The 60,948-nt window shown below is 36.8% G+C and overlaps 1 non-coding gene and 1 pseudogene across 1 annotated transcript; both read left to right on the top strand.

Moving 5' to 3' along the window:
* Positions 1 to 682: 682 nt before the first annotated feature.
* On the top strand, positions 683 to 23,365 carry LOC127788133 (auxin-responsive protein IAA1-like; annotated as a pseudogene).
* On the top strand, positions 20,456 to 20,562 carry LOC127789368 (small nucleolar RNA R71). Its single transcript, XR_008020545.1, has one exon. It is a non-coding gene; the product is annotated as a small nucleolar RNA R71 (small nucleolar RNA).
* Positions 23,366 to 60,948: the final 37,583 nt, after the last annotated feature.

Raw genomic sequence — 60,948 nt, 5'->3', positions numbered from 1 at the left:
AGAGGTAAGGTAGTTGCTTATGCATCAAGGCAACTGAAGCCCTACGAGCAAAACTATCCTACACATGACCTAGAACTTGCAATAGTAGTACATGCATTAAAGATCTGGAGACACTATTTGTATGGGTAAATGCAATATCTATACCGACCATAGGAGTCTCATGTAAATCTTTACACAAAAAGAGTTAAATATGAGGAAAATGAGGTGGTTGGAATTGGTAAAGGATTATGACTGTAAAATCCACTACCACCCATGCAAAGCAAATGTGGTGGTTGACGCCTTAAGTAGAAAGAAAACGAGACAAGTAGCAGTTTTGACAACACAGAAACTTTTGTGGAAAGAATTTGAGAGGTTAAGCCTCGAGATGGTTGCTACACCATTTAGTTCTAATGCTCGAATGAAAGCACTCTCCATTCAACTGACCCTTCGTGATTGAATTAAAAGCCATCAAAAGAGAGACCAATCTTTTAAATATATCAAAACTGAGATTGACATAGAGAACTGGAATGACTTCACAATAGCCGACGATAACACGCTCTACTACTAAGGGCGCCTATGTGTGCCAAATTTTGAGGAACTAAGGCAAGAAATTCTAGAAGAAGCCCACTCCACTCCTTATTTTGTACATCCTGGAAGTACAAAGATGTATCGTGACCTAAATGTAGTGTTTTAGTGGAGGAATATGAAAGAGGACATAGCTAAATTTGTTGAGAAATGTTTGATATGTCAGCAAGTGAAAGCCGAACACCAACAACTATCAGGGTTGCTGCAATCGTTGGAGGTTCCAAAGTGGAAATGGGAACATGTGACGATGGATTTTGTTGTAGGTTTTCCAAAATCAATAATGGGACACGAGGCTATTTGGGTGATCGTGGATCGACTTACCAAATCAGCTCATTTCTTACCTATTCGGATGACATCTATAATGGACCAGTTTGCACGGCTATATGTTAAGGAAATAGTAAGACTGCATAGTGTTCCAGTTTCCATTATATCAGATAGGGACTCGAGGTTCATATCAAACTTTTGGAAGAGCTTACACAAAGCCATGGGAACCAAATTGAGTTTTAGTATAGCTTTTCATCCTCAGACAAATGGACAATCTGAAAGAACAATTCAAACTTTAAAGAATTTGCTTCGTATTTGTGTCCTAAAATTTGGTGGGTCACTACAAGAAAAGTAGTTTTTAATGGCCACTTTTAGCGGCGGCCATAAACTGTTTGTTACTAAAAAGGCATGTTTAGTGGCGGCAAAAAAAATTGGCCACTAAAGGTGCACTACTGTGATAGTCGATCATGGCGGCCACTAAAAGTTTTAGGTGTTAATCATGTTTATTTTGTGAGGGACAAAATTGATGGTCACTAAAAGTAGATTATTTGTGACGGCCATGTGTGGCAGCCACTAAAAGTAAATTATTTGTGATGGCCATAAGCAGCGGCCACTAAAAGTGGATTATTTGTGACGGCTGAACATGGTGGTCACAAAAACAAGCAAGCTTATTTGTGAGGGTCAGTATGGGTGGCCACCAAAAGTACATTATTAGTGACGCCACGGGTGGCGGCCACTAAAAATGGAGTATTTGTGGCGGCCACTCAAAGTTTTAGGTGTTGATCATGTTTATTTTGTGAGGGGCGGCATTGATAGTCACTAAAAGTAGATTATTTGTGACGGCTATATATGGCAGTCACTAAAAGTGGATTATTTGTGACGACCATGTGTGGCAGTCACTAAAAGTGGATTATTTGTGACGACCGAACAAGACGGTCACAAAAAGCTTGGGGATATGGAAGACACTCAAACAAACTTATTTGTGACGACCGCAAATGGCGGCCACTAAAGGTTCATTATTTGTGACGGACAGAATTGGTGATCACTAAAGGTGTATTATCTGTGATGACTAGAAATGGCCGCCACTAAATGTGGCAGCCAATAAAGGTGGATTATTTATGACAACCGAACATGGCCGCCACTAAAAGCTTTTGCCATAACTTTAATTTTAGTATACTTATTTGTGATAGCTAGCTTTGACAATCACTAAAAGTGAATTATTAGTACAGAAAAGTATAATAATATAAAATATAATTAATAATTAATAAGAAATATTTTTATTTTTAATAACATTCTTCTTTCGATATTCTTAAAAAATATATATTTTTATTTTAATATACTTCTATAATTAATTATTAATAATATACTTATTCTGAAAAAGTATATTTTTATATTCTTAAATTATAAAATATCAAATATAATTAATAATTAAAAACAAAGTATGTTTTTATTTCAATATACTTTTATTTCATTCTTCTTTAATATTCTTAAAAAATATATTTTTTACTACTAAAAAATTTACAAGAAAAAGAAAAAGATATTTTGTTTTTTTTTCTTTTCCTATAAAATATAAACAAAAGTTTAAAAAAAAGTTAAAAAAAATCTAAAATTTTAAAAAATAGAAAAATATATTTTGATTATTTTTTTCTTTCAAAATATAAACAAAAGTTAAAAAATAAAATTTAAAAATAACTTTAAAAATTTAAAATTATTTATAAAACTTTAAAAATAAAAAATAGATATTTTTATATTATCCATTCATCTTCCTCCCTCATCTCTCCCGCCTCCTTCATTTTCCTCCATCTCCCTCTGTCTTCTTCTCTCCCGCCTCATTCACTCCCCATCGCCTCTGCCACTTGACTGTCGCGCGCAATATCTCCTTGTCCGGCTTTGGCTCCTACTCTGTTTCCTTCACCGTAGCACCTTGCCTCCGTCTCTTTCGCTGCAACATCTTGCCTCCAAACGAAGTGAGTTCATCATTTTAGATCTATATATTTTAGTTTCAGAAATCATATTTTTTATATAGAGTAAAACCTAATTTGTCATCTAATTGTTGGAGAAAATTAATGTGTTAGAGCTCAAGTGATAGGATGGCCGCTGGTGAGATCGTTCAAGAAGACCGCGATGAAAACAAGCAAGTACGTGAAGGTGGCCGTGGATGAAGCTCCGTATCTGAGAAAGCTTGACTTGGAGACATACAACAGCTACCAGCAGCTGATGAGTGTTGTAAACGACGTGTTTGGCGTCTTCAGCATCTGTGTGTAGACAGTAGTTCACATCTTTCTGTGTTCATTATGATTTTTGATCTGTTTGTCCATTATTTGTGGTTCTGCAGGGGTAATTAATTTGGTCTTTCTAGTTTCTGCCTTTGTTCAGGTAACGAGATGAAGCTTCTGGAAACGGATCAGAGTATGTAGCTACATACGAGGACAAGGACGGTGACTGGATGCTTGTAGGAGATGTACCATGGAAGGGAGTTTACCCATTTGCTCCTCCCCGTCTAAATAAAAAGTGCTATTATTTAAGTACTTAATGTTAACATTAATTATGCAGAGTAAAATTGATGTGTGATTTTGTGCACAATTAATTCGGGCAAGTGTACCCTAGTCAAATCTGCATATAGTGATGAAAAGATGTCGATCCCACGAGAACTAGATCACAATACCAAAACAATTTTAATTTAACCTAAGTTGAACTAATTAATTAATCGGATAAATAAAAAGAAGAATAAATAGAAAACTGAATTCTTAGGGAGAAAGATTAATTAATAAATGCACTAGGGTTTAGATTTCATTTAATCTAGGTTATGTAATTATCTATTCAACCCGATTCAAAACCACAAATACCCTTACTATAACACCCCCTCTCTTAGAACTGCCCGAGAAGAGGTGCTACTGGGAATAATAAAATAAACTGACTGATAACTGAATTCTGGTACCAATACTATATATATCAATTAACTGTAATAAGACTTTGAGTCAACAAAAACTGAAATCATAATTGCATCTAAGGGAAATTCCCTAAACTGGAAAATAAAATGAATCTAAACTGATCAAGCACTAACTAATAAACTAACAACTCCCAAACATCTTTGGTCTTGAGCGGCTCCACGTACACACACTACTGGACACTGCTGCTAGGCCCCATATCTGGTACTCCCCCACTAGGACCTGGAATGGTGAAGAGTACAAGGTGAGCTACAAAGCTCAGCAAGTAATAAACTGGAAAGAATAACTGAAGCTGAATCGAAGAATATCGATACTGATAAAAATACTTACTGAACTTGTACTGAGAGATATAATAATCACTGGATGGCATTTATAAGATGTAATGCACATAAGCTGTAAGCTAAATGCAGGTATGCAACTTTGGCCCATAGGCCCACATAACTATAACACATACCTGACTGATCTGTGTCCTGCAAACATAAAAACTGTAAGCACATACTTTGGGCAACATGCCCCTAGCTCCCTGGTTGACATCAGGCGAGCAACTCATAACTGAGATATAATTGTACTGATACTAGTGGGATCCCCGCGGACAAGCCGCTTGGCGCGCATAATGCAATGCTGGCACACGATATGTAGTGCTCAACATAAGTCATGCTCAATGCTCATACAATGTGTATGCACATAATCTCACAAAATAATGTTGATCATGTTATAATGAACTGCTAAACATGGTATATGATTTTTACTAGAAATATTGAGATTCAAATATTCTGAAATTTCTAAGTATAGGCTCGGCATATTGGATTTTATCATATCTTGGCATAAAAATTCAATATTTGAACAATTGAATATTCATATTAAATTTAAGACTTGAATCAAGAGTTTATTGGAAGCTATTTGGATGTCATTTGATACTATTTGGATGATTGAGAAAGTCTAAGGAGGTAATTTGAATGAAAAAGTAGCCCATTCGAATGAAAAAAAGATTTCAGCAAGCTCATTCGAATGGCAGAAAACTCATTCGAATGACAGAGACTCATTCGAATGACATAAGGCTCATTCAAATGATAGATGATATTCAAAGGCTATTCAGATCTGATCTGGGACTCATTCGAATGACTCTCAAATTCATTCGAATGAATTTTGAAAATTTTCAACATTTGAACTGGCAAAACTCGACTCATTCGAATGCAACAGTAACTTTATTCGAATCAATTTGAAGATCATTCGAATGACAAGAAGGCTCATTCGAATGCTAAGCTATACAAAGCAACAACTTACTCACATCTTCAAGGGCTCATTCGAATGACAACAAGGCTCATTTGAATGACAGTCTAAAAACCTCAAAAATTCATACGAATGATACGATATCTCAGGACTCATTCGAATGACAAGGAACTCATTCGAATGACTGATACATTATAAGGTAAAAACATTACGATAACACTGAAACTTACTCGGATGCTTTGAAACTCATTCGAATGACACAAGACTTATTCGAATGACTGGAATCTTATCAGATATAAAGCTTACGATAACAGAGATCATAACTTGAATCAAAACTTAGCTTCACTACACCATTCCAAAAGAAATCTTGGGAGAACAATCTCAATTGATATATAAACAACTTGAGAGATGATTTACTGATCATAACTAATGTAAACATTGCAAGGAACATGCATGAACTGGCTAGTACTCACTGTACGCATGTAAATACATATATAAACATGCACTGAACTGATATAACTCACTGTATATACATGCACTGGAACTGATTCAATTCTGGAAATCTGATATCAAACTAAATCAAGACCTGTAAGAAAGAATTACAGGGGAAGGATACTTGCCTTATGACCTTCTTGATCGACTTAATGATCTCACGAGAGCCCCCTATGCAAAACTTGAACTCACTGATTGCTTCTTGGCTCTCTGTTCTTGCGGCGTGAAGAACATATGGCTTATGAAACTATATATACACTGATCTAAGAAGCCCTAACGCCATAACTCATTCTCCTATTATAACTAGGAGTCTTTCAATCCGAATCCTCCTCACGGCTGGGTTAATTAATCCCTTAAACGAAATAACTTATTTAATAATTAAATGCTAATATCAAATCCTTAAATGACCAACACGTCCTTGCATTTAATCTTCTCAATAATTAAATATAATTAAATGCTATTTTCTCAATTAAATCTCTAAATTGCCACATTAACAATTAATTGGCAAAAATTCTCCAAACAAAACTAATTAAGAAATTCAATAATTTCTAAATAAAAATCTAAACCCTCTAATGGGTCGTTACACTTACAGTATTTTATAATTATTTGCATGTGATGGTGGATTTCCCTCAATTAATTAATAAGCTCTCTCAAGTCATATTAATCCTTTATTAATTCAATTTCATTGTCAGATTTCTGAGCAGATATCAACGAAATAAATAAGCATTAAGTTCTTTGGAAACCTCTAATCTTGGAAGGGGATTTGACTCACTAAGCTTTCTCGATTCCCACACATGAGCTAATCATCTTTCGATCTCATAGTCAAACATGTGATTTATATTGCCTATGGATCTAATTTATAACAATCCTTTAGTCAGTCATGCATAAATCATTAAATCATTAAAAGGTGGCCAATCTTTTAAAGCATTAAACGCAACAATATAAATTCCTCACGCAAATAATAATCGAGTTTTGAATTGAACCAAACAAATACTCACATAATTCCAGAATTAAAATCCATCCAAACCCTAGTTAAAATAAATTAACTAGACATTATTAACATAAAAATAAAAACAGAAAATTGAAGAAATAGAGAAGAAACTTCCTGCCTAGATCTAAAACAGATCTGGGTCAGCGTGTGTGTGCGTGGCTTCTTGCGCCGCCCGCTTCCAATCTGCCGCTTCCTCTTTTCTTTCATTGTGCGCGGCTTCAATCTTCATTTTGATGTGCGCCGCAGGAGCCCTCCTTCTGATTTAATCTCCAAAATCTCTTGACTACGCCGCGTCTAGAAGCCCTCTTAATTCCTCCCTGTGCGCTGCTTCCAAGCCTTCTCCAATTCCATTCAATCGTGTGCGCGGCCAGCCCTCCTTCTTTTCAATTTCTCACTGTGCCGCAGAAAGTCCCCTCTTCAATTCCCTTCCTCAAACATATTATTATATATATATATGTGGCGCATGGAGCCCTAAGGCATTTCCCACGCCACTGCCACCAGTAACATATATATATATATAATAGTTATTTTATTATAATATTATATATATAAATAATATAAGATAAAATAATATATATATATATTATATATAAATAATATAAGATAAAATAAAGATAAAATAATATATATAATATATATATAAATAATATATGATATTTTATATATCATATATATATATTATTTTATCTTATATTATTTATATATATAATATTTAATATAATAACTTTAATTATATTATAATATTAATTATATAAAATATTTATTTATTTATTTTAAAATTAATTTTATAATATATATATATTTTTTTTCCTTTTTAGCCCAAATCTTCAAATTAATTTCTTTTGCTGAGTTCCTACAAAAAGAGATTGAAATAATATAAAATCCATATAAATATACATTTATGTAGAAAAATTAACACAAGATTAAAATAAAAAATAGATAAAAATATATATATAATCGAGGCCTATCAAATATCCCCACACTTAAGCTTTTGCTTGTCCTCAAGCAAAGCAAAGAAAGAATTACAAAATGAACATTTCATTTTCATGTTAGGCCAAAATCAAGAATCCAATAACATATCAATGTATAATTAATCTCGAAATTGGTTACCATCCATATTATCAAATCAACTCTAAATCCAAAGCATTAATTGAAAGAATTAATCATACAAAATCATCACTTTTGATGCCATGCATACTTCAAAATTAATTTATGAAATCTTGCAACTAACACAATTGAATCATGCAATAGCCTTCTTGCAATCACTTCTCTCCACTACTACAAACATAAGGAGTAACAGGGATGATATTTTTTTTTTTTGAATCAATCTTTTCTAAGCATTACTTGGCTTTTGACGCGAATGTCGACATTTTGTGATGAAGACACCTGGTTATTCTCCTAAATAATTGCTTAGAATGCATTTGCATACTCATATTTTGAACTACTGTTTGATGTGAAGGATGATGCAGGAGCACACTGTCAACCCCCAATTACTATTAAGCAACTCAAAACATAGGAGTAGATAAATAGCAATAACATCTTCTTCTTTTTTTTTTTTTTTCTTTTGTTTTGCTCTTTTTTTTTCTTTTTTTTTTTCATCATCCCATTTTACTTCAACTCTGTTTAGGCCTAGTTTCAAGAAATAATCACAATATTATTCTCACATAATCAATCATGCATAATCACAAAATTCCATGAATTTTGTCAAGAAGCATATATTTCAACAATCATAATAATCTGGCATAATCAATTAATTTTCCTTAACACTGTTAAATCTAGAATCAATAATCAAATAGAACAATTCTCAATTTTGAATTAACTATGCATTGAACCAAAGTTAATATAGGAAACATGAAATCGGCCTAAACATGAAAATAAAACATTTTTTTTCTAAAGAAAATCATCATTCATGCACATTATATATTTCTTCTTTCTTTTTCTTTTTCTTTCAAAAAAATTGAGAATTATTGAATTTCCCACCCCCACACTTAAATTAAACATTGTCTCCAATGTTTAAAAATAAAAAAAGAGGAAACGAAAAGCAATACTCCCCTGATGTGGACCTTCTTAAAATGCTTGAAGATTGTTGGCCTTATTCTTTTGAAGAAGATGGGCTGGATTTCTGGATTCAACAAGTCCTACAACGAAGAAAAAAAATTGAAATAAGAAATCAATCCAAGAATATTCTAAAAATTAAGAAAAATAAAAAGAAAAAAATAAATAATATTTCGAATGGGTTGCCTCCCATCAAGCGTTTCTTTATAGTCATTAGCTTGACTATATCTCATTCTTTAAGGATCCTTCAAGTGAATGGTGGATTTGGAGAAATATATATGTCCACCATTGACATAGGGCTTCAATCGTTGCCCATTAACTTTGAAAGTTCCCTTAGTTTCATGAGAGACTTCAATTGCACCATAAGGGAAAACTTGAGTTACTGTGTATGGACCACTCCATCTTGACCTTAGCTTGCCTGGAAAAAGCTTCAATCTAGAATTATAGAGAAGAACCTTCTCTCCAACTTTGAACTCCTTCTTTTTAATGTGAGCATCATGCCATGCCTTGGTTCTTTATTTATAAAGCCTAGAATTTTCATAAGCTTCATGCCGCCATTCTTCAAGCTCATTCAATGTCATCTTTCATTGTGCACCTGCGGCTTGCAAATCAAAGTTAAGCAATTTGATAGCCCAATATGCTTTATGCTCTAATTCAACAGGAAGGTGACAAGTCTTACCAAAAACTAGTCGATAAGGAGACATTCCAATAGGTGTTTTGAAAGCTGTCCTGTAAGCCCAAAGTGCATCATCTAATTTTAATGACCAATCCTTTCTGATAGAATTGAGCTGATGTGGTATCCACCAAGAGGGGGTGAATTGGTATATAAAAAAAATTTCTTTTTGGAAAGTGAAAATATTTTTGTGTAAAGAGGAATAATTATGTGGTCTTATTGATGATTACATAAAATCAAAAGTGCAACGATGCAAGCTTAAAAGAGAAAGTATAAAGAGCAGTGAAGACACAGATTTATAGTGGTTCAGCTTTTCAAGCTTAATCCACTACCTTAGTTATCCACTAAGGATTTTAAAACCAATATCACTATCAACCCCCTACTCAATATGAGCAGGTCCTCTAGTCCTTGACTAGGCAATGTACAACCTCCCAATTTAATGGGCCCTCTAGCTACTGCTAGGAAGAAATACAAACAATGAAGTAGAGAATCTAAGAGTACAACTCTTAGTTACAATTTTCTCTCTTTAAATAAATAAACGAGGCTTAAAAGTAATAGAACAGTGTATATCAAAGCCTCTTAAATGAGAGTACAGAGAGAAAAAAGATGAAATTCAATGTAACAGTGAATGCACGATCGTTCAAGATATTCAATGGTTTTTCAGCAGCCTTTAATGCATCTTCAACCACCTATTTATAGTTGATGGTGGATATGTTTGAATTTTGGATCGTTGTGGGTGGTTGGCGAGCATTTAATGCACCAAAAACTAGCCGTTATAAGATCTGTGAAACACAATAGTCGACAGAGAAAATGATTAGTCGACTATTTTTACAAGTAAAATTAAGAATAGTCGGCAGACATATACTGATAGTCGACTATTTCTAATACAAAAATCCAATAGTCGACAGACATACTTGAATAGTCGACATATGCTGAAATGTGAAAAAATTTTTGAATTTCATGAACAAAAATAGTCGACAGATATGAAGGCATAGTCGACTATCCTTACTCGATAGTCAACAGATGTTAAAATAGTCGACAGATGCTTGAATAGTCGACAGAACAATCAAAATAGTCGACTATTTCAAAGCATAGTCAACAGAATGAACCTGATAGTCGACTATCCTTTTGAAAATCTTGAATTTTCAATACATCCTTATTCGATTTTTTAAAGACTTATTTTGATTATCTTGAAAGCAAGTTGAGATTATCAAAAGTATGATTTGAAACAAATTATTCTTAACAAGCAAGTTGAGATTATCAAAAGTATAATTTGAAACAAATCATTCTTACATCCATACTCAATATTTCATATCTTGCTTTAAGACTTATATACTAAAAAATACATTTTCTCATTCATATAATCCACATAGTAGAAATTGATTTTCATATAGTCATTATCAAAACTATTTTATTACTAAGAGTGAAATATCAATCTCCCATTTTTTGATGATGACAAAACAAATATGAAAAATGTGAAAATCAATTTACTCATTTTATCTCCCCCTTTTTGTCAATATAAAAAAAAATAAGAATACTCCCCCTTTTTGAAACACACTGAGGCTCCCCGTTGAACCAAGCTGCACATAGATAATTCAACCAGATCATTCAGCCCTATTTAAACATTCATTAACAAGAGTGAAATGTCAATACTAAAACATTCATTCATAGAGTGATAGTTGAGTTCAACAAAACATATAACAAAAGCTACTGGTAAATCTGCCAAAACAAGCATACATAAGGTAAAAATAAAGTGAAATGTATGATGAGGGCATCATCTAAACATCTGGAGAGATGGATGAAGGAGAAGACTGGGCGGATGAAGGAGAGTCAACTGGTGGAATGGATGGAGATGCAGCAGGTGGAGGAAACTGAGAGGAGAACATCTGAATAAGGTACCCCATCTGAGAAGATAGATCTTCTTGCTGCTGATAAAGACTCTGTAGATCTAGTCTGACTTCTTCTCTAAATTCTTGTAGACTGGCTTCAACTCTTGATAGGTCTAATTTAAGATCTGCCATTCCTTGAACCACTAAGTCTTCATGAGATGATGATGGTCCTTCTGATCTTCTTTTCTTGCTAGGCCTTTCAAGTTTGTCTGCTTTAACCCATTTAAGAAAGCACTCTTAACATCCATTTGATATAATTTGAAGTTTTTGAAACAAGCAAATGCTAACAACATTCTTATGGCTTCCAACCTAGCAACAAGGGCATAAGTTTCATCATAATCTATACCTTCTTCTTGACTATAACCTTGAGCCACTAACCTTGCTTTGTTTCTAGTTACAACTCCATTTTCATCCATCTTATTTCTAAATACCCATTTTGTGCCTATAATAGGATAATCCTTTGGTCTTGGCACTAGTTTCCAAACTTCGCTTCTTTCAAATTGATTTAGTTCTTCTTGCATGGCAATAATCCAATTGTCATCTTCTAAAGCTTCTTTGATATTTTTGGGTTCAACTTGAGATAGGAAGGCAACACATTGGCATTCATTCCTAATGGAAGATCTAGTTCTAATGCCTTTGGATGGATCTCCTAAGATTTCATTCATTTTGACATATTTCCTTTCTCTTGGAAATGTTGGTTCTTTTTCAAATTGATGTTCTTGATCTTCTTCAAATGAAACGTTTTCTTGAGCATTAGACTCATTTTGTCTTATAGAAAGTTTTTCAAAATTTTGAGTTACATTATTTTCACCATCTTCTCTAGGTTTTGGAATCTCAAGGCTTATATCATCAACTATAACTTGGATTGTTTCCTCTACCACTAGGGTTCTTTTGTTGAATACCCTATAACCTTTACTTTGAGATGAATAACCTAAGAATATACCTTCATCACTTTTAGCATCAAATTTACCTAGAGATTCTTTTCCATTATTGAGAATATAGAAAGTACTACCAAACACATGAAAATGACTTATGTTGGGTTTTCTTCCTTTAAATAATTCATATGGAGTCTTTTTTAATAAAGGTCTCATTGAAACTCTATTTAAAATATGGCAGACAGTATGCACAGCTTCTGCCCAAAAGTACTTAGGAAGGTTTTTATCACAAAGCATTGTTCTAGCCATTTCTTGTAAAGATCTATTCTTTCTTTCTACTACACCATTTTGTTGAGGAGTTCTAGCACAAGAAAAGTTATGATCTATTCCATTTTCTTCACAAAACAGTTTGAATGATTCATTTTCAAATTCTCCTCCATGATCACTTCTAATTTTTGAAATACAAAAGCCTTTTTCTCTTTGAATTCTTTTACTAAATATTTCAAATGACTTAAATGTTTCATTTTTAGATGTAAGAAAAATTACCCATGTGAATCTAGAATAATCATCTACTATAACTAAAACATATTGTTTACCTCCTAAGCTTAGAGTCCTCATTGGACCAAATAAGTCTAAGTGAAGTAGTGTTAGAGGTCTAGATGTTGATACTTCATTTATTGGTTTGAATGATATACTGATTTGTTTGTCTTTCATGCAAGTGCCACAAATGTGATCTCTTTCAAATTTAAGCTTAGGCAATCCAATAACAAGATCATGTTTCACTAACTTGTTTATTAGGTTCATACTAGCATGCCCTAACCTATTATGCCACAGCCAAGAATATTGAGATGAATTTGCAACTAAACAGTTTTCCATTTTGGGAGATTCTAGGAATGTGAGATAGATGTTTCCTACTCTATTTCCTTTTAATTTTATTTCTTTTGACTTAGAGCACACAACTTTACAAGAGTTAGAATCAAAACAAACTTCATAGTTTAAATCACTCAGTTGACTAATACTAATCAAATTATGTTTAAGACCATCAACAAGAAACACATTCTCTAAAGTAATATTTTCAAAAGAAATAGAACCCATACCTATAATCTTACCTTGAGAATTGTCACCATAGAAAACCTTACCTCCTTCCTTGAGAACAATGTTGATGAGAAGATCTTGATCTCCTGTCATGTGCCTTGAGCAACCACTATCAAGGAACCACTTGCTCCTTGGATCATTTGAAACCAATGTAGCCTACACAAGAAATCATTCACGTTGTTCCCTTTGGTATCCACATCTTCTTGGATCCATTCTTGTTAGAAGATACTACATCTTTAGGAACCCAAACTTGTTTGAATTTTTGAGGAAAATTTCGTATGAAACATTTGTTAATTGAGTGACCATTTTTTTCCACAGTAGTGACAGGTAATACCTCTTTTTGAAAACTTTGGTTTGAAAAATGATTTTCTTTGAATAAATTTTTGGTTTGCTGCTTTAACAAACACTGTTTTACTAGAGCTTGCTTGGAATGGATCAAATCCAATTCCTTGTTTATTTCCAAAGTTTCTTTGAGCTCCAAGTATCATTTCTAGTTTATTTTTACCTTCAACCAACTTTTCTAACGATTCCTTCATGTCTTTGTTTTCTTTTAAAAGATTTTCCTTTTCAGCACTTAAACTGTTTCTTTCATTTTCTAACAGTTCTATTTTAACATTCAGATTATTTAGCTCATTTTCTAAGGAATTTAATTCTCTTTTTAAATCAATATTTTTCTCATTCATATGCTCACATTCACATAGCAAGTCATTAAATGCATCATGAAGTTCTTCAAAAGTAAAGTCAGAGGATAGATTAGGATGCTGAGAATTTACCTCATCCTCAATATTGGCCATAAAGCAAATGTTGGCAACTTCATCATCTTGAGACTCATCACTTGATGAGAGATCTTCTTCACCCCATGCAGCTAGAGCCTTTTTCTTCATTTTCCTTTCCTTGCGATCCATTTTTTTCAGTTAGGGGCAGTCACTTCTAATGTGACCTAGCTTCTTACATTCAAAACATCGAAGCTCATTAGATGGATTAGACTCTTTTTGATCTTTTTCTTTCCGAAATGTCTTCCTTTGATTAAACCTACCTTTCTTCATAAATTTCTTAAATTTCCTAGCTAATAGAGCAAAATCATCATCTTCATTGTCCTGAGAGTCTTTTTCTTCTTTTTCCACTTTAAAGGCTACATTCTTATCTTTCTTTGGTTCAGCATTATCACTTCGTTTCATCATGATTTCATGAGTCATTAGTGATCCTAGTAGATTATCAAATGCAAGTTTGTCTAAATCTTTTGCCTCAGTAATAGCAGTGACTTTAGGATCCCATGATCTAGGTAAGCTTCTTAAAATCTTCCTAACTTTTTCACCATTTGTAAAAGTTTTTCCTAGAGACTCTAAAGTTGAAACAATATCATTAAATCTGGTGTACATGTCTTTAATAGATTCATTTTCTTTCATAGAAAATAATTCATAGTCATGAATAAGAATATTTATTTTTGTTTCTTTTACCTGGTTTGTACCCTCATGAGTTACCTCCAGTTTATCCCAAATTTCCTTTGCTGTTTTGCATGTTGATATTCAGTTGAATTCCTCTGGGCATAGTGCACAAATCAATGTGTTCATTGCTTTTGCATTTGTCTCCATACTCATTCTCTCTTCAGCTGTCCATTTGTCCATCTTTTCCATGTCAGCCAAGGTGACTCCTTTCTTAATAGCTTGCATAAGACTTGAGTCTTGCATAAGATAGATATTCATTCTAGCTTTCCAGTAATTGTAGTTAGTACCATCAAAATAAGGTGGACGAGAAGTACTCTGTCCTTCATGATGAGAGGAGCTAGAAAAGTATGCCATTATGTGGATCTTGACCCTAGGTTGTTAGACCTAATTGAAAATAATGGGAACCACGCTCTGATACCAATTGATAGAATTGAGCTGATGTGGTATCCACCAAGAGGGGGGGGTGAATTGGTATATAAAAAAAATTTCTTTTTGGAAAGTGAAAATATTTTTGTGTAAAGAGGAATAATTATGTGGTCGTATTGATGATTACACAAAGTCAAAAGTGCAACGATGCAAGCTTAAAAGAGAAAGTGTAAAGAGCAGTGAAGACACAAATTTATAGTGGTTTAGCCTTCCAAGCTTAATCTACTACCTTAGTTATCCACTAAGGATTTTAAAACCAATATCACTATCAACCCCCTACTCAATATGAGCAGGTCCTCTAGTCCTTGACTAGGCAATGTACAACCTCCCAATTTAATGGGCCCTCTAGCTACTGCTAGGAAGAAATACAAACAATGAAGTAGAGAATCTAAGAGTACAACTCTTAGTTACAATTTTCTCTCTTTAAATAAATAAACGAGACTTAAAAGTAATAGAACAGTATATATCAAAGCCTCTCAAATGAGAGTACAGAGAGAAAAAAGATGAAATTCGATGTAACAGTGAAGGCACAATCGTTCAAGATATTCAATGGTTTTTCAGCAGCCTTTAATGCATCTTCAACCACCTATTTATAGTTGATGGTGGGTATGTTTGAATTTTGGACCGTTGTGGGTGGTTGGCGAGCATTTAATGCACCAAAAACTAGCCGTTATAAAATCTGTGAAACACAATAGTCGACAGAGAAAAGGATTAGTCGACTATTTTTACAAGTAAAATTAAGAATAGTCGGCAAACATATAGTGATAGTCGACTATTTCTAATACAAAAATCCAATAGTCGACAGACATACTTGAATAGTCGACAGATGCTGAAATGTGAAGAAATTTTTGAATTTCATGAACAAAAATAGTCGACAGATATGAAGGCATAGTCGACTATCCTTACTTGATAGTCGACAGATGTTAAAATAGTCGACAGATGCTTGAATAGTCGACAGAACAATCAAAATAGTTGACTATTTCAAAGCATAGTCAACAGAATGAACCTGATAGTCGACTATCCTTTTGAAAATCTTGAATTTTCAATACATCCTTATTCGATTCTTTAAAGACTCATTTTGATTATCTTGAAAGCAAGTTGAGATTATCAAAAGTATGATTTGAAACAAATTATTCTTAACAAGTAAGTTGAGATTATCAAAAGTATAATTTGAAACAAATCATTCTTACATCCATACTCAATATTTCATATCTTGCTTTAAGACTTATATACTAAAAAATGCATTTTCTCATTCATATAATCCACATAGTAGAAATTGATTTTCATATAGTCATTATCAAAACTATTTTATTACTAAGAGTGAAATATCACTTTCTAGACAAGCTCACAGTCTTTTCCAAAATATTTTTCAATTCCCTATTTGAAATTTCCACTTGTCCACTAGTTTGAGGATGATAGGGGGTAGCCATCTTATGAGTAACACCATATTTAGCCAATAAATTTTCAAATTGTTTATTGCAAAAATGTGTACCTCCATCACTAATGATAGCTCTAGGAGTACCAAATCTAGTAAAAATATTTTTCTTCAAAAATTTTATGACAACCCTTGCATCATTAGTGCGACATGCACTAGCTTCCACCCATTTACTCACATAATCAACGGCAACAAGTATATACTCATTTTTGAAAGGTTTGGGAAAAGGACCCATGAAATCAATGCCCCAAACATCAAAAATATCACAAATAAGAATATTGTTGAGGGTCATTTCATTTTTCCTTGAGATATTACCTGTCCGCTGGCATCGTTCACCAGCACTTACATAAGCATAAGCATCCTTGAATAAGGTAGGCCAATAAAAGCCTCTTTGCAAAACCTTAGCTGCTGTCTTAGAAGGTCCATGATGTCCACCCACTTCTTTGTCATGACAAAAACTGAGTATGCTATGCATTTCCTCCTGTGGTACTTATCTCCTCACCATGCCATCTCCACAAATCTTGTATAGGTATGGTTCCTCCCAAAGATAGTACCTTACATCTGATAAAAACTTTTTCTTTTGATGAAATGACATGTTAGGGGGCAACTCATTACCTACAAGAAAATTAGCAAAATCAGCATACCAAGGTTCATCATTATCACGCACAAAGCATAATTTTTCATCAGGGAATTCATTATGCAAAGATTCTTTAGCCATGCTTTCCACATGCTCCCCATCTAGTCTTGACAAGTGATCAGCCACCAAGTTTTCAATGCCTTTTTTATCCTTAATTTCTAGGTCAAATTCTTGTAGTAATAAAATCCATCTTAACAACCTAGGTTTAACATCTTTTTTAGCAAGTAAATACTTTAATGCAGAATGGTCAGTATAGACAATTACTTTAGACAATATCAAATAAGGTTTAAATTTTTCAATAGCAAACATTACAACAAGTAGTTCCTTTTCAGTTGTTGAATAATTTTTCTGTGCATCATTCATAGTTCTACTTGCATAATAAATGGTATGAAATTTCTTGTCTATTCTTTGTCCTAAAACTGCACCTAGAGTATCATCACTCGTATCACACATGATCTCAAAAGGCAAATTCCACATGGGGGCTGAAACAATAGGAGCTTGGATCAATTTCTCTTTCAAACAATTAAATGCATGTATACAATCATCAGTGATTTGAAAAGGCACATCTTTTACTGGAAGATTAGTTAAAGGCTTGGCAATTTTAGAGAAGTCCTTAATAAATCTCCTGTAAAAACCTGCATGTCCCAAAAAACCTTTAACTTCTTTTACGGATTTAGGAACAGGAAGTTTTTCAATTAATTCAATTTTGGCTCGATCCACTTCAATGCCTTTAGATGACACTTTGTGGCCCAAAACAATCCCTTCTCTAACCATAAAATGACACTTTTCCCAATTAAGAACAAGGTTAGATTCCTCACATCTTTTGAGCACCAAAGACAAATTATGCAAGCATGCATCAAATGAAGATCCAAAAACAGAGAAATCATCCATAAAAATTTCCATAAAATCATCAATGAAGTCTGAAAAGAGAGAGATCATGCACCTTTGAAATGTTGTAGGAGCATTACACAAACCAAATGGCATTCTCCTAAATGCAAATGTTCCATATGGGCATGTAAAAGTAGTTTTCTCTTGGTCTTCAGGAGGGATAGGAATTTGGTGATAACCAGAATAACCATCGAGAAAACAATAAAATTCTTGACCCGCAAGTTTTTCAATCATTTGATCTATGAATGGAAGGGGAAAGTGATCTTTTCTAGTAACATCATTTAATTTCCTATAATCAACACACACCCTCCATCCCGTTACTGTTCTTGTGGGAATTAATTCATTATTTTCATTTTTCACCACAGTGATCCCACCCTTTTTAGGCACAACTTGCACAGGACTTACCCAAGAAGAATCAGAGATAGGAAAGATAATACCTGAATTAAGCCATTTTATCACCTCTTTCTTTACTACCTCTTGCATATTAGGATTTAACCTTCTTTGGGATTGCACCATAGGCTTGAATCCTTCTTCCATCAAGATTTTGTGCATGCAAATTGATGGACTTATTCCATGAATATCAGCAATGCTCCATCCAAATGCCTTTTTTGTGCTCCATAAGCACCCTCATCAACTTTTCTTCCTCAAGACCTATCAAAGAAGAAGAAATAATCACAGGTAAGCTAGATGAATCCCCCAGATAAACATATTTTAAATGAGAAGGAAGAGGTTTAAGTTTAAGAATAGGAGGCTTCTCAATTGATGGTCTGGCTTTCAAAGAAGAGGAAGAGGAAACATCCAAAGGTAGAAATTTGTGTCTTTTGGATGGATTGAATTTTTGTTTTTCTCCCAAATAGCCCACAGCCTCCTTGTGTTGTTCATCTAAAATTTGATCCTTCACATCAAAAGAGTTAGCAATGCAATTTTCTATGGGGTCATCTAACCTTAATGCATGAAATTTCCTATCCAACAAATCATCAATGCAATCTATCCTTAAGACTTCATTTTCATTTCCATTTGAATGTTTCATAGCCTTAAACACATCAAACACAACTTCTTCATCATTAATTCTAAGGCTAAGTTTTCCTTGTTGGACATCAATTAAAGCTCTCCCGGTGGCGAGAAAAGGTCTCCCTAAAATTAAGGGCATATCATGATCTTCTTCCATGTCTAGAACAATAAAGTCAACAAAAAAAAATAAATTTATCTACTTTTACCAAAACATCCTCCACTACTCCCCTTGGATATTTGATACTTCTATCAGCCAATTGAAGAGAAACAGTGGTGGGTGTTGGTTCTTTTAATCCAAGTTTCCTGAAAACAGAAAAGGGCATCAAATTAATACTTGCACCGAGGTCACATAAAGCCTTATCAAAATTAATTCCACTAATAGTGCAAGGAATAGAAAAGCTCCCTGGATCCTTAAGTTTTGGAGGCAATTTATTTTGTAGAATTGCAGAACATTCTTCATTAAGTTTCACCATCTCAAATTCCTCCAACTTTCTTTTGTTTGCAATTATGTCTTTCAAAAATTTGGCATAACTTGGCATCTATGATATAGCATCAAGAAGAGGGATGTTAATATGCAATTTTTTAAACACCTCTAAAAATTTAGCAAATTGTTTATCCAAGTTAGCCTTCAAAAATCTTTTAGGAAAAGGAAGAGGAGGTTTGTAAGATTTTAAATTAAGTGAAGAAGAACTCCATTTTTTCTCTGTTGATAAATCACGATCCTCTTCTTTGGCTTCCAGCTCTTGGTTTTCTTCATCTTTTGTACGCTCTTCATCTTTTTCTTTACTTTCAAGTTCTTTTCCACTTCGCAAAGTGATGGCTTTTATATGCTCCCTTGGATTCTTCTCAGTATTGCTAGGCAAGCCTCCTTGTGGTCTTTCTGAAATTGCTTGGGCAAGCTGTCCAATTTGAGTTTCCAAGCTTTGCATTCTTGCTTCTGTACTATTTATAAATTTTGCCATCATATCTTCCAAATTTGGCTTCTTCTCCTGTGGAATTTGATGTTGTTGTTGTTGAAAGCTGGGGGGGCACTCTTTGTTGATTATTACTCCAAGAAAGATTAGGATGGCTCCTCCATCCTGGATTGTAAGTGTTGGAGTAGGGATTAAAATTTGACCTGTTGCCACCATAAGAAATAAAATTAGCTTGTTCAGAAGAACCAGAAGAAAAAGGATTTCCTACTTGACAATCTACACTAGCATGTCCCCCTCGCCCACAAAGCTCACAAGAAAGAAAATGGGGGGAAGAAGAAGAAGAAGCATTCATAGCTGAAACCTCTAAATTACCCAAATTCTTATTTAATTCAGCAATTTGAACAGATAAAGCAGTGATAAAATCAATATTATAAATTCCAACTCCCTTTTTATTTGCTCTTTCATTGTCCCATTGATAACTGTTGGCTGCCATCTCTTCCAAAAGTTCATATGCTTCCTCGGGAGTTTTCCTCATAAGGGTATCACCTGCAGTTGCATCTAACATCGAACGAGAAGATTGATTAATGCCACTATAAAAAGTTTGCACTTGCATCCAAACAGGTAGACCATGGTGAGGACATTTTCTAAGCATTTCTTTAAATCTCTCCCACGACTCATATAAGGATTCATTACCAAATTGTGAAAAAGTTGTTATGTCATTCCTTAATTTAGCCGTTTTAGAAGGTGGAAAATATTTAGATAAAAACTTTTGTGCCAAATCATTCCATGTAGTAATAGAACCTGCTGGAAGAGAATTAAGCCATTCTTTTGCTCTATCTTTCAAGGAAAAGGGAAACAATTTAAGTCGAACTGCATCCTCACTAACTCCATTATGCCTAAAAGTATCACATATTTCAAGAAAATTAGCAATATGAGAGTTAGGATCATCATTAGGGCCAGAAAATTGTACACTCATCTGGATCATCTGAATAATTGCAGGCTTGATCTCGAAGTTGTTTGCTTGTACATTGGGCCTCCTAATACTTGATGTAGTGCCATCCAGAGTAGGTGTAGTATATGAGCTCAATGTCCTTGGATTAGTTTGGGTTGCTTGTTCTTGCTCCATCTTGTTCTTTTTCTCCTTCTTTTGCTTTTTCAAAGTGTTTTCAATTTCTTGATCAATGGGTATCAGTTCTCCACCATTACTCCGTGTCATGCACCATGAAACCTACAAAGAAAAAGAAAAATATTAAAAATTAAAAATAAAATTTCTAAAAGATGAAAAAAATAAATAATAATAATAATAATAATAATAATAATAATAATAATAAATAAAATTAAATTAAAATTGCAAAACCTAAAAGAAAAAAAAAACAAAGTTCAATCTAAGGCTAACTTATGTAGTTTTGATATGCAATAAACTAGTCCCCGACAACGGCGTCAAAAACTTGATGTGTGATTTTGTGCATAATTAATTCGGGCAAGTGTACCCTAGTCAAATCTGCATATAGTGATGAAAAGATGTCGATCCCACGAGGACTAGATCACAATACCAAAACAATTTTAATTTAACCTAAGTTGAACTAATTAATTAATCGGATAAATAAAAAGAAGAATAAATAGAAAACTGAATTCTTTGGGAGAAAGATTAATTAATAAATGCACTAGGGTTTAGATTTCATTTAATCTAGGTTATGTAATTATCTATTCAACCCGATTCAAAACCACAAATACCCTTACTGTATTTTATAATTATTTGCATGTGATGGTGGATTTCCCTCAATTAATTAATAAGCTATCTCAAGTCATATTAATCATTTATTAATTCAATTTCACTGTCAGATTTCTGAGCAGATATCAACGAAATAAATAAGCATTAAGTTATTTGGAAACCTCTAATCTTGGAAGGGGATTTGACTCACTAAGCTTCCTCGATTCCCACACATGAGCTAATCATCTTTCGATCTCATAGTCAAACATGTGATTTATATTGCCTATGGATCTAATTTATAACAATCCTTTAGTCAGTCATGCATAAATCATTAAATCATTAAAAGGTGGCCAATCTTTTAAAACATTAAACGCAACAATATAAATTCCTCACGCAAATAATAATCGAGTTTTGAATTGAACCAAACAAATACTCACATAATTCCAGAATTAAAATCCATCCAAATCCTAGTTAAAATAAATTAATTAGACATTATTAACATAAAAATAAAAACAGAAAATTGAAGAAACAGAGAAGAAACTTCCTGCCCAGATCTAAAACAGATCTGGGTCGGCGTGTGTGTGCGTGGCTTCTTGCGCCGCCCGCTTCCAATCTGCCGCTTCCTCTTTTCCTTCACTGTCCGCGGCTTCAATTTGATGTGCGCCGCAAGAGCCCTCCTTTTGATTTAATCTCCAAAATCTCTTGACTACGCCGCGTCTAGAAGCCCTCTTAATTCCTCCCTGTGCGCTGCTTCCAAGCCTTCTCCAATTCCATTCAATTGTGTGCGCGGCCAGCCCTCCTCCTTTTCAATTTCTCACTGTGCCGCAGAAAGTCCCCTCTTTAATTCCCTTCCTCAAACATATTATTATATATATATATGTGGCGCATGGAGCCCTAAGGCATTTCCCACGCCACTGCCACCATTAACATATATATATATAATAGTTATTTTATTATAATATTATATATATAAATAATATAAGATAAAATAATATATATATGAATATTATAGTTTAATATATAATAAAATATATATAATATTTAATATACTATTAAATATAATAACTTTAATTATATTATAATATTAATTATATAAAATATTTATTTATTTATTTTAAAATTAATTTTATAATATATATATTTTTTTTTTCCTTTTACGCCCAAATCTTTAAATTAATTTCCTTTGCCGAGTTCCTACAAAAAGAGATTGAAATAATATAAAATCCATATAAATACACATTTATGTAGGAAAATTAACACAAGGTTAAGATAAAAAATAGATAAAAATATATATATAATTGAGCCCTATCAAAAATCATAGGTATTAAAATAATATTTTTTAGGTCGATTAAATTGCTTGAATCCTCAATTAGTTATTATATATATTAATTTTTAATTAAAAAAACTTGAATGTGTATAAATTAAAAATACAAAATCATTTGAAAAGGAATTTTTATTTATGTAATTAAGTTTTGAATTGAATGAGCTTATGTATTTATTTATTCTTTTTTTTTTTTGTGATTGACAGAATGTTTGTTGAATCGTGCAAACGTCTCAGGTTGATGAAGACCATGGAGGCAACTGGGTCAGGTAAACCCTAATATTAATGAACATTTATATATTATATATAAATTAAGAACCATCAAAAATCAAGATTAATATACAAGAATAACATTTATGTGAATAATATTAATATAATATTATTTTATATATAATTAGTTATAAATTTAAAATATTGGTTATTGGATATACAGGGGCAAAGATGTCTCCAAATCCAAAATGCTCAAGCTGCAGTTACTGAAGAATGCTTAAATGCTTGGGAGAGTTGCATCATTAGTGTATGAATGAATGTACGTACAGACAAAGAGGCTGTTGCTTTGTTCCCTTCATAGATGTCTTTTTTTTATGACAATGTGAATGGAAATTGCTAGATGTCTTTTTTTTATGACAATGTAAATATAAAGTGCTAGTCAATTATTAATTGACTAGAGTTGTTTGCTTAATTGTCATTAAATTTTAAATTAGTGTTCTATAGTTTCTTGATGATTAAAATGATGTTTATTTTAGATGTAATGTATTAAGTTAATAGGGTTTAAAATATAGAAAAATAAGCTAAAAATCACTTTTTGTGGCGGCCAACAAAAAGTGGTCACTAAAAATGTTCATTTTGTGGTGACCAAACCTATCATTAAAATCTTATCATTTGTGACAACCAGTAAACCCGTCACAAAAAATTCATTATTTGTGATAACGGTGACCCTCACAAAAGAAAATTAACAGTGACAGTCACTAGTGGCCATCATTGAAGAGTGATTACTTGTGACGATCATGACCATCACAAAAAATGACATTAGTGGTGGAGGACCGTGGTTCTCACTAAATTTTTTTTTGTAACAATCACACTCGATCACCACTAAAGGAGTATTTTTAGTGACGACCAGCCAATAATCATCACTAATACTATTTGTGACAGACTTTTTAGTGACAGCTTGTGGCGGCCAATTTGGCGGCCACTAAAACTTTTAGTGACGAGTTTTTATGCTTTTAGTGACGGTCCTGGCAGCCACTAAAAGTCAAAATTCTTGTAGTGGGTATTGGGAGAAGCATTTACCATTAATTGAATTCGCATATAACAATAGTTACCATACATCTATTAGCATGGCACCATATAGGGCATTGTATGGAAGGAAGTGTAGATCACCTATTCATTGGAATGAAATTGGTGAGCGAAAGATTTTGGGTCCAGAGATTGTGGAACAAGCAGTACAAGCCATTAAAAAGATCAAGGATAGTTTGAAGAAGGCTTAAGATAGATAGAAAAGCTATGCCAATAAAAGAAGAATGGATTTGGAATTCACCATCGGTGATAAGGTATTCTTAAAAGTTACACCCATAAAAAGAGTCTTATGGTTTGGGAAGAAAGGAAAGCTCAGACCTTGGTATGTAGGCTCGTTTAAGATCTTAAAGCGGGTTGGGAACGTTGCTTATCAGCTAGCCTTGCCACCAGAACTTTCAACAATACGTGATGTTTTCTAAGTATCAATGCTAAAAAAGTATGTCCCTGACCCAGCCCACATAGTAAAACGTCAACCATTGGACATCCAACATGACCTAAAATATGAAGAGGCACTAATATGTTTTATAACTCAGAAAGTACCTAAACTTTTGCAATAAAGAGGAATCGTTGGTCAAGGTATTATGGTAACATCATTCAGTCGAAGAAGCAACTTGGGAACGCGAGGACGAGATGCGATCCAAATATCCCCAAATGTTTTATCGCGAGAAGCAAGATAAATTTTTGAGGATAATAATTCTTTAGGAGGGTCAATTGTGATACCCGAACCCATCGTTAGGGACAAAAATGAAAAGTTTAGATAGTCCAGATTTTAGTCCTCCCATGACACACAAATTTCTAGAATATTTTTGAGGATTCTTTGAATTTTATGGATATAAATAAATTAAGTTCTCTAGATATGACATGAATAAGTTGATTTCTCTATGTTGTTATGATTTAAATCTTTAAGAGAAAATGTAAGGTTTAAATTCATATGGGAGAGCGATTGAGAGTTTGTAGAATTTATTGGGTTGTAAATATAAATTGAAAAATGGGTTTAAATGAATGTATTAGAAACAAGAAAAAGGTAAAGGGCAAATGTGGAATTTAAAGGTTGCGGATGTGAGCCTCATTCCAATTTACTTTTGGATTTCAAATCCTATTCCAATTTAGTTTTAGATTTCAAATCATATTCCAATTTAGCTTTAGAATTCAAATCTTATTCTAATTTAGTTTGGATGGAATCTCAAGTCCATGGCTATATATGTTTTTCTTCCTTCTATTTACTCCAATTTCTTCTTATATTCTTTTATTCTTTTTCTTGGATTGGAGCTACAAGATGGGGTAGATTTTCTAGCATTTGGGATTGTTAGAGTTATGCCCCACAAGCCAATTATATTTACATGTAATTGATCATATTTTTCCATTGTGACTCTTTATCTTCAATCAATTATTATTGTAAGGCATTATGTTTTATTTGTCATTGATGGTTGACTTTATTATTTCCACTCTTGACAAAGTCCATAGATCAAATAGGCTCATGAAATATGGTCGTGCACAGAGATGACGATCATGAAACATATTCCTTATAAGCCTTGATCTTAAATGTTCCTAGTCATAGAGTTATTAGGATTGGACACTAATAACTCGGATAGACTAGCATATATGATGCATGCTCAATTAGGAGAATGTCTTGTTTCATAGACATTGGTGTGTGGACACTAGTGCATATATGTGGGTGCTTATTATAAGAATAAGTACACTGAACTGACCCGCTACAGAATTCCTAATGGTAATTGTTGATTGTCGAATTGGAATTTCTGTGTTGCAGTAGTGCAGATTGGTCCTTAGACTTGAGACATCATGGTAGTCTTATATTTGACTGGTTACGCTTTGGTTCTTTTTTGGATTCCAATGGAGTCATTAACAAATTATCACTGGGCGTAACCTTATCACATATGAAGGCTTGTGAATGTCGAAATAGGATTCATCACTTATCGACAAGATGAGAAGATGTCCTATGTATTCCGATGATTTCATGACTAAGGAAATCCTTGGCCAAGGTGAGATGGAAATCAAAAGGTGTTTTGATTTCATCGAACAAGTCATAAATCTGGAATGGATACATAGTTATTGAATGACTAGGGTTTCGTCATAAAACCATACCCTAAATTCAATCGGGACATAGTTGATGAAAGGATTTTACTGTACGGTAATTGCAATCGAAAAGGTCCGTGTTTTTTCATCGTTGGCTAGGCGTTCATGGCATGTTGCTAGACGTTAACCATGATATGTAGGGTTTTAGAATTAATATGATTAATTCTAAAACTATTAATTAAAGAGTTTAATTAAGAAGCCCATGAGATGAGTTAATTATGAAGCCCATAAGTTTAATTAAAAGAGTTTAATTATTCTAAGGAGTTGGGCCTTCATATAGCCCAATAGAATTGGCCCTACATCTAGCCCAATGGTGGACCTAAGGGGTCACACACTTGGGTCAAGTCCGTTCCACAAATTAAAAGAGAGATACGGCCCAATATGATTATGGGCCAGACCTAAATCGTTTAGGGTTTTTTCAAAGTCATAATTAGGGTTTTAACTCTATAAATAGGCCACTTAAGAAGCTGGAAAAAGAAGAAAAAATTCGGATCTCTCATTGGAGGCGCCTAGGGTTACTAGCATTACTCAAGGCGTTCGTGGAAACGGCCGATCGTGTGGACTGACTTGGAGGAGTTCGTGTTTGCGGCTCTACGGATCAATCAAGGCAGAATCATATCTTCACGGTTGCCCGGTTCTTAACAGGGATGACCTCTTCCCTTTCTTTTCTTTGTTACACCCTTATCTCTTCCTTGTTAAAACCTAGACAACAAGGTGTAAGGGTTTTGGTTATGAGAAAAGCATTAAGATTTATTTTTCTTTCGACTAAGTTTGAAGATAAGTACATTATAAACTATTTACGTGTTTTCATGATATCAAGTTATGGTCTCTCATGTCATGTTTACATGCAAGTTTCAGGACTAGAGTTTAGTAGCTACACACGAAGGTTCTTACCCCCACAAGTTGGTAGAACCTATCGTGTCTCCTCGTGATGCAAGTTCAAGTTATCTCATGTTTAAATACGATTAAAGCCACTAGCCTTGCTTTGTTTCTAGTTACAATACCATTTTCATCCATTTTACTTCTAAATACCCATTTTGTGCCTATAACAGGATAATCTTTTAGTCTTGGCACTAGTTTCCAAACTCCATTTCTTTCAAATTATTTAATTCTTCTTGCATGGCTATAATCCAATTTTCATCTTTAAGAGCTTCTTTGATATTTTTGGGTTCAACTTGAGATAGGAAGGCAGCATATTGACATTCATTTCTAATGGAAGATCTAGTTCTAATGCCTTTGGATGGATCTCCTATGATTTCATTCTTTTTGACATATTTCCTTTCTCTTGGAAATGTTGGTTCTTTTTCTACTTGCTGCTCTTGTTCTTCTTCAAACGAATCATTTTCTTGAGTATTAGATTCATTTTGTCTTATTGAAAGCCTTTCAAAATTTTGGGTTACATCATTTTTACCATCTTCTCTAAGTTTTGGAACTTCAATGCTTATATCATCAACTATTACTTGGATTGTTTCTTCTACCACTAGGGTTCTTTTATTGAATACCCTATAACCTTTACTTTGAGATGAATAACCTAAAAATATACCTTCATCACTTTTAGCATCAAATTTACCTAGAGATTCTTTTCCATTGTTCAGAATATAGCAAGTACTACCAAACACATGAAAATGACTTATGTTAGGTTTTCTTCCTTTAAATAATTCATATGGAGTCTTTTTCAATAAGGGTCTCATTGAAACTCTATTCAGTATATGGCAGGCAGTATGAACAGCCTCTGCCCAAAAATATTTAGGAAGATTTTTATCACAAAGCATTGTTCTAGCCATTTCTTGTAAGGATCTATTTTTTCTTTCTACAACACCATTTTGTTGGGGAGTCCTAGCACAAGAGAAGTTATGATCTATTCCATTTTCTTCACAAAATAGTTTGAAAGATTCATTTTCAAATTCTCCTCTATGATCACTTCTTATTTTTGAAATACAAAAGACTTTTTCTCTTTGAATTCTTTTACTAAATATTTCAAATGACTTAAAGGTTTCATTTTTGGATGCAAGAAAGATAACCCATGTGAATCTAGAATAATCATCTACTATTACCAAAACATATTGTTTACCTCCTAAGCTTAGAGTTCTCATTGGACCAAACAAGTCTAAGTGAAGTAGTGTTAGAGATCTAGATGTTGATACTTCATTTATTGGTTTGAATGATACACTAATTTGCTTACCTTTCATGCAAGTGCCACAAATGTGATCTCTTTCAAATTTAAGCTTAGGCAATCCAATAACGAAGATCATGTTTTACTAACTTGTTTATTAGGTTCATACTAGCATGCCCTAACCTACTATGCCATAACCAGGAATTTTGAGATGAATTTGCAACTAAACAGTTCTCCATTTTTGGTGATTCTAGAAATGTGAGATAGATGTTTCCTATTCTATTTCCTTTTAATTTCATTTCTTTTGTCTTAGAGCATACAACTTTGCAAGAGTTAGCATCAAAGCAAACGTCATAATTTAAATCACAAAATTGACTAATACTGATCAGATTATGTTTAAGTCCATCAACAAGAAATACATTTTTTAAAGTAATGTTTTCAAAAGAAATAGAGCCCATACCTATGACTTACCTTGAGAGTTGTCACCCTAGAAAACCTTACCTCAATCCTTGAAAACGATGTTGCTGAGAAGATCTTGATCTCCTATCATATGCCTTGAGCACCCACTGTCAAGGAACCACTTACTCCTTGAATCATTTGAAACCAATGCAGCCTACACAAGAAATCATTCACGTTGTTCCCTTTGGTACCCACATCATCTTGGGTCCATTGTTGTTAGAAGACACTATATCTTTATGAACCCAAATTTGTTTGAATTTTTGAGAAAAATTTCGTATGAAACATTTGTTGATTGAGTGACCATCTTTTCCACAGTAGTGACAGGTAATACCTCTTTTTGAAAACTTTGGTTTGAGAGATGATTTTCTTTGAATAAATTTTTGGTTTGATGCTTTAACAAACACTGTTTTACTGGAGCTTGCTTGGAATGGATCAAATCCAATTCCTTGTTTATTTCTAAAATTTCTTTGAGCTCCAAGTATCATTTCTAGTTTATTTTTACCTTCAACTAATTTTTCTAAAGATTCCTTCATGTCTTTGTTTTCTTTCAAGAGATTTTCCTTTTCAGTACTTAGATTGTCTCTTTCATTTTGTAACATTCCTATTTTATTTTTCCGATCATTTACCTTATTTTCTAAAGAATTTAATTCTCTTTTTAAATCACTGTTTTTCTCATTCATATGCTCACATTCACCTAGCAAATCATTGAATGCATCATGAAGTTCTTCAAATGTAAATTCAGAAATTGAATTAAGATGCTGAGAGTTTACCTCGTCTTCAATATTAGCCATAAAACAAATGTTGGCAACTTCTTCATCTTGTGATTCATCACTTGACGAGAGCTTTTCTTCACCCTATGCAGCTAGAGCCTTCTTCTTCATTTTTCTTTCCTTGCGATCCATCTTTTTCAGTTGAGGGCAGTCACTTCTAATGTGACCTAGCTTCTTACATTCAAAACATCGAAGCTCATTAGATGGATTAGACTCTTTTTGATCTTTTTCTTTCCGAAATGTTCTTTTTTGATTAAACCTACCTTTCTTCATAAATTTCCTAAATTTCCTAGCTAACAGTGCAAAATCATCATCTTCACTTTGAGAGTTTTTATCTTCATCCTCAATTTTAAATTCTACATTTTTGTTTTTATTGGAATCATCAACTTCATTTCTTTTCATCATTATTTCATGTGTCATTAAAGAACCTAGCAAGTTGTCAAATGGAAGTGTATCTAAGTCCTTAGCTTCTGTTATGGCAGTGACTTTGGATTCCCATGATCTGGGTAAACTTCTTAAAATTTTTCTAACTCTTTCTCTATTTGTAAATGTCTTACCTAAGGCTTCTAAAGCAGTAACAATGTCATTGAATCTAGTGTACATGTCTTCTATAGATTCGTCTTTCTTCATAGAAAATAACTCATAATCATGGACAAGAAGATTGATTTTCGTTTCTTTTACCTAATTTGTTCCTTCATGTGTTACCTTTAATTTGTCCCAAATTTCCTTTGCTGTTTTGCACGTTGACACTCTGTTGAATTCCTCTGAGCTCAGTGCACAGATAAGAGTATTCATTGCTTTAGCATTTATCTCCATATTTCTTCTTTCTTCTGGTGTCCAAGTCTCAATTTTCTCCATGTCAGCTAACTTGATGTCCTGCATCAATTTTCTCCATGAACAGCTTGCATTAAGCTTGAATCCTGCATCACATAAATCTGCATTCTTGTTTTCCAATAATTATAGTTAGTTCCATCAAAGAATGGGGGACGAGTGGTGCTTATACCCTCGGATTGAGATGATGAGGCAAAATGAGCCATATAATAAGACATTTTTTGTAACACCCTAAATTTCTCGAGCGTGTTATAACTTAGGATTTCGGGAATATAAAAATTTTTCATATCACAATAGCTGTCATACACCTTCTTAGCTTAACAAATCCAATAATCGAATAGCTAAGACAGGCGTTAAAATCTCGAATGCGGAACCTAGATCTAACCTGATATGGTTCACAACCATAATACTTTATTTATCATAAAATTATTCAAGACCTCTACAAAATATATTACATAGACATCATCAAGTGATAACTGAACATCTTAAACATATCCAAAATTACATAGGTTCGCACATAAACAAAAATATGCTAATCATGCTACAGACAACAAATTAAACTTATTCTTTAGCTACCTCCTTTCCCTTAGAGCCGCTCATTGAACCTGGAACGTTTGAATATTCCAGGGACATACTCCAATTAGAAAATGATTCTTCTAGTGAGAAACTCCAAAAATAATTTATATCGATGCATGATTAGGTATAAAATGTATGAGAAGACAAGGAGAACTACTCCGAAGTGCCTCGCGAACACATCAGCCCCCTCCAACGAGAGCTTTCTCAATGGCGCACGCATAGCGCCTCTCGGGAGGTCCCTAACCATGTCACTTCAGTTCGACCTCGTAGAACTTATGCAATCACCACATTCGTTGTTCCTTAGACTCACGGTCTTCCCCACGAGAGCTTTCTCGATGGCACACGCATAGCGCCTCTCAGGGGATATCCGACTTTTACCCTCGGCCAACAACAAATAGGTACAATAGTATGGCCACACGAATTTTATAAATGCAATAGTTAAAAAGCCAACAATATATATTTTCCAGAAAAATATATTTCATATATACAACAAGATTTCACGTAAGAGAATAATAAGAGTCTACGTACAAGAACTTCACAAATATGTCTCATGCAATAGAAGTCTCTCATAAGAGAATAAAAAATAGGATTTGGAGTATAGGAGTTTTACTTTGTTGGTTTATCTCTTGGACGGTATAATTTCACAGCAAACGGCCTAGGTTTCTGCAGAAAATACGAGTTTTGGTAAATCTAACTTCAAAATATTTTTACATAGGATTGAAGGGTATTAAAGTAGGGGCATAACTGGAAAATTTGAAAGAAAATGGGCCTTTCATGCGCCCTCACGTGCCCTTAGAAGGTGGCTCACGCGCCTTCACTCGCAGCCATTTTCGGCGCGTGTAACTCACGCACTGCCTAGCAGTTTCGGACAGCTTCGCCTTTCTTTCGTATTTCGGCTATAACTTCCTCATTTTAACTCCGATTCGACCCTCGTTTGAACCTACGCGACCCTCTCTTCCTTTTCTACAGGATTATGAAAAAAAAAAATCAGAGTTAAATCACTTTTTTTTAACTGATTTCAACGAATTCCGGCGAAGACTTGTAACTCCGACAAGGCTCATTCTCCCCGGCTTCTCCTTTGATTCCTTCCCTCCTTCTTGCCGAACTTCCTACTCTCTCTCTAGAGCAAACTCCTCCTCTTAGAGTGCCTCAACTCTCAAATTTGATTGGAATGATTTGAGAACAACCCATGGTGCCAATTTATAGATTTCTCCAACCAATCACATTATTCCACTTGTCACAATCTTAGCCATTGACTCCAAAGACTCAAACCTATAATTGAATGGCTTTTGAAATCCAAAATTAGAATGAATTCAAATTTTGAAATCCAAGCTAAACCCCAAACTTCTCTCAAATAACATTTTGACCCTTATTTCAAGTCCTCAACTTTAATATTTTACCACATAGGCTTTTAATTTTATCCTTATTTCGTTTGGATAATTCTCTAATTACAATTACACCCTCAAACATCAAATTTATCGAGATACTTAAAATCTAAAAATTAATAACTCAAAATTACTCGATATGTACGATTTCTCAAAACCCCTTACCATCATTCGGCTATTTTAGGCTACAACTTAGCTTAACCGAAAAAATTGTCTCTGATTTAATTTCTTTCAGCGTCATAAATCTCGCCTCGAGACGCTCGTCAAAAATATACCTTTGTCCTCAGGTATCTAAGCTCTAGGGTACTCCCTACGACTGATTTGGTCACTTGTTGTCATTTCAAACATATTTTTTGGTATTTTAAACTCACTTAAAATGTGTGGCATCTTCACAAAAATATGGGGTATTATATTCTCCCCCCCTAAAAGAATTTCGTCCATGAAATTTGAAACATACTCGAGATTATTAAAGGTTAAATAATTATTGCATTCTGGAATACAATTTCTGGAAGAAAATATAAAAATTTGCTACTCTATTTCCATTTTCTCGAACAAATGAGGATATTTCTTCCTAATTGTTTCCTCAAGTTCCCACGTTGCCTCGTCATCCAAGTGCTTTCCCCATTGAACCTTCACTAACGGGATCTCTTTATTTTGCAACACTTGAGTCCGGCGATCTAAAATTGCTCCAGGTGACTCCGAGTAGGTCAAGTCATTCCTTAGCTTAATTGTCTGCACTTGAACTCCGAGAGTTGGATCTGGCACATGCCTTCGAAGTTGGGAGACATGGAACACATTATGAATCCTCGGACGAGCTAGGTGGAAGCTCCAATCGATAGGCCAAAGGTCTGACTATTTCCACAATAGGATATGGTCCTATATACCTTGGCTTCAGCTTTCCTTTACCGCTTCCACGCGTCACCAAATGCTGAGGTGACACCTTGAGATACACTAGATCCCCTACCTCGAACTCTAGATCCCTTCTTCTTTGATCAGCATAGGATTTTTGTCGGCTTTGCACAACTTGAATTCTCTCTTGGGTCATTCGAATCTTATCGGTAGTCTGTTGCACAAGCTCGGGCCCCAACATCTGTCGTTCCCCTACTTCGGTCCAACAGATAGGCGACCAACACTTTCTCCCATACAAATTCTCATAAGGAGCCATCCTGATGCTGCCGTGGTAACTATTATTGTACGCGAATTCTACCAATGGCAGATGCTCCTCCCAATTTCCTCCAAAATCGAGGGCACAAGATCTCAACATATCTTTAAGCGTTTGAATAGTCCTTTCCGATTGCCTGTCAGTCTGCGGATGATAAGCCGTACTCAATTTCAGTTGGGTCCCCATGCATTCCTGCAAACTTTCCCAAAACCTCGAGGTGAACCTCGGGTCCCGATCTGAAACTATACATACCGGTGCACCATGGAGTCGTACGATTTCCTTAACATATTGCTCTGCGAATTTTTGCACCGATTTATCCATCATCATAGGCAGGAAATGCGCTAATTTTGTCAACCTGTCTACCACCACCCAAATGGCATCATAGCCCCTTCGACTCTTCGAAAATCCTATCATGAAATCCATCGTGATATGTTCCCATTTCCACTTAAGAACTTCCAAAGGTCTTATCAACCCTGCGGGTTTTTTGTGCTCAATCTTTACCCTTTGGCATATATCACATTGTGCCACCCTTCTAGCCATGCTAGCCTTCATCCTCGGCCACCAATAGATTTTTCGAAGATCTCGATACATCTTTGTGGCTCCTGGGTGCACAGTATACTTAGCTCTGTGGGCTTCATCCAGAATTTTCTGCCTTAGCTCCCGAAGGTTTGGCACGTACACTCTACCTCGAAACCTGAGAATGCCATTTCGCATATCAAAATCCGAACTCTTGGGTTGGCCTTGCTCATCTACCCATAGACGTATACGTTGGTCACTTCCACCAGCCTCACGTATCTCGGTCTCTAGATCCAGCCGAACCGCCAGGCCAGCTACTAGGATAGAAGATCCCTTCAGCACTACACTCACCGTCATCAGGCTAAAAGTCTCAATCAGCAGCCACTCTTGGGCCATCAACCCGGCCATAATAGTAGGCACAGTCCTACTCAAAGCATCAGCTACCACATTGGCACGCCCCGGGTGATACAAGATGGTGCAGTCGTAGTCCTTCAGGAACTCCATCCATCGTCGTTGGCTCATGTTCAACTCTTTCTGCAAGAACACATACCTTAGACTTTTGTGGTCTGTGAATACATCGAACGTCTCTCCATATAGGTAGTGCCTCCATAGCTTCAGAGCATATACCACCGCTGCTAGCTCCAAGTCATGCGTTGGGTAGTTCACTTCGTGTCTCTTCAACTGGCGTGATCCATATGCGATCACCCGACCATGCTGCATCAATACACAGCCCAAACTAACCTTCGAGGCATCGATGTATACAACATATCCACCGGGCCCACTACGCATTGCCAGCACAGGTGCCGAGGTCAGTTTGTCCTTGAGCTCTTGAAAGCTTTCCTCGCACTTTACAGTCCATTCGAACTTTACCTCATTCCGTATGAGCTTCGTCATAGGTGCAGCTATCTTCGAAAACCCTTACACGAATCTTCGATAGTAGCCTGCCAATCCCAAAAAGCTTCATACTTCGGTCATGCACGTCGGTTGCTTCCATCCTTTAATAGCCTCAATCTTATCTGGATCCACTGAGATTCCTTCGGCTGAGATCACATGCCTAAGAAACGCTACTTGGGATAGCCAGAACTCGCACTTTGAGAACTTGGCATACAATTGGTGTTTCCTGAGGGTTCCTAGCACTATTCTCAAGTGCTCCTCGTGGTCACTCTCATTCGAAGAATACACCAATATATCATCTATGAAGACGATCACAAACCGATCCAGGTAGGGCTTGAACACCCTATTCATTAGATCCATAAACGCTGCTGGAGCGTTAGTTAATCCAAATGGCATTACAAAATACTTAAAATTGCCATACCTCGACCGAAATGCTGTCTTTGGAACATCATCTGGTTTAATTCTTAATTGATAATACCCAGATCTCAAATCAATCTTCGAGAACACCTTCGCTCCCTGTAGTTGATCAAACAACTCATCTATCCTTGGGAGCGGATACTTGTTCTTTACAGTGGCCTTATTTAGCTTACGGTAGTCAATGCACATCCTTAGACTCCCGTCTTTCTTCTTTACAAATAGCACTGGTGCGCCCTATGGCGACGTGCTTGGCCTAATGAACCCTTTATCAGTCAACTCCTGTAATTGACTTTTCAATTCTTTCATATCCGCCGGAGCCATTCAATATGGCAGAATTGATATCGGCTGGGTTCCTAGCACTAACTCAATTGAGAACTCGATTTCCCGAGGTGGAGGTAGTCCCGGTAATTCTTCCGGAAATGCGTTCTCATATTCTCATACCACTCGCATCTCATTGAGCTTCGGTACCTCTCTTTCTTCTAACTGAGCATAAGCTATGAATCCATGAGCTCCTCGACTCAGCAACTTCACTGCCTTTATTGCTGAAATTATCTTTCCAACGTCGGGGTTGCCTTACCCTTGAAATTTGACCCACCCTTCCTCGGGTTTTCTTATGATCATTATCTTCCCATGACAGTCTATATTGGCGTTATACTTGGACAAGAAGTCCATCCCCAAGATTACGTCGAAGTCATATACTTCTAATAGAATCAGATCAGCCTGGAATCGAATATTACTCAGGCTAATTTCGCATCCCCTCACCATTTCTAAGGACTTCATACTCTTACCCATAGGTGTCGAAATCACCATAAGACACCCCATAGACTCGGTTTCTACTCTCAAACTCCCAGCCAAAGCATGCGATATAAAAGAATGAGTAGACCCTGGATCTATCAATGCATGCGCATGAGTATCCAAAATGAAAATAGTACCTTGGATAGTTGCAGGATTCGCCTTTACGTCTCCTTGGTCAAATTATAGACTTGCCCCTGTCTAGTCCCTTTTCCCTCTTCAATCTTTAGTGGCTGCTCTTTCTTCTTAGGGCAATTCCTCGAGATGTGCCCGTGCTAGTTGCAATTGTAGCAGATCACGCTCACTGGTGTTGCTGCTATAGCTTTACCTTCTTGGACCATTCCCTTCGAGCAATTTCTGGAAGTATGCTTAGGTTGTCCACAGGTGTAACAGACAATGCTTTGGCCATCGCACCTCTTGCCCAGGTGCCTCTTCTTGCATTTGAAGCACGCCTTACCCTTTTTCATGATCGTCCCATCCCGAGGTCCCATAGTCGAGTGGGATTTCTCTGATTGTCCTCCAGTTTGATCACAGTTGTGGCCTTTAGTTCTGCCACCCTCGTCATATTCTCCTCGGCTGTCATAGCTTTGAAAACTATATCCGCATAAGACTCCACGTGGACCAAGCTCATCAGTTGTTGAAATTCGATTCGCAAGCCTTGTAAGAATTTTCGTTCCTTCTCCACATCATCCATCCCGTACAGTGGCATATACTTGATTAATCGCAAAAATTCAGCCTCGCATTGGGTCACATACATATTTGACCCTTGGCGTAAGTTCATAAACTCTCGAGCTCTAGCCAACTTCCAGCAAGTGGGAAAGAATTTCCCATTGAACAGTTCCTTAAATCGTTCCCATGACATCTGGGGTGCCTCCCCCAATTCTACATCTATTGCTGACCCCTGAGATCCTGTCCGGTTAGGTATCGCTCGCTGCATAGACCTCCACCATTGGGCAGCTTTCTCTTCTAGCATATAGGTCGCACACTCGACCTTATCCTCATTCAAGATTCTCAATCTTTGTAGAATCTTCTCGGTCTGGTCCAACCAGTATTCACTGATTGCGGGGTCATCTGCTGGTTTTCCTCGAAACACTGGCGGATTTTGTCGTAGATACCTCTCCAAGGAATCTACTCTTCTTTGCTCGAGCTGCAACTCCAAAATTCTCCCAGCCATGCCTTCTAGGATTCTCTCGATCCTATCAATCCGGCATTCACCAATGTCAGCTCATGCATCTCTTTGACCTCCCATACCACCTCCTGGGTGTGGGTTGGTGTTGCTTTCTTCGCCATTGCCTCTCTCACGCCTATTCCTTCTTGTATTCACTATCTAGCAAGAAGACAGGGCGATCTATTAAATCATCACGGCATGGCACAATTCAATTTGAATAAGTAACAAGAGTATGGCACTAAATATTTCAAAAATCCTAACCTAATTCCCAAAACTTACGGTGGCTTTACTTATCTAGCCACATGCGAACTTTTCCTTAGGTTCGCTCTGATACCAATTGTAACACCCCAAATTTCTCAAGTGTGTTATAACTTAGGATTTCGGGAATATAAAAATTTTTCATATCACAATAGCTGTCATACATCACAAAATATCCAAAAAAACCCCAATTTTCACCTTCTCAGCTTAACAAACCCAATAATCGAATAGCTAAGACAGGCGTTAAAATCTCGAATGCGGAAGCTAGATCGAACCTGATATGGTTCACAACCATAATACTTTATTTATCATAAAATTGTTCAAGACGTCTACAAAATATATTACATGGACATCATTAAGTGATAACTGAACATTTTAAACATATCCAAAATTACATAGGTTCGCACATAAACAAAAATATGCTAATCATGCTACAGACATCAAATTAAACTTATTCTTCAGTTACCTCCTTTCCCTTAGAGCCGCTCATTGAACCTGGAACGTTTGAATATTCCAGGGACATAGTCCAATTAGAAGATGAATCTTCTATTGAGAAACTCCAGAAAGAGTTTATATCGATGCATGATTAGGTATAAAATGTATGAGAAGACAAGAAGAACTACTCTGAAGTGCCTCGTGAACACGTCAGCCTCCTCCAACTAGAGCTTTCTTAATGGCGCACGCATAGCGCCTCTAGAGAGGTCCCTAACCATGTCACTTCGGCCCGACCTCGTAGAACTCATGCAAGCACCATATTCGTTGTTCCTTAGACTCACGGTCTTCCCCATGAGAGCTTTCTCAATGGCGCACGCATAACGCCTCTCAGGGGATATCCGACTTTTGCCCTTGGCCAACAACAAATAGGTACAACAGTATAGCCACACGAATTTTATAAATGCAACAGTTAAAAAGCCAACAACATATATTTTCCAAAAAAATATATTTCATATATACAACATGATTTCACGTAAGAGAATAATAAGAGTCTACGTACAAGAACTTCACAAAATATGTCTCATACAATAAAAGTCTCTCATAAGAGAATAAAAAATAGGATTTGGAGTATAGGAGTTTCACCTTATTGGTTTATCTCTTGGACGGTATAATTTCACAACAAACGGCCTAGGTTTTTGCAGAAAACACGAGTTTTGGTAAATCTAACTTCAGATATTTTTACATAAGGTTGAAGGGTATTAAAGTAGGGGCATAACTGAAAAATTTGAAGGAAAATGGGCCTCTCACGTGCCCTCACGCGCCCCCAGAAGGTGGCTCATGCGCCTTCACGCACAGCCATTTCCGGCGCATGTAACTCACGAGTTGCCCAGCAGTTTCAGACAGCTTCGCCTCTCTTTTGTATTTCGGCCATAACTTCCTCATTTTAACTCCGATTCGACCCCCGTTTGAACCTACGCGACCCTTTCTTCCCCCTCTACAGGATTATGAAAACAAATAAGACTTAACTCACTTTTTTTCTAACTGATTTCTGCGAATTCTGACAAAGACTTGTAACTCCGACGAGGCTCCTTCTCCCCGGCTTCTCCTTCAATTCCTTTCCGCCTTCTTACCGAACTTCATACTTTCTCTCGAGCAAGCTCCTCCTCTTAGAGTGCCTCAACTCTCAAACTTTCTTAGAATGATTTGAGAACAACCCATGGTACCTATTTATAGATTTCTCCAACCAATCACATTATGCCACTTATCACAATCTTAGCCATGGACTCCAAAGACTCAAACCTATAATTGAATGGCTTTTGAAATCCAAAGATAGAATGAATTCAACTTTTGAAATCTAAGCTAAAACCCCAAACTTCTCCCAAATAACATTTTGGCCCTTATTTCAAGTCCTCAACTTTAATATTTTACCACATAGGCTTTTAATTTTATCCTTATTTTGTTTGGATAATTCTCTAATTACAATTACACCCTCAAATATCAAATTTATCAAGATAATTAAAATCTCAAAATTAATAACTCAAAATTACTCGATATGTACGATTTCTCAAAGCCCCTTACCATAATTCGGCTATTTTAGGCTACAACTTAGCTTAACCGAAAAAATCATCTCTGATTTAATTTCTTTCAGCGTCATAAATCTTGCCTCGAGACGCTCGTAAAAAATATACCTTTGTCCTCAGGTATCTAAGCTCTAGGGTACTCCCTACGACTGAAACTTGTTGTCATTTCAAACATATTTTTTGGTATTTTAAACTCACTTAAAATACGTGCCATCTTCACAAAAATATGGGGTATTATATTTTTTCCCTAGGTTGTTAAACCAATAAAAAACAAGGGAACTTGGCTCTGATACCAATTGATAGATATGGCACACAACAAGAAGGGGTGAATTGGTATAATTTAAAAAAATTTCTTTTGAGAAGCAAAGATACTTTCGTATGATGAATAATAAAAATGAAATCTTATCAATGAATAAACAAAGTCAATAGAGCAAAGATGCAAATGTAATACCCGGTATTACATGGTATTGGAAAATAAATAAATTTTGATTATTTTGTCAGGACCTCGGGTGGTCCAGGAAGGCCAAAAATATATTTCGAGCAATTAATTAATAAAATTGTCGAATTGACGGCTGGGAGTGCCTCGGGACTTGGATGTCCAGGGAAGAGGGCAAGAGATTGGTGAGTGTCTCGAGATGAGATTAATAACGCTGGAAGTGGTCCGACCGGGAATAATTTTCGGAATAAATTTTGTATAAGCCCGAGTGGGTGCCAATACCGAATAGTCGGAGGGGACCTCCTGGAAGCTGAGGGGACCCTAGGGGTGGTTCGGTTTTCTAAGTAAGGCAACCCTTAAGTGTTTCCGGGTCGAATAAAGGTCCCGTGCAGGGGCAGGGACGAGGTCGGTATTCCCAAGTAGCGGTCGGCTATTAATTTTTGATAAATCGAGATGTGGTGTGGCTTGATGATAATTTAATTAAGCCTTGGAGGGTCAAAGTGTTATTATTAAAAGTCTCAAGCGTAATTAAAATTCCTTAAGTGGGATTAATGATAAAATAGGGGGGGATTAAAAGCTTTATATATGTAATTATATATATATAGGCGTGGGTATATATATAGGCAGAGTCACGGGCTGCTGCCATTTCAAAATTTGAAATCAAATAGGAGAGAAAGAGTGAGGGCCGAGAGCCTTCGTGCGATTGCAAGCGAGAGAGATCGACAGAAAGCTTGCGAGAGAGAGAGTGAGAGCGTGAGAGGGAGGTAGCTGTGCTGTGCCATGGAAGAAGCAGCCTTGAGCTGCTGTTGCAATGACCAAAAGAAGCAAGGCCAATCGGCCATGGGGTCGCGAAGAAGCAGCAGCAACCACCGCGGTGATGAGCGGCGATGTGCTTGCTGAAGAAGGCCGAAAGCAGCAAAGGCAACGGCGGCCATGGCTGGTTGCAACGATGCTGAAAGCATCGGCCATGGCAGAGACGGTTGCTGCGGCCAGAGGCAGCGACGCTTGCAGCAAGCTTAGCTGGCTATGGAGGTTGCTCGGAGCAGCAGCGGCGTGGGGAGCGACTAGCTGTGGTCGCGATCAGCTGTGAGGCATCGGCAGCCATGGCGGCTGCGGTAGCAGCGGGCGGAGCCGGGAGCAACAGCCACGGTCGTTGGCGCTCGTGATGGTGGAGACCGGTGGAGGCAATGCTGGAAGGTGGCTCACGGCCGTGCGCAGCAGCTGGAACGGACCTGTTTGCACGCGAGGAAAAAGCAGCCGCGGGGAGGAGGAAGATGAACAGTGCGTGTGCAGGGGGAGGTGCGGGAAGAAGAGAAAGAAAATAAGGAGAAAAGAAAAATAAAATAAAAAAAATAAAGAGAAAATCTAGAAAAATGGGGAAAAAATAGGAGAAAATCCCAAAAATTTCCAAAAAAAGTGGGAAAAGTTCTGAAAATTAAATTAGGACTTAAAGAGCGTGTCGGAAGCTCGAAAATGGGATTTTGGGTGCAAGTGGCAGCTCGGTAAGGCGACGTTAGTGTGGGCGTTTTTCGAATTTTCCCTTCCAGATTAACTGAGGTGAGTTAATTAATTCTTTTCAAAATATTTCCTTTATGTGTGATATCAAATTGTGTAGAATAATTTAATTGTTGGATTAAACCTTGGGTCGGGGTTGTTTGGAATTTATTGACGGCTGGTGTATGCCGTGGTCAGTGTTGTTTGGAGATAGTGTTGATGCGTGATTTTGCGGTGAAAGCAAAAATGAAGGCGTTGATTAATGCTTGATATGGTGGGGTTTTGCCTGTTTGTCTCTAGGTTCGACTGGGAATGCAGTGATCCTAGAGGAACTTGAAATTCAGGTTGGAATTCGTGCCGAGGCAGAAATGAAGCTTCGAGCCAGGTAAGGGATGGCCCCATGTGGAGGTGGCCTTGCAAGTTGGTAAATGTGTTTGATAATGTTTTATGTTGCATTGGCATGTAGTGGTTATATCTTGTGTGATGCAAGCTCTAGTGGACCTATGGCCATAAGGAGGACTAGTGGTGGGGGCTGATAGGTTGATGCCTCAAACCTTGGAGGGTTGTGAGGATGTGTGAGCCTAGCCTTATTTGCATGCATTTGGCATACATAAACATGATTATACTCATATTTACATGCATTGCACCCTTACTGAGTCTTTATGACTCATGAGGTTTTACCTCATGCGTAGATGATGCAAGTCCGGATGCAAGCAGGGATGGCGCCAGGAGGCTGTTGTGGCAATTAGCTTGTTGCCTGAGTTTTGTTGTTGTGTAATCTTCTGTAATTTTCATATGTACTCATGTAATTGAATGTAAACGATATTGAGCAGTAGATGTATTTAATTGTTGAAATCATTGTAGTGTGATAAATGATTGTGAGATTGTTCGTGGTATATGGTTTAGTTGGAGAAGTCGAGTTCGGATCGAGTAAAGATCATCGAGGTATGTTCTCATAAATCCCCAATACTCAGCGAAATGTTTGTATGCTAGCTTTGTGCCTGGGTCACCTCTGGGACCGTTGTGGGTGGTTGGGCGAGCATTAAATGCGCAAAAAACTAATCGTTATAAGTTTCTGTGAAACACATAGTCGATAGAGAAAAAAAGTTAGTCGACTATTTCATAAAACAAAACTAAGCATAGTCGACAGACAGAAAACAATAGTTGACTATTTCTAAGATAAATTTCCCATAGTCAACAGATACATAGACATAGTCGACAGATGTAAAAATATGAAGAGGATTTTGAATTTTATGAACAAAAATAGTAGACAGATGAAAAGCCATAGTCGACTATTGTAATACCCGATATTACATGGTATTGAGAATAAATAATTATGATTATTTTGGATAGGACCTCGGGTGGTCCGGGAAGCCCAAGAGTCGGTTTCGAGTTATTAATTATTAAGATTTTCCGAGTCGGCGGCAGGGAGTGCCTCGGGACTTGGATGTCCAGGGAAGAGGGCATGAGATTGGTGGGCGTCTTGAAATGAGGCCAATGACGCTGGAAGCGGTTCGACTGGGGATAATTTTTGGAATAAATTCTGTATAAGCCCGAGTGGGTGCCAATACCAAATAATCGGAGGGGACCTCTTGGAAGCTGAGGGAACTCTAGGGGTGGTTCGGTTTTCTGAGTAAGGCGACCCTTAAGTGTTTTCGGGTCGAATAAAGGTTCCGTGTGGGCCCAGGGATGAAATCGGTATTATCGAGTAAGCGTCGATAATTAATTAGGGAGAAATCACGATTTAATGGGACTTGATATATATTAAGTAAGGCATGGAGGGTCAAAGTGCAATTACCTATATTTTTTAATTGCAATTAATAAACCCCTCAAGTGTAATTTAGGAGAATTAGAGGGTTAATGTGACGACCCCATGTGGGGGTGGCCTCGCAAGTTGGTAAATATGTCTTATAATATTTTTATGTTGCATTGGTATGTAGTGGTTATATCTTGTGTGATGCAAGACCTAGTGGACCAATGGCCATATGGAGAACTAGTGTGGTGGGGGCTGATAGGTTGATGCCTCAAACCTTAGTGGGTTGTGAGGATGTGTGAGCCTAGCCTCATTTGCATGCATTTGGCATACATAAACACGATTATATTCATATTTACATGCATTGCACCCTTACTGAGTCTTTATGACTCATGAGGTTTTACCTCATGTGTAGATGATGCAAGCCCAGATGCAAGCAGGGATGGTGCCGGGAGACTGTTATGGAAATTAGCTTGTTGCCTGAGTTGTGTTGTTGTGTAATCTCCTGTAAATTTTTATAAGTATTCATGTAATTGAATGTAAACGATATTGAGCACTAGATGTATTTAATTATTGAAATCATCGTAGTGTGATAAATGATTGTGAGATTGTTCGTGGTATATGGCTTAGTTGGAGAAGCCGAGTTCGGACCGAGTAAAGATCAGCGAGGTATGTTCTCATAAATCCCCAATACTCAGCGAAGTGTTTGTATGCTAGCTTTGTGCCTGGGTCACCTCTGGCTTGCTATGGGGCGAGCTGAAGAGAGGTGAAGCTCACTCGGGTTTTGGGTCTTGGTCCGCTGGATTTTTCTTATTTGAGTTGGGACCGATTCCTGAGTGGAGCGAAGGGAAGGACGAAGCCTAGTTCCCACCTAGGGCGTTTCCTGTTGAAACATAGTCCAACCTTTCAGTTGTGGTTTGTCGGGTGAGTAATCTGGTCGATTATTTACCGGTGGCGCCCGTAAGTGGGAGCGGGTTGTTACAACTATCCTTACATGATAGTCGACAGATCCAAAAATAGTCGACATATACAAGATATAGTCGACAGACTAAACAAGCATAGTCGACTATCCTTATACATAGTCGACTACCCTTATAACATAGTTGACTATAGTCAGGCATAGTTAACAACATTAAACCACATAGTCGACTATCCTTTTGAAACCATTGAAAACTTAACAAATCCTCATTTTCATTCTTTTAAAAGCAAGTTGAGATTATCAAAAGTATATTTTGAAACAAACCTCACTCAACCATACTCAATATTTCTTCTATAGGTTTTCGCACCTTGCTTCAAAACTCATATATTAAAAATTTATTTTCTCATTCATATAATCCATATAGTAGAGATTGATTTTCATATAGTCATTATCAAAACAATTTTATTACTAAGAGTAAAATATCACACTGTTGCACACTTGGCCCCTAAGCCACACACACACACACATATAATTACACATTTACCCTACTTCAAAATTTTCTTAATTCTATTTAGGAATTTATTAATTGCACTTGGACCCTCCAAAGCCTTAATTAATCAGCATCAAGCCACAAAATCTTGATTTCTTTGAAAATTAATAATTAATAGTTACTCGGAAAGACTGTTTTCATCCCTATGCCTGTACAAGACCTTTTCTCCGCCCGAAAACACTTCAGGGTTGCCTTACACACAAAATTGAACCACCCTCAGGGTTCTCTTGACTTCTCGGATGTCCCTTATGACGATTCGATACCATCAACAATTTGGGTTTATACAGAAATTATTCCAGAAACTATTCTCGATCTGATTGCTTTCAGCGTCATTAGCCTTACTTGGAGATGCTCGCCAATCTCATGCCCTATTTCTTGGACATCCAAGTCCGAGGGCATTGCCTATCATTGATTCAGCAATTTATTAATTTGTTTCTCGAAACCAACCTTTTGGACTCTTCGGACCACTTAAGGTCCTTTAAAAATAACTGGAATTCATATGTTTTCCAACACCATGTGATACCAAGTATTACAAGCACCCAATGATTTCTTCATTTTTAGCATCTTCCGCCAACACCCTACATGTATGAGTCGTTCATTGTTGTCAGGCACTAGGGGGGGACTACTTCTAGGGCTTCCACTGGTTGGGCTTTAACATCATCAAGAGTTTGTTCACTGATCATTAATGTCTCCCTCATCATTGATTTTTCCTTTTCCTTGGCACCTTTGGTAAAGCTCCAATAACATACTCTAGCTTGTTTCTAATTGCCCCTCACTTGGCCACCCTGAGGTGTGGGGAACTTCATCAGGAGGTATCCTAGCAAGATGACTGCTCTCATAGCGTTGATAAGAGATTGCCCCAAGATCACATGTAACGACCCGTTAGAGGGCCTAGAATTTACTTAGAAATTATTTAATTTTTAGCTTAAGAGAATTTTCTAATTAAATATTTAATATGGAAATTTAGAGATTTTTAAATGAGAAGAATAGTATTTAAAAATATTTAATTATGTGGAAATTAAATGCAAGGGCAGGATGGTAATTTTGGAATTTTAATAAATTCCTATTAGGAATTATTAATTAAGAGATATTATGAATTTAGAAGAATCCATGTGTGAGAAGGTTTAGGTTTGGAGTCTTCAAGTTATATAAGGAGAGTAGAGATGGCTTTTAGGGTTGCTTCTTATATGTGTATATAGCCATAAGATGTATAGCTTCTTTACTCCGTGAAGGAGAAGAGAACCAAGAAGTTGTAATAGTGTTTGCATAGGAAGAATTGTGTAGCGAGTTATTGAATCCGATTAGAGAATCAAAAGGCAAGTATCCATCCCTGTAAACCTTTCTTACGAGATCATGTTTCAGTAATATTCTCAGTTTATTCAGGATTCTTCAATTTGATTTCTCAGATTTTTACAGTTAGTATATAGATATATATATGTATATATGCACGAACAGAGAATGCATGAGCAAGATATGCATGATTCTTTATAGCGATTCAATCAAACATAATCTTTAAATCATCCCTGATATTGTTTCATGTCGATTAGGATTTGTTTTCCCAAGATTTCTTTTGGAATGGTGTAGATTTGTAACTTTTCTTTCAAGAATGGAGTCTCTGTAATCGTTCTTTTCTAGGTTATTAAATTGTAGACATTTAGATGAGGTCTTTCATATCCGAATGGATTTTTCAAAGTATGTGAGTGACATCCAGATGGGCTAGAGGCTATCCGGATGAGTCAAAAATATTTATGTGAGTGATATGATGGTACAGTTCGTATCCGAATGGATTTTGTTATATCTGGATGGCCAATGCGCATATCTGGATAGCTTGTTTGTTCTCTGTGAGTAGTATCTAAATGGCCCTTATTCGTATCCGGATAGATCTTGTAATATCTGGATGCTTTGTATCGTATTCGAATGTATCCAGTGTTTATTGTGTGTAATATTCGAATGCCTTGAGTCGTATCCGAATGAGTCTAATAAGTTTTGTAAGTAATATCTAGATACCTCGAGCCGTATCCAGATGTCTCCAGTGTAGTTTGTGTGTTATATTTGGATGACTTCTTCATGCATCCGGTGTAACACCCCCCTCTCCTAGATCTGCTCGAGAAGATGTGCTATGGGGAAAATAAGATGAACTAACTGATAAACTGAAATCTGATACCATAATGAAAATCTCAATCAACTGATGTAACTCTGAGTCAACAAAAACTGAAAACCATAAACTACATCTAAGGGAAAATCCCTAAACTAGAATATAAAATAAATCTAAACTGATAAAACACCAACTAATAAACTCCCAGACATCTTTGGTCTTGAGTGGCTCCACGTACACACACTACTGGACACTGCTACTAGGCCCCACATCTGGTACTCCCCCACTAGGACCTGGAATGGTGAAGAGTACGAGGTGAGCTAGAAAGCTCAGCAAGTAATAAACTGGAAAGAATAACTGAAGCTGAATCGAAAAAATCGATACTGATAAAATACTTATTAAACTTGTACTGAGAGATATAATAATCACTGGGTAGCATTTACAACATGTAATGCATATAAATTGTAACTAAATGCAGGTATGCAACTTTGGCACGTAGGCCCATATAACTGTAATACATACCTGATTAATCTGAATCCTGCAAACATAAAAACTGTAAGCACATACTGTAGGCAATAAGCCCCTAGCTCCCTGGTCGACATCAGGTGAGCGACACACAAACTGAAACTGAACTGGTGGGATCCCCACAGACTAGCCACCTGGCGCGCATAATGCAATGCTCACATACGTGCTAGCACACGATATGTAGTGCTCCATAGAAAGTCATGCTCAATGCTCATACCAAGATGTAGGCACATAATTGTAACGCCCCGTTCCCACTTACGGGTGCCACTCGTGAACAATTACCCAAATTGTCCACCTGCTCGGCCTTTGGTGAAGGACGGACCATGTTTCAAGACAAAACGCCCTAGGTGGGAACTAGGCTCGTCCTTCCCTTCCCTCAACCCCTGGATTCATTAGCAGAATTGGGCTTAACCACACCACACTTGGCTGAAAAGAAATCTCATTATGATGCCCAATCGTCATTCTCATATTTATATTAAATTCTTTTTCATCCAAGAATTTCACTGGGCTCCAAGAATTCACCATTTCAATCCATACATTGATTGATTACCAATTTTGGAGGAAAAACTCAAAAATTTTCATTTTTCAAAATTCGGCATTTATCTTCAAAAATGCCCGAAAAATCCCTTTATTTTGAGCATTCCTCTGGGGCCCAAAATCAATTAAGAAATGCCCCCAAATCCCCCAAAAATTCTAATTTTTTTTAAAAGAATTGGCCGGCGGGGCCTATTGGTGCCCCCGGGGCCCACGCGAGGCCCTGCGGTGAGCTGGTCGCGCGACTGGCAGCTGGTCGTGCTCGCCTGCCGCCCGTACGCCCGCACCTACTGCCGCCCACTGTGGCCCCCTGCGGGCCACACGCGGGCCCGACAGCTGCTACTACTACCTCCACTACTTTTGTTTTTCTTTTTTTTAGGCTTCCTAACCCAAATTTTCCAGAAAATTGCACACCTCTACATTACATCAAAACCTCCACTTTTCTCATTCCAAAAGTCTCATTACACAACAAAAATTCATATCATTTTACTTCTTTGGTGCTTCCCACAACACACACCAAAAAATGAGACCTTCACCACAACTTAGGCTTCAACATGCCATAAGCCAATATCTCATTTTCTAAATACAACATACATTTCAAAACTAACAAAATAAACTACATTACATAAATCAAACACAACACATAGGCTTCCATAAGCCATAATAAGCTCTTGGATCTTCATTACCAAGCTTTCCCATGCCATTCCACCATTGTCTTGAATTTCTCATGCCTTGACAACCTATATGTGAGGGTAAAAACCTCATTAGCTATTAAGCTCAATAAGGGTGCAATGAAAAATAAATATGAACATAACAAGATTATATGATGAAAAATGCATGCAAGTGGGCTAGGTCTCTTTGCCCTCACAACCCACCAAGATTAAAGGCATCAACCTACCATTTCAACCATGTTCCCAAACTACCCTATGGCCATAAGTCTCATAAACATAATAGAGCATGCCAATGCAACATACACATTTATGAACCATACTTACAACTGTTAGTGTAGGTGCTCTAGACCCAATCAGATTGGGCATGTTGTACACTGACAATTGTAATCATGTTATTATTTGAATAAGGAGTTGTTTAAATTCACAAGAAGTCATTCTATTAGTTTGTTGTTATTATTGTAATAACCGAATGAAACTAGATAGAAGTCCATATGATGTATACTGTGATTAATCTATAAAGATGTGAGATGATGCATCACAGTTTCTAGACATCATTAAACGTCCCAAGTCGTAGCAATGTCAAGAATGGACATTGACAATTGCGATAAGACTTGTATGTGCTATGTTTTCGCTATGTGATAGCAATGGGGGTCTCACACCTATAGGCATGGGGATGCCTAGACAAGTACATAGGTGACCAATGTTGGAGAACGTGTCACTGGACATGACTCGCCATGAGAATCCATTTTGGTTATATGTTGATGGAATTCTCATACGAGATGTGTGTAACTAATCCTTGGACCTGAGGTTGTCACGGTCATCTCATAAGAAGACCGAAATGCTTTGACATCGTTTCGATGGGCCTAAACAAAGGCTGCACGTGGGCGATCGTTGGGTATATCATGAGGCTTATGGAGATGGGTGTATAACTAAGATGGGACTCGTCTATCCCTTGATAGAGTATGATGTATCTAAAGCGCCTTCGGTGGATATTCACTTTAAATCCATGGCCATGGTGAAGGAGATCAATAAGGAGTTATTGATTTACTTTCTAATTAAGTGAAGATATCCGGAAGATCGAAGAAAACTCATGTGATCGTTATCAAGCAACACATCGTCATACTTGAGATCACATAAGATACATTGACGAGAGGATCGAATTACACGATAACCATGCTCGTGAAAGGTTATTTGCGGATTATGAATCCTTCTGAATAATTGGGTAGGCATGATGCTTTGCTAGAGGCCAATCTTGTCTTATGTGTTCGTACCGACACATTGCCGACATATTCGGAAGCCTAATGAGTCATACGCAATAGGCACGGTCCCTGGCTTAAACTAGGAGAGTGGACGTATGGTTAAGTGGGACACTTCGGCAAGAAGTTGTGCCGTCGTAGGTTCTCACTGAAAAAGAACAAATAGACGTAATGACGTCGATATGACGAGGAGTCGTCATAATGGAAAGAGTTTCCTAAAATTGACAATTGATTAAATTAGGAAGGAGTTTCTAATTTAATAATTTTCTATTTGTTGGAGTGACAAATAGGAAATAAAATATTTTTGGGCTTAAGTTAATATTTGGACTAAATTAGATTTGGGCCAAATATTAAATTAAATATTATATTTGGACTAAATTGGATTTGGGCCAAATATTAAAATAAATATTATATTTGGACTAAATTAGATTTGGGCCAAATATTAAATATTATATTTGGACCAAATTAGATTTGGGCTAAATATTAAATATTATATTTGGGCTTAAATTAGATTTGGGCCAAAATATTTTATTTAAACCTATAAAAGGATTTGGGTCATTTAATTATATTTCTAGTTGGACTAGAATAAGCCCACTTAATATTCTAATTAAATTAGAATTAATGGGCTAGCCCAATCCATTAGGGTTTTAGAAACCCTAGGATATTTCACTATAAATATCCTTTTATGGGTTGCCCAAAATTTGTGTGGTTTTGGTGTCGTTTTTCAAGAGTAGAAAAATGTATTGCCGTTCACTCTTCCCGTTTCTTTTTGCATCGATTTGAAATGTGGGTGTTCTTTTATGGTCTATACACAAGCCGCGTAAAAGAGAAGGAGCTAGCACTCCTATTCCGCTCTCCTTGCCAACGGACGCGTGCCGCGTATCACGAGTTAGAGGCCTGACACTTGGACGGCTCGAATCCGCGAACGACTCGATAATCAAAAGGTTAGATTTATTTATTTGTTTGTGAATGATTTAATTTCGATGTTGATCCAATCGCTGGGATCGGGGTAAGTTCAAAATTTTGAACTATGCTGTTTACCCCGTAGCGATCTTGCTTTACTTTCAGTGGTATCAGAGCCATCGTCGAAATATTTCAATTCCTTACGTGCAGATTCGGTTATGTTGTTATTTGTGAAATAATTAAATAATTCTTACATTTGTATTTTTTGGATTGCAAAACGTTTTTGGGTGAAGGGCAAAAGATCGTGTATGACACGAAAAAGGGAAAAACAGGGTTCGGGGTGCATACGGATGCACTGGGGTGTCGAAAGATGCGGCCAAGCGGGGCCCGTGCACGCTGGGCACGGCCTGGGCGCGTGCAGGGCCCGACCAGGCGTGGCCCTGCGCGTTGGGGCGCGATCGTGCGCGTGTAAGGCGGCCTCAAGCGCGCGCGCGCGCGTAGGCGCCGCAAGCGGCTGGGCGCGGGCTCGACCCGCGACCCGCGCGCGGCCCTCGGGTTTGACCCGCCACCCGCGCGGCCCCTGCCGCCCGCATGGGCCGCGGCCGCGCCCTATGCGCGCCCTGCGCGCGCCAGGCGCGGCCCAGCAGCGCGCCCTTGGCCTTTTTGGGTTGCCAGCCGCCTCCCGCTCCCTTGGGCTTTGGTTTGACCCTTCTCCAGGGTCCACGTGAAGCACCCGGGTCGACCTTTCGGTGGCCCAATGTGTTTCCTTCCCTCGGGTGAGGCCCGGCCAAATTGTTTAGCTATTTTTTATTATTTTTATCCGATCCATGAGTGTATGACTCTTATGGGCTGTGATTAAAATTGGGACAGGGCTGTTAATTGGATTATTTATTAATTATTGGGTGGCTAGTGTATGTTTGACATGCATTGGTTGATTCAAGGCCTATTGAGCCTTGTTAGTTAGACTAATGGATGGAGTCCAAGCCCAATACAATTAAAACAAGTTTGTTTTTCCAAAATTATACAAATTTTCAATTTATTGAAAGCGTTTCATTAAGATTGAAATAGATGCGACAATTAATTAACATAATCTAAATGAATCAATGTGATTGATTGCATGGGTGTATGGTATGGATCGAGTCGACCATTTATTTTATGTTGGGAATGAATGCTTGTAAATTTGGTTTTTGAAATAGGGCTTGCGTGTCCTGCCTCTCTTATACTCTGATGTACATTCTATTCTCATCTTACTCCCCTCGAATGTAACTCGGGATTTCTGATTCTATGTAATGTATGTAGAATAGAATAAAGTAGTTATAGTTGTAGTTTGTATGAAGAGCAAGAGATGGAGCTAAATTGAAGACAAAATTCGAAGACCAACGAAGGCTTGGAGAATGTGCTTGAGAAGCAAGATGTGATTCTTCACCTAGGTTTGACCCTCTAGCTTCCCTTCTATGGCTCGAGGGGGCTAGCCGTAGTTATCCATACCATACATCGGTTTGAGTCGTTTATTATGCATTATTAATTTGATTAATTGCATGTGATGAGACCTAAATAAATAAATAATAAATCCCTCATTAATATTAAGCTAACTTGCCTTCCATCATTATGAAGCATTAGGTTTCTAGCCGGCACTTGATTTGTTGAGTCACTCAAGGTCATGTGTCACTCAAGGTCATGTGTCACCTATGATTCCTATGCTTCATGGGCCATGAGATGTCCCTGAATGATGGGTCCGACTTAACTAGAAAGGTGGGGTTTGTTGAGTCACTCAAGGCCTTACTGAGTATAGAGACAAAGATTGGGAGTCACATAAGATGTGCTTGACAAGGAGTTGTCAACCCAATGAATCTAGGAGTTGCATGGAGATGCAATTGGTAGCAAGTACCTACCTAATCAATCCTAGAACAATTTGTTGAGTCACTCAAGGTTGTGCGAGGGGAGATGGGATCCTAGCCTGCTAGGAAATCTTCTAACGAGATTTCCCGAGTTATGTTTAGAGGGTGGCAAACTCGTAGAAAATAGTGGGAGCAATCATAAAATGTTACTTCTTGCAATTTATGATTTCGTATTCAATATGATTATAATAATATCTCTATTCAGTTGTTGATCCAGAATGTCTGGAAACATGTCGATAAGATCGATACTCGAGGGCAATAATACCTTCAATGAGACTAATTTCTATAACTGGGAGATCATTTCGAGGATAGTCCTCACACATGATAAGATTCTCTATGTGATAGAGAGATCTCTTCTTGTGAAGCCACCAGTTAAGGAAATAGTAGCACATAAGGCCTGGGCAATGCACAAGGGTGATATGATCATCGCTTGGTATATCGTCTTGGCTGCCATGACCCCAAAACATAGGTCGTATCATAAGAGTTATGATGCCTATGAGATCATGGTTAGGCTCAAGGATCATCTATTGAGAAGCATGTCATGGAGATGATACGTTTTATCAATAGGTTGCTAGAGCTCAACTTGGGTATGGATGCCGAAACTTACCCTACATTTGGTGCTACAGTCCCTCCCTAACGACTATGGAAAAGACTCTTGGAGAATGGTTGTCCATACTTAGGGAGACTAAGCCTAAAATTGATTATAGGCCAAGGGAAGTGTTCTCTTAGTTGAAGGGCCCAAGGTGCACAGGGGTAAGCCCAAGAGTAAGAAAGCCAAAAGGAAGAAGAGTTCTTCCATAGCACAATCTGGAAAAGTCCAGAAGATCAAAACCCGAAAGGACAAAGAGGATGTAATTTATCTCCACTGTGATAAACCAAGAGGTGTAGAGTAAGAAAAGTTCTACTCATGACACTTCAGGTATTTATGTTATTGGAATTAATCGATCTACTTCTGATCAGTCCACATGGGTATTAGATACTGGATCTAATGCTCATATTTACACTTTCGTGTATGGGCTTATGAGTACGAGGAGATTAATAATGGGAGAAGTGTACCTACACATGAGAAATGGATCAAGAGTTGTTCCATTAGTTGTAGGGACCTATTTATTGACATTATCCACAGGGCTTGTACTAGATTTACATAACTGTTACTACAATCCTAGTTTGACTAGGAATATAATTTCTAATTTTTGTTTGACAAGAATGGATATTCATTTTTATTTAAGAATAATAGTTGTTCGTTTTATAAAAATGAGTTGTTTTATGGTAAAACAACAGTACGTAACAGTTTGTATGTCCTTGATGTTGATACTCCTATCAATAACATAAATATTAAGCGACTTAAATCAGGTGATTTAAATAGCACTTATTTATGGCATTGTCGCCTTAAGCCATATAAATGAGACTCGCACATCCAACTTGTATAGAGCTGGATATCTTAGCACATTTGATTATGAATCAGATGGTGCTTGCTAATCTTGTTTACTTGAAAAAATAACTAAGTCTCTTTTTAAAGTAAAGGGAGGCTACATAAGTGCTAGGGTTTGTGCACATTGATGTGTGTGAACCCACGTCCACCCAAGCTAGAGGTGGATATGTCTACTTCATAACCTTTACTGATGATAGATCATGTTTTGGTTATGTGTATCTTATGAGACACAAATCTGAGGCTTTTGAAAAGTTCAAAGAATTCAGATTTGAAGTAGAGAAACAAACGGAGAAAAGTATCAAAGTACTTCGATCAGATCGAGGTGGTGAATACTTGAACAGTGAGTTTCTAGATCATCTGAAGCAGAATGTGATTCTCTCACAATGGACTCCATCTGGAACATCAGAGATGAATGGTGTGTCTAAAGGAGGAATAGGACCTTGTTGGACATGGTCTAGTCCATAATGAGTCGCACTGAACTCCCTATTTCATTTTGGGAATACGCACTTCTCACCACGATCTTTATTTTGAACAAGGTTCCAAGTAAAACAGTTACTCAGACTCCATATAAGATATGGAAAGGAAAGAAGCCAAATTTGTCTTTCCTTAAGATTTGGGGTTGTTAAGCTTATGTCAAGCGTGTTGACAATAATAAGTTAAAACCCAAATCGATGAGATGTCTGTTTGTGGGATATCCAAATGAATATTACTTTTACCACCCATATGAACAAAAGGTGTTTTGTTGCCAAGCATGTGGTATTCCTTGAGAAGGAATTCTTAGATGCTGTGGCTAGTGGGAGGAATGTTAAGCTCGAATAAGATTCGAGGCGAACCACAAACAAATACTCCCCTCCAAGAACCCGAGAAAGATCAGACACAAGAAGTTGTGTCAACTCCCCAACCTTCTACACATGAACCTCGTAGGTCGATGAGGGTTCGTCGCGAGTAAGAGAGATATGGATTTCTCATCTCGGTATATGGAGATGTGCTTCTAGCTGAGAACGATGAACCTACTACCTATGATGAGGCAATGTCTGACATTGACTCTGGGTTATGGCAGATGGATGACAAAACAGCTTTCCTTAAAGGAAACCTGGTCGAGGATGTGTATATGACACAGTCTGACAGTTTTGTTACTCATAAACATGCAAATAAGATTTGCAACTTGCAAAGGTCCATTTATGGACTAAGGCAAGCATCCCGGAGTTAGAATCAATGTTTTGATGAAAAGATCAAAAAGTTTGATTTTTCACAAAAGGGAAGTTGATCCTTGTGTTTACAAGAAGGTTAGTGGGAGCGTGGTGGTCCTTTTAGTCCTGTATGTGGACAATATATTTCTCATAGGGAATGGTGTTCCCATGATGCAATTAGTTAAAATATGGCTTTCAAAATATTTTCTCCATGAAGGATTTGGGAGAAGTAGCCTATATTCTGGGAATAAGGATCTATAGAGATAGATTCAGGAGGTTGCTAGCACTCTCCCAAAGCGCGTACATTGACAAGGTGCTAAAGAGGTTTAGCATGGAAGATTCTAGGAGGAAAATCTTCCCATGTCACATGGAATACATCTCTCTAAGGCTCTGTGTCTGAAGACACAAGATGAGAGAGATAGGATGAGTCGAGCACAATATGCCTTGGCTATTGGCTCGATCATGTATGCCATGTTATGTACGAGGCCTGATATCGCATATACTTTGAGCATATGTAGTAGATATCAAGCTGATCCAGGTGAGAAACACTAGATTGCTGTGAAAAACATTCTTAAGTACTTGTGAAGCACTAAAGAGATGTTTTTGCCATATGGAGAATGAGAGCATACCATGAAGGGGTTCATGGATGCCAGTTTCCAATTCGACCATGATAATTTTAAATCACGTACAGTCAAAATTCATATTCTGCTTATATGGCTGGGCCATGAATTGGAAGAGTTTCAACAAGAGATAGTGGCAGATTCAACAATTGAAGTCGAATACATAACAACCTTCGAAGCAGTTAAGGAGGTTGTATGGATCCGTAAGTTCATTGATGAACTTAAAGTGGTGTCCAGCATTGTTGATCCAATAACAGTTATTGGGAAAACAATGGAGCCATCGTGTAAGCGAAGGAACCACGATCTCATCAACGGACCAAACTTGTATTGCAGCATCACCATATGATAATGGAGATTTGATAGAGCACATATTTTCATATTATTTAGCCCTCATATTTAGTCTTTTTGCACATTAGTTGTGTCATTTTATTCATCTTGATTTTATTTTATAGGAATTGGGCTTCACACTATTTTACTTTATTTTTCTAGGTTTAGGGCTATGGGAGCATGAGATGGGGCATGAGACGTCTTGATGGCAATAAGATATCTTGGAAATTGGAGATAGAGAAGTAAGGGCAATTTTAGCAGATTTAACCTCCTGCACTTCCTTCAGTATTTTGGCCAAGATAAAATTCCATAATAAAGATGATGTCTTCAGAGATACTGTAGAGGACTTCTTGGGCTTTCTGGAATGATATGGTTTGTCCAAATCCAAGTTCGTTTGGGCCTTCAAACAGCACTTCAAAGTCGGGGCTAGGAAGTTGGGTCAAATTAGGAAAGCTGCACAGATGCTGATTCTTTAAAAGGCCATATCTTGGGCGTCCGATATCCAAATCAAGTGATTAAAAATCCCAAATTCATCTAATCTTCCTGATATACAATTCTTATGAAGAGGCCGAAGCCCAGAACGCACGTTAACCTATCCTAAATCGGCTGTGAAGTTGCAGTAACCTAGGGTTTCCTCCTTAAGCTCTACTTAAGCACCTTAAGAGGCCATTAAAAAAGGATTATTCTTTTGAAGGGCGTGAACAGTAGCCAACTTTCCTTCTCTCCATTGTTCTTATCAAGATGGAAGGCTAAGGATTCTGTAATCAGTTGTAATACCATCATTGTTCCCGGTTTGAGTCTTTGGTTTTAATGGAAATCTATTTTTTAGTTTTAACTTTATTGTTCTCTTGTTTCTGTTCTCTCTTAAATCTGTGTATGTGTTGATACCGGTTGGATGAATGCATGCATTGTCTTTGTTTGAGAATCCAAGGTTTTTGTGCTCGGTTGAGGCTTTAACTGGAAGCAAGAACAACCTGTTTGGATGGTATTTCAATCAGTCTCGAATCTGTGCAATAAGGGGAATCAAAACTGATAGATTGAACTAAGAGGTTTCTGAAATCTGTTAATTGGTTTTCTTTCCAATCTTTGGCGGTTGTTAAAGGATTTTTCTGATTTTCGATTTGAGGATTAAAACTAAACAAATTGTTTATTGAGAAGGCGATGAAAACTGGGATAGAAGGTTGGTTTGCAACTGATTGCATCTCGATTTATTGTGTTCTTGCTTATTTTGTTTTCTGTTTTTCATCAAAAACTTTCCCCCCTGTTTAGCCTTGTTTTGATAGATCCGTTTGAGGTTCGTTGGGAGACGACTTTGGGTTGCACCCCTATTGCAAATCCGAATCATCATTCATCTAATCTATCGGTGTTCGATAGCCCCGATTAAGATTATCAGCTGCGGTGACATATGTAGAGAAAGTATCGACGGATGACAACGTCGTAAATCCCTCGACTAAAGCTCTATCCTAGGAGAAACATGAAAGTCATGTTCGATCATCAGGTATAAGATACATGAATGATTGGCTCTAGTGCAAGTGGGAGATTGTTAGTGTAGGTGCTCTAGACCCAATCAGATTGGGCATGTTGTACACTGAAAATTGTAATCATGTTATTATTTGAATAAGCAGTTGTTCAAATTCACAAGAAGTCATTCTATTAGTTTCTTGTTATTATTGTAATAACCGAATGAAATTAGATAGAAGTCCATATGATGTATACTGTGATTAATTTATAAAGATGTGAGATGATGCATCACAGTTTCTAGACATCATTAAACGTCCCAAGTCGTAGCAATGTTAAGAATGGACATTGACAATTGCGGTAAGACTTGTATATGCTATGTTTTTGCTATGTGATAGCAATGGGGGTCTCACACCCGTAGGCATGGGGATGCCTAGACAAGTACATATGTGACCAATGTTGGAGAACGTGTCACTGGACATGACTCGCCATGAGAATCCATTTTGGTTATATGTTGATGGAATTCTCATACAAGATGGGTGTAACTAATCCTTGGACCTGAGGTTGTCACGGTCATCTCATAAGAAGACCGATATGCTTTGACATCATTTCGATGGGCCTAAACAAAGGCTGCATGTGGGCGATCGTTGGGTATATCGTGAGGCTTATAGAGATGGGTGTATAACTAAGATGGGACTCGTTTATCCCTTGATAGAGGATGATGTATCTAAGGCGCCTTCGGTGGATATTCACTTTAAATCCATGGCCATGGTGAAGGAGATCAATAAGGAGTTATTGATTTATTTTCTAATTAAGTGAAGATATCCGGAAGACCGAAGAAAACTCATGTGATCGTTATCAAGCAATACATCGCCATACATGAGATCACATAAGATACATTGACGAGAGGATCGAATTACACGGTAACCATGCTCGTGAAAGGTTATTTGCGGATTATGAATCCTTCTGAATAATTGGGTAGGCATGATGCCTTGCTAGAGGCCAATCTTGTCTTATGTGTTCGTACCGATACATTGCCGACATATTCGGAAGCCTAATGAGTCATATGTAATAGGCACGATCCCTGGCTTAAACTAGGAGAGTGGACGTATGGTTAAGTGGGACACTTCGGCAAGAAGTTGTGCTGTCGTAGGTTCTCACGGAAAAAGAACAAATAAACGTAATGACGTCGATATGACGAGGAGTCGTCATAATGGAAAGAGTTTCCTAAATTGACAATTGATTAAATTAGGAAGGAGTTTCTAATTTAATAATTTTCTATTTGTTGGAGTGGCAAATAGGAAATAAAATATTTTTGGGCTTAATTTAATATTTGGACTAAATTAGATTTGGGCCAAATATTAAATTAAATATTATATTTGGACTAAATTGGATTTGGGCCAAATATTAAAATAAATATTATATTTGGACTAAATTAGATTTGGGCCAAATATTAAATTAAATATTATATTTGGACTAAATTGGATTTGGGCCAAATATTAAAATAAATATTATATTTGGACTAAATTAGATTTGGGCCAAATATTAAATATTATATTTTGACCAAATTAGATTTGGGCTAAATATTAAATATTATATTTGGGCTTAAATTAGATTTGGGCTAAAATATTTTATTTAAACCTATAAAAGGATTTGGGACATTTAATTATATTTCTAGTTGGATTAGAATAAGCCCACTTAATATTCTAATTAAATTAGAATTAATGGGCTAGCCCAATCCATTAGGGTTTTAGAAACCCTAGGATATTTGTAACACCCCCTCTCCTAGAACTGCCCGAGAAGAGGTGTTACTGGGGATAATAAAATAAACCAACTGAAAACTGAATTCTGATACCAATACTGTATATATCAATTAACTGTAATAAGACTCTAAGTCATCAAAAACTGAAATCATAATTGCATCTAAGGGAAATTCCCTAAACTCGAAATTGAAATGAATCTAAACTGATCAAGCACTAACTAATAACTAATAACTCATAACTCCCAGACATCTTTGGTCTTGAGCGGCTCCACGTACACACACTACTGGACACTGCTGCTAGGCCCCACGTCTGGTACTCCCCCACTAGGACCTGGAATGGTGAAGAGTACAAGGTGAGCTACAAAGCTCAGCAAGTAATAAACTGGAAAGAATAACTGAAGCTGAATCGAAGAATATCGATACTGATAAAAATACTTACTGAACTTGTACTGAGAGATATAATAATCACTGGATGGCATTTATAAGATGTAATGCACATAAGCTGTAAACTAAATGCAGGTATGCAACTTTGGCCCATAGGCCCACATAACTGTAACACATACCTGACTGATCTGAGTCCTGCAAACATAAAAACTGTAAGCACATACTTTGGGCAATATGCCCCTAGCTCCCTGGTCGACATCAGGCAAGCAACTCATAACTGAGATATAATTGTACTGATACTAGTGGGATCCCCGCGGACAAGCCGCCTGGCGCGCATAATGCAATGCTCATATAAATGCTAGCACACGATATGTAGTGCTCCACATAAGTCATGCTCAATGCTCATACAATGTGTATGCACATAATCTCACAAAATAATGTTGACCATGTCATAATGAACTGCTAAACATGGTATATGATTTTTACTAGAAATGTTGAGATTCAAATATTCTGAAATTTCTAAGTATAGGCATGGCATATTGGATTTAGTCTTATCTTGGCATAAAAATTCAATATTTGAATAATTGAATATTTATATTAAATTTAATACTTGAATCAAGAATTTATTGGAAGCTATTTGGATGCCATTTGATACTATTTGGATGATTGAGAAAGTCTAAGGAGGAAATTTGAATGAAAAACAGCTCATTCGAATGAAAAAAATGGATTTCAGCAAGCTCATTCGAATGGCAGAAAAACTCATTCGAATGACAGAGACTCATTCGAATGACAGAAGGCTCATTCGAATGACTGATGATATTTCAAGGCTATTCGGATCTGATTTGGGACTCATTCGAATGACTCTCAAATTCATTCGAATGAATTTTGAAAATTTTCAACTTTTGAACTGGCAAAACTCGACTCATTCGAATGCAACAGTAACCTTATTCGAATCAATTTGAAAGTCATTCGAATGACAAGAAGGCTCATTCGAATGCTAAGCTATACAAAGCAACAACTTACTCACATCTTCAAGGGCTCATTCGAATGACAACAAGGCTCATTCGAATGACAGTCAAAAACCTCAAAAATACATACGAATGATATGATAATCACATGACTCATTCGAAT

This window comes from Diospyros lotus, chromosome 13 (assembly GCF_014633365.1).
Source record: "Diospyros lotus cultivar Yz01 chromosome 13, ASM1463336v1, whole genome shotgun sequence".
Lineage (NCBI taxonomy): Eukaryota > Viridiplantae > Streptophyta > Magnoliopsida > Ericales > Ebenaceae > Diospyros > Diospyros lotus.
This window is presented reverse-complemented; position numbering and strand designations above follow the sequence as displayed.